Raw genomic sequence first — 72,089 nt, 5'->3', positions numbered from 1 at the left:
CCAATTTTCAACACTAAATTTTACATTAAGGCACAGTTTCAGTTATGATAAACTTCTTTTGTTATCCATTTATTAATTTTAATGTTATGTTTGTAAATAGTGTGTGGTTTTGTACATAATAATGCAGATTTAACACCATGTGTTCTAGAGATAATACAGTTAGACGTTTATCACATTAGTACCATGAAATGAGACGTGAATGATGTACACATCTGACTTCTTTGTATTTTACTTTATATTTTAATGTTGAATTATTTTACACTACACATGACCTGGATCTGGCCGCATTAGGCGGAACACAGATGATCAGCATTAACACTACAGCAGGAGCCCAGACACTGGGCCAGGGATATAATAAGCTGTAACAACGTTGTGATGGCGTTAAAATTTCCTTGAAAGTTCGAATAATAAAATGATGTTGGGTAAACATTGCAAATACAACCTCACAACTGCATAGCTATAACCTTTACTTGAAGTGTTTATGCTGGTTAACATTGATTCCCACAACCTCTGATCACTTCAGTGGTTCCTCTACTGTAGGTTTCTATCAGGGGTCAGATTTAAAATCAGAGATTGGGACGCACACCTGTCTCTTAATGTTGTAATGGTACCTCTGTTTTATTTCTTTTTTAGAAATCTTACTCTAAATCATTCTCTGTAAAATCTGGGAGTTGAGTCACATGTCAACTGGACTTCTTTCTTCTGCCACTATTCATCCAAGTAGCTTCTTTAGTCTGAGGGAAGTTGGAAGGTTCCACATATTTGTATCCTTCAAGGTCAAAGTATCCGCCTCTGTCTGAGAAAGCCGGTTAAAAGACAGAAGTCCAGTTGACATTATACAGCTTGAAGATAACTTCACCTAGAATCCTCAGACTCATCTGTTGTAAAAAAAAAAAAAATTATGTTCTGGTTTTTGAAACGTTCATGTGCTAAACTAAAAGTACGTACTAATAATATTTATGCTAAATTATTAAAAGTCCTGCGACTTTGATAAAATAAGGTGTTAAGAGCCGAAGTTACTCACAGAGTGTGTTACACTTTACGCGTGTATGTGTGTGTTTGTGTGTCCTTTGAAATTTTTAACTGAGATTCTAAAAAAGATATTATAATGAGCTCAAGTCACATGGCCAAAACGTTTGTGAATTTTATGGGTATTGGAAGATTTGTCAAGTTTTGTCCAGAAATGACATTTTATTTGTTTTTACTTGAGTTTCATTCCCACTCCTTCTGCACTTGATCTCCCTCGTCGAGGTCACAGTCTGATACATCACTCGTTCATTTGTTGTTTTTATGTTGTTGTTTTTTTAAAGGACTGTTATATCTAAGTGTGAGTTACATTATACACTTTATCCTTATGGAGTGATGGTCACAGCGTTAAAGTACTACTGTATCTAAGGTATATATACTGTATAAGGCTACGTTCACATGCATAAACAAAAATCACATGACTTTCCCATCCTTCTGCTCTCACTCAAGTCACATGACCGATAATCAGATATGTATCCAATCTATGGCCGAATATGAAAGTAAATAATATCTGATTTTAAAAAAAATCTGTCTCACATTACGAGTAAAAAAAAACAGCTTTGAGTTTCTCCAGGTTGGTGATGTGAGCGTAGCCTGTGTGGTACAATGTGTGTTCACTTCTGATAATCTTTTAGCTTTTATTTTTGCTGCTTTTAATAATGCACTTTTAAAAATAAATATTGCCAAGATACAAAATATATTGACACTAAACGATGCAGAAAAACTAGTCCATGCTTTTATCACCTCTAGGTTGGCCTGTTGTAACGCTGTACTGTCTGGTTTTTCAACTAGGTGCATAAACAAGCTTCAGCAGAGAAGTCCTCACTAGAACCAGGAGATACGAGCACATCTCTCCTATCTTATCTTCACTTCATTGGCTCCTTGTGAAATTTTACATCCATTTTAAAATACTACTACTGAGATATAAAGCATGAAATGGTCACTCCTTCATGTCCTACACATGTCACTCATGATCGCTGCCATTGATTCAGACCCCTCTGCCCTCTGGAGCTGTCCATCTCGTCCTGGTGTCCTGATTCTCATTGGAGACCTCGGGGATGCCCAGTAAGGTATGTCTGGAATGCGTGTGGTGACTGGGGACGGTTCCACTTTACCATGAAGATGGTCGTGTCCTCGGCTGATACAGACAGCTGTTCTCTAAGGACTTGTGACTGCAGTCGCTCGATAGTTCAGGATTGGAGTTTCCTATAGTCTGCCAGAGCCTCCAATAACGAACTGGACTGGACTGGACATATGAACTTAAACACATCTCCTGCTATACAGAACTAAACACACAGTATGACTTCAGATCAATCCCTGCTATTTGTTGTAACCCAGATGAGGATGGGTTCCCTGTTGAGTCTGGTTCCTCTCAAGGTTTCTTCCTATGACCATCTCAGGGAGTTTTTTCTTGCCACTGTCGCCATCGCTGTCGCCCTCGGCTTGTTCATCAGGGACGATCTGATCATTTTAATTCATACACATTCACATTTCATACAAACTTTTGTTTGTGTAAAGCTGCTTTGCGATAATGAAAATTGTTAAAAGTAACAGTACAGGTTTGTTTATTAATAAAAGGTGCCAATACAGCGGTGAAGGAATTTATCAAAAGATGGAAGAAATATAATTTATAGTATTACAAATACATATAATAATTTAATAAATATATTACTTATTGAAAACTATAGAAACACCAGCAAATAAAAAAAATAAGTAAATGCAGGTGTCTCATTAACTTCTAAAGTAACTGCACACACGTAAAAACCCGTGCAGCAGAAATCACGGAGAGAAGTCAGTGCTGGCTGCGACGCAAAGACACCAGAACACCCAGTGCACCACAGCACACCGCTGTTACAATTATTACCACTGTAAAGATTTTCACCTTCCCAAAAATGTAACAAATCCTTGCAAAATACAGTAACATATTAATAATAATAGTAACATAAACTGATATTATGTTTGGGGGGAATTCATTACGTTTGTGTAATTATTGCATGAAAAGCAACAGATTTGTGTTATGTTTGTGGTTGTTGTTAGATTGACAGATGTTGCACACTTTGTACTGCTCAGAACACAAAATGGAAGGAATAAACATAAAATCACACCTTTGAATGTGTGTGAACTGAACTTGTGTGTGAGATAGAATTTATGACGTGTGAACTTATATAACACTGTTGTGTATAGGGACAATATACACACTTAAACTAACATTGCTTTATTTGTTTATTATTTAAATTATTAGTAAATTCAGGTTGGTGAAATATAAAGACATTATATTACAATTGCAATACATTACAAACCCAGATAGCACACTGCTGAAGGGCCAATGCTGGGTCAAAGGCAGTACATATGTTGGGCCACTGTTGGGATCAGTGGTTGGCCCAATGTTATTTTGTCCATTGACCCAACATTGGCTCATTGGTGGGTCCGAAGATAGGTTGGCCCAATGTTTGCTCATGCTGTTCAGTAGATAATGGCAAAGTTGGAATTTTTTTTATTAAATTAAACTCTTTTCATCATCACCAATAATAAGGAAACATTTTTATATCTTCAGAAATTTGATAAAATGATTACAAACTAAAAAAAATATGAAACCATTAGGATGATAAAGTACAAAATAAACACCTAGTACAAACACTGTAGCAAAATGGATGAAAATAAATGTATTTATAATTTGGCTCAGATTGTCTTTAATATCAGGTGGCTCTGCATCTTCAAAACAATATGTACTCTATATTAGCCTTTTAACGTTTCTGGCATAGGGACTAGCAACAATGCCGATTGTAAAGTTTTTCTAAAGTTACGTAGTAGGAGAGGCGAGTTGCTCGGTCTGTCCGCTGTGCTTCGGTAAGCTTCTCTGGCGCCAGGAGAGACTCAGTCAAACACACACACACACGTTGTCTGTCAGAAAGGTCTCTGTTTATTAACAGCAAAAGATGGGGTTTATATATGTTTGACCAAACGCCTGTGCCATACACATATGTTACTACAAAGAACATGAACCATTGTAAATGTCCTGGTAAGATCCTGAAGAATCAAAGGAGAGGAAGATAGAGAGGTGTCTGTCCAGAGACAGATCACAAGATGTTGGCTCGAGTTAGGGGGAGAGGGGGAAGGAGACAGAGGGGGAGAGAGAGAGAGGGGGAGAGAGAGATGAAGAGAGAATGGGAAGGTGAGCGTGGGAGCGTTCACACCTTAAGGAGCAGATGCAAGAGGAGACAGGAAGATAGCAACAGGAAAGATTTAACACGTTAATATCAGATCTATGAGGAAGAGAGCAAGAGAGTAGAAATAACTCCTTTATATATAAAATAATTCTAACAGTTGCCCCCTTAAATTCTAAAAGAATTTGTGAATGTCAATTAGTTAACATAGCAAGAGATATTAACGTGAAGAAGCAGAGATTCATAATTAGTAAAGTCAGCAAAGATGATAAGAAGAATGATAAAGAGAAGAGATAGAAAAGATAGAACAGTTATAGAGAAGATCAGGCAGATTATAGAGAAGATCAGGCAGAAGTGATTAAATCACTTCTAGAATCACAATTAGAAATGAAATTAACAGTACATAGATCATCAGGCGTTGGCACAAAATAAAATAAAATGTGAAAAAAAAGCTAATACAAAGTTGAACCTATATGTGTATGTGAAAAAGGTGAGAAGCGACGAGAGCCACCTTTTGAGGTGTCTTCAGGACGTGTGTCGCTCCACTAGCCCCTCGGTGCGGGCTAGGAGATCTTGTGAAGTAGTGGTCGATTATTTCAAGCAGTCAGAGTCGTCTGCGGTGCCTTCTTCACACGGCTGGCGTGAATCCACTGTGGCTGTGAATCTGTGAGAACAGCTGTGCGAGTCACTGCAATTACAGTTGTAGGTGTACTGTAGGCAGCGTCCCCCACCTTCCTGGGATTCAAACTTTTCACCAGCACTGTATCACCTGGGATGAAAGAATGAGTAGGCTTGTCTGTAGGCAGAGGGAGAGAAGCAGAGACATTACCATGAACACTGTTCAGTTTTTCAATGAGTGCTTGCGTGTAATCGCCGACAATCACGTCCAGATCACCTGTAAGGAAAACACCAGGGTTACCTTTTACCCAGGGGGTGGGGAATGGTCGTCCCATTATAATCTCAAATGGTGAAAGTTTGGTTGTAGAATTGGGTGTCATTCTAATTTCACAAAGCACAGACGGTAACAGGTCAACCCAATTCTTACCTGTATCCATCATGGCTTTGGTCAACCTATCTTTAATTGTTCTGTTCATCCTTTCTACCATACCAGAACTTTGGGGATGGTAGGGGATGTGAAATTTCCAATCAATGCTTAAACATTTACACAATTTTTGTGTCACTTTGGAGACGAAGGGCGTGCCATTATCACTGTCAATAGATGTTGAAATACCATATCTAGGAATGATTTCTTTAGCCAGAATTTTAACTACTATTGTTGCATTTTCTTTTGAGCATGGAAATGCTTCTACCCATTTAGAAAATCTGTCCACAATTACAAGCATGTATTTAAGATTTCTGACAGGTGGCATGTGTGTAAAGTCAATTTGTAAACATTGAAATGGTGCAATAGGCATTGGCAAGGCATCATGTTTAACATGTTGTCCTTGTGTATTTGCGCGAGCACAGATCAAACAGAAATCTAATAGAACAAGTGTAGCCTGTTTGATATTGCGAATGCAGAATCTGTCCTCGATCATACGGATTACCCCCCGTTTTGCGACATGTAAAATACCATGAAAATGTCGCACTAATAACGGGAGGACAAATGCTGGAAGAGCTATACGGCCAGTCTCATCCCGAATTAGCATATCGCTGCCAGGTGAACACTTACGGGAGAACCAAAAATGTAGATCTTCGGGTGATGAATGGGTTTGCAAGAAGGCTATGTCAATGTCAGATGACAAACTTGGGACGGAGACATGGGACGTCAGAGAGAATACTGTATCCCTACAAACCTGTGGGGACAAAGGTGCTTCTTTAGCGGCCCATTTGGCAACTTCATCAGCTAAACAGTTACCCAAAACCTCTTCAGAGTCACCAGATGCATGACCTTTAACCTTCACTATAGCCAATTGTGAGGGAAGCAAACTAGTCTGTAAAAGATCAGTTACAAGAGTAGCATGTGAAATGGGCTTTCCATCGGCTGATTTAAAACCTCGCGAAGCCCAAATCCTTCCGAAATCGTGTGCGACACCATAAGCATAACGCGAATCCGTAAAGATAGTAACAGGTTGATTTTTAAATAGAAGGCATGCACGAGTAAGAGCGGTAAGTTCAGCAGCTTGCGCTGAAAGAAAGAAAGGAAACGAATAAGCTTCTAATACAATATTGGGCAGTTGACAGATAGAATAGCCGCAATATGTCACATTATCATTAGGCCTGAAACAAGAGCCATCAACATAAATATGGGTGCCATGCTCTAAAGGAGTGGTAGATAAATCGGAGCGTACTGCCGAGGTAGTGGTGATATCATGTAAACAGTCATGATCAGCCCAGTCTGGTTGGGTCTGATCGGGGCCACAGAGTGTCATGAGGCGGTGTAAGAGTACAGCCGGAGTGTTGGGTGTTGATATTGGTTTAATAGTTAGATTATGTGTGGCACAAAGAATAGCTTCGTATCCTGAACGACGTTGAGCTGTCATGTGCTGTGTTTGAATATTATTAAGGATCGTTATAACTTGGTGAGAAGAGTGTAATACTAAGGGGTACGAGAGAACAATCTTTTCAGCATCCGTGACAATGAGAGCAGAGGCAGCCACCGCTCGCAGACAAGCAGGAAGTCCTGATGCTACAGGATCTAGGGTTTTAGATAAGTATGCAACTGGCCGATAAGACCCGCCGTGATCTTGGGCCAAGACCCCCGCTGCGACCCCCCCGCCTTCAGAGACATATAGGTGAAATGGCTTGCCATAATCAGGTAGACCCAATGCTGGAGCTGAACTTAGAGATTGCTTGAGGTAACAAAAAGAGTCCTTCATCTCAGATGTCCATGTGATTTTGTCTGGTTGAGTGGAGGAGCATGACTGTCGCAAAATCTTGTCATAGTAGGAACAGTCAGGAAAGAACTGCCTACAATAGTTTATAAGTCCAAGAAAGCTCATCATTGCTTGCTTCGTGGCAGGTGGACGAATCTCGACAACAGATTGAATGCGATCAGCAGATAATGTTCTTTGTCCCTGCGCGATTGTGAATCCCAGATAGAAGACCTGCAGTAAGCAAAATTGAAGCTTAGTGAGTGAAGCCTTGAATCCAACATCAGCCAGATGTGTCAGCATGCGCAGTGAATGTTTGCGACATAAGTCCTCAGTTTCAGCTGAGAGGAGGATCTCGTCCGCGTATAACAGAAGGCGGACGTTCTCAGGCAGGGTCAGGAAAGCCATGGCATCTCTTACAACAGAGGAGAACACAGCTGGAGAGTCTATAACCCTTGAGGAAGACGAGTCCAGGTCAGTTGTTGGTTTTTGAAGGTGAAAGCGAATATAGGCTGCGTCTGCTCACTGACAGGGACACTGAAAAAGGCAGAACACAAATCAACTATTGTAAAATATGAATAATTTGGAGGTATTAACGTCAAGATGGATGGGACGTCTGGAACAATAGGACTGGCAGGAATTACAATATCATTAATTTTGCGCAAATCTTGGGTAAATCTCCATCCTTTTCCACCTGCCTTTTGTATAGGATTAACAGGTGTATTGTATGGAGATTGGGTAGGAACAAGGACACCCTGTTGTATTAATGACAAAATCACTTTCTCAATGCCAGCCTCTTTGTCTGGTGAAAGAGGGCATTGTTTACAATACACAGGTGTCAGTGTTTTAAGTCTTGCTGTGTATGGTGTAGTGCAAACTGTGCCCACTTCATTAGCATGAGTCGACCACAACCTCGGAGGTACAGAAGACAAGTAGGATGGGATGACAATAGATTCACCAGTAGAATCAACCTGTGGGATCACATCAGAGAACATAGTCAGATTATTAGGGGTCTTTAAAACAGTTTTGCCCTCTGCAAAAGATATAGAAGAGCCTAATTTAGACAGTACATCTCGGCCTAGTAAATTGAACGGAGATGAGGGTATCACAACAAATCGATGACGGAAATGCAAATTTGGATCATCTGGGCTAGTTACAGGAAGTTGAAAAGTTTTAGGGCATGAAATTGGGACCCCATCAATCCCTACAGAGCTGATAGTCGATGCTGAAACAGGTCCACGGTACTGAGAACCACTAAAAGAAGAGCATGTAGCTCCAGTATCTACCATAAAAGGATAAGGAGTACCATTAACATTTAACATTAAAATGGGTAGGTTTTGTGGATCCTTATTCAGTACCAAGGTCAACATACTCACTGTGGGGTTTTTGCTCTGTGGGCAGCCCTATGGGCGAAATTCCCATTGTGTTTTAACATGTGTAGGCCTGGTTCGGCTTATAGTATCTGATGGGGTGGTCTGATGCATTTGGTGAGCCTGTGAAGTAGAAGAGACATACCCATTTTCCATATCGTTCTTTTTTTGTCTACAGTCACGTGCCCAATGTCCTTCTGCCTTGCAATAATTGCATATTGTTTGTTTGCATTGCCGTTCCCAGTGCCCTAGTTTATTACAGCGTTTGCATATAATAGTGTGGCATTTAACAGGTTTCTTTGAACCATTAGCACTTATTGTAGGTAACGTGTGATTAGATTTTCCTCTGAGCGAGGCAATAAAATTGCTTCTAACATCCAGATCACATACCATCCTTCCCATGAGTTGTATGGCAGGTTAGTGTCCGGTCCCTGCTAGAAAAATTTTAAGAGATTTAGCAGAATTACGGTCTATATTATTAACAAAGAAAGTCCCTGTGTAAAAACATGCAGTTTACATTTTTTTTTTTTTTTTATATTTTAATTCCTAAAACCTACTCCTGTCGAATAGGTGACACAAAAGGTTGAATAAAATTCCAAATCCTTAATTATACATCCAATCATTAGGAGTAAGAGACTGTTTGGGACGACCATTACCCATTTTGTTAGTAAGTTACAGTTAGTAAACAAACCAAGCTTATCGAAGTTAAGCGGACACTTTAAGCTTTTTTTTTTTTTTTTTTAATTACGGGTGGTGTGACGTTCGAACAGAGTGTATCAGAATCTATTTAAAACTGAAGAATACTGTAATTTATAAGTGTATTATCAAAATGTGCAATATCTCCGCGTTCCTGATAACACTATCAGGAATATGGATTCTATTTCAAATCTCACGTGCCTCTACACCTTTGGAGATTATTCACACATTTATCAAATACCAATATAGTGAATTAATAAGGCATTCGGCCAATCTACCCTGTTTCTGAGAACACTCTCAGAAAAATGAACCTCAGGTGCGCCGGGCTGAGTCCACACGCCTCTACGTCAGGGAGACAATAAAACTCATGCACCTCCCACGTGTATAACTGCAACTGCAGGCCGCTCCCTGTTCCAAAGAACACTCTAAGGAATATGGCGATAACCAATTAATTTATTTATTTTCTAACCACGCGCCTCTATGCCAGGGCCAGCTTATACACAAAGTGCACGCTACAAATGCCTCACTAAATTACTAATATTGTAATGAATAAATTACGTCAACAACAGAAGTTAGTGAACGTAAAACTTTTTAAAACACACCCGAAGTAGCGCGTCTTCTCTAACGGGACGCGGTTTTGGTGACGTAGGTACTCGCGACGACAGCGCTGTGTATGTTTTTAGCTTATTGCTAACAACACCGGTTCAGTTTCAGTTAAACACCTAGTTTTATCTATATCTTTCAATTAACCACAATCGCTACAGCCGCTGTAATTTAAATCAATAAATCAACGCGAGTAATGCCAAAAACAACGCGAGACAAAAACAAATTAACACGCATAAAGTATCTTTTTTTTAAAATATACCCCAAATATACGCCAATTTACTACGTAAAATGAACTATCGGTTCAAAAACTTTTCTGACCAAGGAAGGAAGTACAATAGCAAAAATAATGCTTAACTTACCTTCCTGGAGAGAAAAGGTTAGACGAGCCCCCAGATTGTAAAGTTTTTCTAAAGTTACGTAGTAGGAGAGGCGAGTTGCTCGGTCTGTCCGCTGTGCTTCGGTAAGCTTCTCTGGCGCCAGGAGAGACTCAGTCAAACACACACACACACACGTTGTCTGTCAGAAAGGTCTCTGTTTATTAACAGCAAAAGATGGGGTTTATATATGTTTGACCAAACGCCTGTGCCATACACATATGTTACTACAAAGAACATGAACCATTGTAAATGTCCTGGTAAGATCCTGAAAAATCAAAGGAGAGGAAGATAGAGAGGTGTCCGTCCAGAGACAGATCACAAGATGTTGGCTCGAGTTAGGGGGAGAGGGGGAAGGAGACAGAGGGGCAGAGAGAGAGGGGGAGAGAGAGAGGGGGAGAGAGAGATGAAGAGAGAATGGGAAGGTGAGCGTGGGAGCGTTCACACCTTAAAGAGCAGATGCAAGAGGAGACAGGAAGATAGCCGCAGGAAAGATTTAACACGTTAATATCAGATCTATGAGGAAGAGAGCAAGAGAGTAGAAATAACTCCTTTATATATAAAATAATTCTAACACCTATGGTTCTAACCTCACTATGGCTCCGTATGCTGCTGTATTCACTGGCGACAGGTTGATTAGCCTAGCATAATAGGGCATAGCTAAACATATTTCTCACCACATTACAGCAAAACTACTAACTGCGTGCTTTTCATGTTACCACCACAGATTCTCAACAATCTTATGTCTTACTCAAGGCTATTTACATCTCATTTGGAGGAATATTATTTTTATATTTATTTATTTTTGAGACAGATTAAAATTGTTGGGCATTATTTAAAATACCACTTTATTAGAAAACAATTTACAAAAAAAAATGCGACATGTGACAAGTCTGCGCAGCAACTGACGTTTTTTAAATGTGTGCGGCGGCATTCAGCGGTGTATAATATGGGTCGAAAAAAGCAGGAGAGACGGGAGAGAAAGCAGGCAGCAGCGTCATTATCGCAGAATATTGAACATATGTTGAAAAAGACTGCCAAACAGAGTAAGTCTGTTACTACCTCAAGATCAAATTGCTAACGCTAGTTAAGTGGTAGCTAATCGTCAACCCCACATCACACACAGAAAGCAATTTGACAACATGGAAGTAAATATTTTTGGTGCATCAAAGCATGCACATTATGATACCAGGAGACAAGCTAATCCAGAACATGTCACTAAAATGCAGTATTTAAACCTCAAAATGAAATACAAAATGAGTAAATAATCAAATACAAAATACTGAGAAAAAAGGTCAAGGTTCCACTTGACCATAATGAACCTTTATTTCATAAAGACAACGTTGTACTTATTTAAACAACAAGATATTTTACTGAATATTTTATTTGAAGAAGACGTTCATCTTCTTCTGCTCTGTGACTCTGATGTGCTGAAACGTAAGTTTGCGACGATCAGGGGCGGAGTTGTGAAGTTTGACTGACAGTTTGAGCGGTTGTAAGAGATGCGCTTTTTAATGCCTTTAATTAGTTAAATATTTGTTTAAAAGACAAACAGACGTAAAGGGTTACCAATAGCATTGATTTATTTTAAAAAAAACATAAATTAACAACACAATATGACAGATGTTCAGTACATTTTTAAGTTAACCTAAAACTATCTATTTCTATACACAAAAAGAGACAACAAAGTGCACGTGCAAACAAAGAGCTACAGTACAAGAGTAATGAACACAACAGCGTAACACGTTACAGTACGGGTATGAGTTGAGGTAGTGGGAGGAGAAACAGTAAACCTTAGACATTCCTGATTGTGTGCAAATAGCAAGTTAAATAAAATATTGTGCAAATATTGCAAGGAGCCGTTCAGGAAGGTGGGTATAAACAATTGTGAGATGGTTGTAGATCAGGGTGATTGTGCATGTGTGTGTTAATCAGTTCAGTCCTGATGTTATTTAGTTTGTCTGAGTGATTAGTGTGTGTGTGTGTGTGTGTGTTTATCAGTCCAGTCCCTTTGTGTTGAGACGGATGGCTTGTGGGTAAAAAACTGTTACATAGTCTGGATGTGAGGCCCGAATGCTTTGGTACCTTTTTCCAGATGGCAGGAGTGTGAAGTGTGTGTGAGAGGGGTGTGTGTGAGAGGGGTGTGTCTGATCAGCCACAATGCTGGTGGCTTTGCGGATGCAGCGTGTGGTGTAGATGTCTTCAATAGAGGGGAGAGAGACCCCGATGATCTTCTCCGCTGTGCTCACTATCCACTGTAGGGTTTTGCGGTCCGATATGGCACAATTCCCAAACCAGACAGTGATGCAGCCGCTCAGGATGCTCTCGATAGTTCCTCTATAGAAGGTGGTCAGGATCGGTGGTGGAAGCTGGGCCTTCCTCAGGCTTCTTGGGCTTTCTTCTGCAGGGAGCTGGTGTTGAGGGACCAGCTGAGGTCCTTCTCTAGATGGACACCCAGGAATTTTGTGCTCTTGACGATCTCTACAGAAGAGCCATCGATGTTGAGCGGAGAGTGATCACTCCATGTCCTCCTGAAGTCAACAACCATCTCTTTTGTCTTATCGACGTTCAGAGACAGGTTGTTGTCTGCACTTCCTCTCTGTACGCTAAAGTAACTCGTCGTTCTTGCTGATGAGACCCACCACGGTCGTGTCATCTCATGCAGCTCATCTTGAATGAAGTTTACGGGGTTATTGAGTTGTAAATGTGAGAGACATGTCAAGAAGATAGCATGCTCAAATAAACATGATATACATATGTACATATATGGATGTCTGTTTGATACAGTACAAAAAGAATATATATGAGTGGAATAACAGTAATGCAATGATATTTATAAGTTACTGATTGTATAAAGATTCATAGTGGATGAAGCAGTGTAATACAGACAGACAGTGAGAGTGCAGTGGAGTATAACACCAGATGAGGCCTTCAAGAGATAAATCTGGGTACACACTCAACAACAGCTCTGTTGATGTGAATGTGAGTGTGATTGACAGCTCGTCTAAAATCCACAATGACCTCCTTCATCCTCTTGGTGTTGAGTTCCAGGTTATTGTCCTCACACCATGTTACTAGGTGCTGGATCTTCCTCCCTGTAAGCGTCTCATCGTTACCTCTGATCAGGTCCACCACTGTGGTGTCATCTGTAAACTTGATAATGATGTTTGAGGCAGAGGCAGGTACACAGTCATGAGTGAAAAGGGAGTATAAAAGAGGGGACAACACACACCCCTGAGGAACTCCAGTGCTGAGGGTGAGACTGGAGCAGGTGAGGCTGTTTAATCAAACAGAGTGTGGTCTGCTAATATATTACAGTTTGGTTTAATATTTAATATAATAATATATAACTGTGTAAATGAACATACAGAGCAGGATTATAGATCAGTAGTGAAATATAAAAGTCAGGTTATGAGCACCTGAAGTTCTTTTCTTTCATCTTTAGGCATCACATGGAGTCTGTTACAGTTCAGTGCCCTGCTACAACACATAACATCCACCAGAAGGACTTTATACGATTACACAGTTTATTTACTGTTATAATTCAACTATTTCTTGTTTTCTGCTGAAAGAGTTTTAAACCTCTGCTGCATCACTCTGCATCTCAGAACAGCAGAACAGTAATCTTTTAAATCATAGGTGAGAGATCTTCATCATATATAATCTGTTATGTAGAACACACACTCTCACACACAAAAATGGTCTTGAGGTCCCAGTGAGGGTGTGATAAGTTAACTCGCTTAACTCCAAGTAAAAAGCAGATGTTTGGATTATTTGATACACCACGCTGTGAGAAGAACAAACTGGTTCCTCCAGAACAAAATCCTGTTCAAGTTCAGTTCAGGAAGAAAGTCCAGTCTCACTAATGCTTATATCATACTACACTACAGTTCTTTCAAAATGTCTGTCTCAGTAGCCATTTTAGTTAAAATGACTAAAATTTTTATTGGTCAATTGCTTGGTTTAAAATTAATGCAATAAAAAAATAAAAAAAACAAAACACTGGCAACTTGTTAAGTTAAGCCTTTATTCGTCACACATACATTACTGCACAGTGAAATTCTTTATTCTTCACATATCCCAGCTTCACTTGTTGTGATTTAAGACCAGTAAACCCATTATGGATGTGCTGTATTTAAATAATACATTTCACAGGGCAAGTGTTTCGGAGTGGCAGTTATAGAAACTTACTTACTATAGTTAATTAGACAGTTTTGATTATTATGTGAAATTTCATGTTTTTCTGCATTGTCATAAAATGTGATCTGATCTTCATCTAAGTCAAGATTATGGATAAATATAATGTGCCTAAAATAATAACAAAACAAAATCTGATCTTTCATATCTTTATTGAAAACATTCAACATTAGAAATGGTAGTGGAAAACTTAAATAAACCCTTATTAATAATTAATTAATAATGTTATTACCCTACCCACACCCCTTGGCACTTATAACCTCAACCAGGCACTTCCTGTAGCTGTGGATCAGACCTGCACATCATTCATGAGTAATTGTAGCCTATTCCTCCTCATAGAAATGCTTCAGCTCAGGCATATTCTTTGGGCGTCTCATGTGTATGATTCTCTTCAAGTCATTCCATAGCATATCTATTGGGTTGAAGAATCCTGAAGATCCTGAAGAATTTGGATACGCTTGGATGCACTTGGACACATGTAATGAAGAAGTGCAAAGAAGTGCACTTTATGCATTTTTCTTGCCGCAGTTCCTGTACAACACTCATGTTTTTCTACAGAAGAGCTGGACAAGTAAACATGAGAAAAGGGACAGGACCAGGACCAGAGGGTGAGGACTCTTCATTACTGCATCACCTGCAGAGAGACAGAAATAAATACTCAAAAGATTTTAGTCTAATTGGTTGTTTCCTTCAGATTATTAGAAAGGGGACATGGATTTTAAAAACAAGACACTTTTCTCCTAAGAATGTTGTTTATACCAAAACTAGACGCTTATAACCAGCAGTAAGCAGATAGTAAAAGATTCCCACAAATTCATAAAACAGAGACATGAACAAGATTCCATCTGATCTTTACCATAAACTTTACTTGTGCTCAGTCTGAAGATCAGGTGCTTGTCTACTTATTGTCTAGTGTCTAATTAGTAACCAGTTTTCACATTTTGGATCTTCACTGATATTATATTATAGAATTGACAGAACTCCATGACAACAAGAATCAAACTGATGGAAATCGATCTCAGCAACCGAGAACTTGAATCCCAATAAAGTACTGCTTCAATCCCTTTAGGTGACGAACAGACAAACAAATAGTGTCACTGTCCAGTTACTTATGGACCTGACTCATACCCTCCGACACCAACAGATGGAGGAAACAGATCTGCATCAGAGCAGATAAATACACTGGGGTTTAAGGAGGGGGTGGGACAAACAAACAAACAAACAAACATCACTACTCCCACTCACATTTTTATTGAGAAGAAAAGTGTTTTGCGAGTGACTCCCCTCATGTAGTAGCCTATATTAGCAATAATATAACTCTTATCTTTTAACCAAATTATATATGTAAAAATAATATTTAATTGCCATTAAAATAGTATTTACAACTAAATGAACAATCAACTTTAATAGTGAGTGTGTGTTCTACTCACCATAGACTGAGAGATTAACACTGTTGATCAGGACTGTTCTTCTCCTAACACGGACAGATCTCTTGGTGTGTCTCACTGTCTGGTAGCTGGTGTAGACTCCTGTATCAGTAAATGTCAGATTGTGTAACACCAGTGAACAGTTCCCCTTACGCAGCTCCTCCACAGGAACGTCCACACGACCCTTATATCCCTCACCCTGATCGGAGTCCACACCCTCTCGCTTAAACACAAACTCAGATTCAATGTTCCATATAATATTCGGTCTGTCAGTGTCTACACTCGTCAGTTGACACGGCAGGACAGCTGTAGAACCCACTGGGCCAGATACACTGATCTCAGGTTCTGCAGAGAGGAGGTCTGAGACGGGAAATTATAATATAGATTAATCTGGACAGAGCAGTTATTTTAATATTTCGTTTCATCTGTTTAATAAAAGATAAAAATGTGACTTACACACACAGACGCTGATCCACACGGTGCAGATGTAGGAAAAGTTGGTCATGGTGCGTCAGTGTGTGTAGATTTACTACAACAGAGGCAGGTGTGGAAAAAATAAAGATCTATTAATATATCAACTTATATTAATCAAAGGACTTCTTGATCTAAATTCTTTTATATTTAAGGTTATCTAATTATATAGTATTTTATGTTATTATTAAATTAGATTAATTAACAACCATGCCTAAAAGCAGTATAATATTTAGTCTATATATACACACACACACGTTTTGTTGCTCAGAAATGATGGGTTCAACATCAGAGGAATTTTATAAAGACGTCCTCATGCTCAGACACTAGGCAGGGTACAGCCTTAAGAGGGTACCAGTTCATCGCAGGCCACACACACACACACACACACACATACACTGGGTAATTTGGCAGAATTCCTCTATGTTATGTGGCGAGATCTGATCTTACATGTTTAGGATTTAAGCTTTTACATGGCACATGGAGACCTTGGTCACTGTGTGGCTGTAACAGAGGGTTTACACATTCTCAGTGCTGTTGAGGATCAGACTTGTGATCATGAGGAATGAGACACCAGGTCATTTTTTCATGCACAACATGCTGCACAGGAATACCAAACTGTAGTCATCAAGAGCCCTGATACTGATGTGGCTGTGATTGCATCAAATCTGCAGACAGATTTACCATGTAGACTGGATTTTTTCACTGGGGTTGGCAACAAAACAGGGATCATCGACTTATGTAAGGTGTCATCAGCTCTCGACACCAGTGTATATTCGGCACTCACTGGGATCCATACCTTCTCTGGCTGTGACTCTACAAGTGCCTTCTATGGCAAAGGGAAAAAAAAAAAAAGCCATTTTCTGTTGCTTGTGAGAAAGAGGAATACCTGACTGCATTTAGAAATCTGGGTAGCAGTTTTTACTTGGAGCAGCCTACCTTTATAGTACTTTAATATGTGTGTCACCAACAATATATGGCCAGCCATGTGCCAAAAGTGTGAACGATGCAAGACACAAAGCATTCTGCATGGCATCGTCAGCTTTGCCACAACGATCCATTACTCCTGTACCAACACTGCAAAAGGGCAAACTACCAAGCAGGCATTCACTTAAAGGTATAATGTGTGCCCCTTCAACTGTTAGCAATGGATGGCACATTTATAATTACTCAGAGCCTACAGAAAGTTTTGATGTATAAAACGTTCCTTTTATTAAAATAAATAAATAAATAAATTCTATGCTCAATTTAGTTCAATGTCAATCTGTGAAGTTTAATTCCGTTTTGTATAAATTTTCCCCATTTCATGGTCTTTCTTCACACTTCCATAGACTAATCTACCAATAATTGTCTCAAATCTGTGGGCACATGTAATAATGTGAGTTTGACATATTTTGTGTTGCTGTGATGCATAATAAAGTTACGGGCTAAATTAGCAGCATAAGATTTTCATTTTTTATGAATTCACAATTTTATACATTTGTAACAGAATTATTTTTTAGTTTAAGTTGTTGGTGGGGGTTGTGTTTTATGTCCAGACAGGCCTGGACTGACCATAGGGTATACCAGGCAATGCCCGGTGGGCCGACGCACTTCTTTGGGCCGGGGCTGTCAGTCATAATTGAATATTTTTTAAAAAGTTTATTAGACCAATTTATTTATTACCGCAACAGTAGAGTATCTGAGACACGAATCGCGGCCCATTGGTTGACTGCCCTAAAGGACATTGAGCTAGTCCAGTGAAATCTCAGGCCACGCCCTGCCTCCCTCCTGGCCGCCCTCATCTCCCCTTGACAAAATCTGCTATTTAGAGTTCGACCGGAGTTTGAGATGAGTCCGTCTATAACAATGGATAAACCAGAAAAAGAGTGAAGGGGTGCAGAGAAGCTGCGGGAGAAAAGACGCAAAAGCCTACAAGTGGAAGCAGCAAAATGTGTGAAAAAAAAAAAAAGTTTGCCACCACCACACGTTCAATTGCAGCTGCTGGTGTAGGGCCATCAACATCTAGCAACAGTGCAGAGGCAGTGCAGAGTGCTCAGGCTGCCGGAGCGACACAAGGGAGTGTAGAACAGAGTAACGTCAACGTTAGGTACACAGATGAGGAGGAGTAGCTATTAAAATTGATTCAGAGGAGGAGGAGGTGGTGAGAGGCTTTAGAATAGCTACGAGTCCGGTAAGAAGTAGCCGAAATTTTGGCAGAGTGAAGGGAGGGACATTTATATAGAGAAGACAAAGGGCTTTTTGTGGTCTGTGTGTGTGTGTGTGTGTGTGTGTGTGTCACTTGTACATTTGAGTGTTTGTCGACAACCTGCACCACTAGCCTATCTAGCTACTACTCGCAAATGAACCGTCTGCCAATTAGGAACATTGCCATACACATCAAATTAACGAGTGCTCTCACGTCGGTCACGATTAGAGGTCGACCGATATATCGGTCGGCCGATATATCGCGCCGATATTTGTCATTTTTTAATATATCGGCATCGGCCGATATCCTTGTTTAGTGGCGCCGATTTAAAGTCAGGCACATCTGCGGGCAGTCCCATGTTATTGATGCGGTGGAATGTGCTGCTGCCGCGTGTGAAGGACCCCAAGCCAAAACTTTAATGCACTAGAATGCACTTCAAATGTTCTGTGTCATTTATACCGAACACAAATGTTGCTGGTTGCTAGTAGTGCTGCACGATTAATCATATCGCAATCGCGATGTCAGCCTATGCGATTACATTACAGCAAATGTTGCGATTATATTAAATAAACAAATGCGTTCGCGGACGTAACAAGACATTCATTCTAAGAGCTGTATGGCCATTTCTTATGTCAAAAATAAAAAATAACCAGTCAGTCTTGTGCAGCGCGCATGCTGGTGGTCACGTGTCCGCAGCGCAGTGTGGAGACGGAAGAAAATGGATACAGAAGAGACCGACGCTGAACTTGTGCCCAGAAAAAATGCAAGCTCTGTTATTTGGCGATATTTTGGTTTCAGGATATCGGACACTAAGCAGAAAGAGGTACTGCGCAAAATTGGCAAAACTAAAGTCGCTACATCAGGTGGCAACACGACAAATTTATATCAGCACCTGAAGCAACACAGAAAAGTATGATAAATGCATGGCGGTAAAAGCCAAGAGTAGTAAAAAGACCAAACAAAGCACAACCCAGTGTGAGCAAAACAAAACAACACATTATTACAGATGTGTTTGTAAGTCTCAGTAAGTGACGTAGCGACGTTCAACTTAAAATAACTGCAGTGAAATTCTTTTTAACTCCTACGGACCTTTGGTCAAGCAGGACGACTGAGACATATATTAGCCTAACCGCGCACAATGAGTTTGAACTGAAAAGCCGTTGCCTGCAAACATGGTATTTCCCTGGCGATCACACCGGAGAGAACACACTGTAGCCGCGAGTTTAAGAGAGGCACTGGCTGCATGGGACCTCTGTAAGGATGGTTTGGTCGCGGTCGCAGTCGCAACAGACAACGGCACGAACATCGCCAAAGCGGGGGGGGTTAATCACTGGACTAGGTTCCAGTGCTTCGGGCATAGACTTTATTTGGCCATCGCTAAGTTAAATTAATTTAATCTTTTCATATTTAAAGCTACGTAACTGTACGTTAGAGAGGACAGCTATTAACAGATTTATTTAAGAATAAATGGAAACAGTGTAGAAATCTGTGTCACAAAGAACACTAGAAATGTCTCATTTAAATTATTTTCATAATTATTAGCATGACTCTAAAATTAATATGTTTAAAGGACACTTTTCTTTCCTTTAATCTCTTTTTCATCATTAGATTAAAAATGGTGAGTGATTTGATAAGAATACCAATAAAGTATATGTTACATCCTCCTTAAATGTCCCTGTTTTGGGACAAAATGTAAAAATATTTTTTTTTAAATAGGTATTTGTTTTATTTATCTGTACTTTTGACTTTCTCATTTAAAAGTTAATTTAATGTAATTTAATTCAATAATGTAAAGATGTTACTGTTATTTAAATTTGTACAATTTTGTTTTAATTAGAAAACATTGTTCATTTCTAGTTGCTAGATTGCACTGTACACTATATCTCAGTTGAGAAATTAAAATTTTAGCATTATTAGTAATGTAAGTGCATTTTCCTTGATAACAAGCAAGTTGAGTCATACCACTTGTTTATTGTATCGCAATCGTAAATCGCAATTTTGACCTTAATAATCGCAATGTGACATTTTTCCCAAATCGTGCAGCCCTAGTTGCTAGTGTTTCAGGATGTCATTATAATTTTTTTTATTATGTTTTGTATATATTAGTTTTTATTTTTATATTTTTCAGTTTAATTGATTTTTATTTATTTCATTTGTTGTATTTATTTTATTTAAATGTATATTTAAGTTTATTCATGTTCCAACAAACTTGAAAAATTCTGCTAGATAAATGCTCTAAAACATTTATGTAAATGATTCACAGTTTTTTATATTACCTGTTTTATTTATAAGTCAGTGTTCAGTAAATTATGTTAAGTTTAGAAATGTTGTGCATCCACTCGTTATTAGTGTGACCTTTTAGCATGCAAATGAAAGGGAAAACTTTAAGATATCGGCCCTAAAAATCGGCCAAAAAAATCGGCAGCACATATCGGCCATCGGCTGACCCTGACCTCTAAACATCGGCATCGGTTATAAAAAACCCCATATCGGTCGATCTCTAGTCACGATTGATCGAAATTGTTGTCAATCTTCATGCAGTACAACAAATAAACCCCCCAGAGCTATATAAAGGACGTGGCTGACCATGGGATTTCTAGGTAGACACACGTAGGCCTACACACACGCAGAATGATGATAGCCCATGGAATTAACAATGAAAATGTTAAGTGTAGCCTACATTTTCACTAAATAGTAAACTATCAGAAGGATTTGTAGGCTAACACTGTGCTAATGCTCAAATTATTGCAGTCAGACTTAAAAACAATTAATAGTAGACTATGAGTTTTGTGCAGAACTTCATCCTTGCTAGGTTGGAGGTCACTCACGTGTGTGTGTGAGAGAGAGAGAGAGAGAGAGAGAGAGAGAGACACACAGAGGGAGAGAGAGAGAGAGAGAGAATTGCTAATAAAAGACTGTATAATAACAGTAATAATAATAATAATAATATTTTTTTTTACCAAAGTTATTCTCTTCCATGCAGGTTAGTGTGGTTTAATGTTTGAAACAAAACAGTGAGCGCATTTATCCTTTGATGGGTCATATGCCTCCGCATATTGTTTAAATAATCATGGTGGACCGCTATGGGCAAAAATGCCAGGGCCGTTTTTTAGTCCCAGTCCAGCGCTGTGTCCAGATGTGCTGTACATTTTTGCCCCTTCCCCCAAGCTTGACCATACACTGTCTTAAAGACACAGGACCCCATTATGTAACTCTTGTATGAAGTGTTAGACTCCATTTAAACTCTGCATGAGAGATTTTGGTCCAGTCGGAAAATGAGACATTACATCGAATGGCTTAAAAAACTCATGTTAGAAAAATAATTACGGTGATCAGCAATAAGTCACATCTTTAAACATGTTCCTAGAATCATATATCATAAAAACCACTCCATCGACTATAAAGGGGCTTGTAGATCAAACTCATTCAGAAATAAACTCTCTCTCTCTCAAACTTTACACTCCAAACAAAACCTATAATCAAACCCTGGAGCTGGTTTAAACTTTAGATGGAGGAGATGTGAAACTGTTTCATATTCATTTTGTATTTTGTGGTCAGGTTACCTTCAGCAGGGCGGGAAACCCCACACACTTTTTCTTCCCACTCACCTTCCACTCGAAGTAACTGTTGAACCACAGTGACCACAAGGTTACATAAAAGAATGAATCTTGGAATTTCATGTTTTCATAAAAATGTGATCTGATGATCTAAGTTCAGATTAATTATTATTTTGTCTGTCTAATGTCTGAATATCAGAGTAACTTCACCCCGGTCCATGTCCTCGTCCTCATCAGGACACTAGGACTCAGAGACACGACGAGTTCACCACTAGTGTGTGTGTGTGTGTGATCCTCTGTACCTCGGTCGTGTCCTGAATCAAACCTCCAGCAGACTCTCGGTCCCTCCAACTCGATTTTTTTAGCTCCAAAAGTCTCAAACTAACAGATATTAAATAAAGATCAGTGTCCTGGAGTCCTGGTGTAGTTTTAAATCGGCGTTAAATTGTTAAAACATGTTTTGTTGAACCCATTCGTTCCACCCAAGAAGAGGATCCACGAGCTCTACTGCCTCTCTACGCCTCTCTACCGCGGAGCAGCGTATTTGTATAGTCAGACAGGCCACGCCCACTTCTCTCTCTCTCTGTTTTCTAGTGATGGGTCGTTCATGAACGATTCGTTCTTTTTGAACAAATCTTTAATATGACTCAGATGAACGAGTCGTCTCTGAGAGTGATTCGTTCATTTTCTATTGGGCGCGCATGCGCAAAGCATCGCTAACCTCCGTATGTTATATAGTATAATATAGTATAATATAATATAATATAATATAATATATACAGGAAATAGAATTTAGTAAATACCTTTGAGTCTTTTCGGTCCTGAGTCGTTCGTTCTTTTGTCACGTGACTCCCATAGACTCTATGCAGTGCTTTTTTTTTTTTTTTTTTTTTTTTTATTGAAGTAAACATTACAACCATACATGGCCTGGTACCAAAATGTAAAATTCCTTGATCAGACAGCAGACAAGCATAACATAGAAAAGAATGAAAAAGGAAAAATAAATAAATAAAACAGAATGAATAAATACAAAAAAAAAAAGATAATAATAATAATAATAATAATAATAACTAGGGGTTTTCAGTAAGTTCAAGATGTTCTATTAATTTACAGAGACTTAAGGCATTCTTTTTCTTCATTCGTTTAAGTGAGTGAAAATAAAGACATAGTTCCTTGTGAAATATATAGAAATTTGGAAGCATTTTCAGAAATCTGTTCTTGTGCAAAAAAAACTTCCCAAGAATAATAATTGTGTTAACTGCTAAATCATATGTTTCATCTTGCAAAAATAAGCCAAATAGTATATTTTCCTTTGTTAAAGCATGTAAATCTTCAATTTTAGAAAATAACCAATAGTGCAAATCTTCCCAAAAGGCAGAAGCAAATTTACAATCATAAAAAAGATGCTCTGTAGTTTCAATTTGATCATCACAAAAGGAACAATTGTTAGCATCAAACCCAAAGCGGGATCTTAAAAATTCTCTGGAAGGATACACTCCATTGAGAATTTTAAAATGGACTTCCTTTACTTTTGGTGCCACTGGAAATTTCAAATATTTTGTTCTTAATAATTTAACTTTGTCCTTTGAGAAATATTGAAATATTAAATTTTTATTTGAAACAAAGAGATATAGTTCTTTAACAAAAACATTCCGGATTACAGTATTGGATAAACTTGTACTAGTAATCGAAACTCCATTCACCAAAAGCTGAGGAAGACAAGGTGTAATATTATTTTGTAATAAATTCCAAGACATCTGTAATATAGATTGTGGGATAGCTTTGATGATTTTATCATATTGCTTTCTGTCAAATAAATTAAATTTAGAGCTAAAATTTTCAAAAGACATTATTCCAGTATTATCTATTATTTGCATGACAGACCATATTCCTTTCTCCCACCAGTTTTTATAAAATAAGGATTTGTTCCTAATTACAACATATCTACAGTTCCATAAAGGAACATTATGGGGACTAAAATTATGCTTAAAGATCATTTTCCAATAAAGTAAAACCTGTTGATGAAACACTGATAACTTAACAGGGAGTTTTTTAAGGTCATAATCACACCTAAGGAAAAAATGTATACCTCCTAATTTCATAAATATTTGGGTGGGGATATGAAACCAAAAACTATTTTCATTTTTTATAAAGGATTTAAGCCAATTTATTTTTATTGTACCATTAATGCATTCAATGTCGAGGGCTTTTAGACCTCCTTCTTCATATTCTTTGACCATCGTTCCTTTTCTAATGTAATGCGTTTTTCTTTTCCAAATAAAACTAAAGTTAGCTTGGTTTATAGCTTTTATTGCATTTTTAGGAAGAGAGATTGAGTAGGCTGGGTAAATGAGTCTAGAGATGCATTCCATTTTTGTAAGTAAAATTCTGCCAATAATAGAAATGTCTCTTTGAGACCACAAGTTTAAATATGTCTTACATTTATCTAAGGTATTCCAAATATTGAGATTATTAAGTGAAGTATTATCCTTTGTGATATGTATACCTAGGTATTTAACAGTGTGTTTAACAGGGATATTGTAAACGGTTGATAGGGGAAAATTATGAATCGGTAATAATTCACATTTGGTAAGATTTAACTTTAAACCAGAAGCCCTTGAAAAAAAATCAACGGTTTGGAGAATTTTCGGAACTTGGTCAATATTTTTCATGAATATGGTTGTGTCATCTGCCAACTGGCTGATGACTAACTGTTTTCCAAATACTGTCAGCTTTTCAAACTCAGAATGTTTTATAAGAATGGAAAGCATCTCTGCTGCAACAATAAACAGCAGGGGAGAGATGGGGCAACCCTGTTTGATTCCTTTGTTAATTGAAAATCTTGGAGACATACCATTTGGTAACATAACTGTACTATTTGTGTCTTTATAAATTAATTTAACTAGATTAATAAAATTTTCTCCAAAACCAAATGTTTCTAAAGTGCGAAATATAAATGTGTGTTCAATCATGTCAAAAGCTTTAAAAAAATCTAGAAATAAAATGAAACCATCTTCAACTAAATAATTGTAATCCAGTAAATCAAGCACAAGTCGGATATTATTGTGGATTGAGCGTCCTTTTAAAAAACCTGACTGTGTCTCTGAAATAATCTGTGAAATTCCGGTTTTCAATCTGTTAGCATAAATTTGAGTTAAAATTTTATAATCATTATTAAGCAGGGTTATGGGCCTAAGATTGTCTATTAATTTAGGATTTTTTCCAGATTTAGGGATAAGAGTGATAGTGCCTTGCTTCATAGTAGTTGGAAGAATATTGAATTCTGATATTTCTTTCAACATATTAAAAACTAGGTCTTTAATATACTTCCAGAAATGCTTATAAAAATTACTTGTTAATCCATCTGAGCCAGGCGATTTGTCTAATGATAAACAATTCACTGCTCTTTCCACTTCCTCCATACTAATATCTGCATCACAAGCGTTTCTGAAACTCTCATCTACTGTTGGAATCCAATCCTTAACATGACCAAAGAAAGCATCAGCATCTGTATGTGAATAAAAGGAGGAATATAAATTATTGTAGAAACAATAAATTTCCTTAGCAATTTTTCCAGGATCTGTACATTCTTGATTATTAATCAGTAAAGCTTTAACACTGTTACGTTCTTGTCTCCTTTTTTCCAGTCTACAAAAATATGCTGAACTCCTTTCCCCTTCCTCTATCCACTTTGCTCTCGATCTTATGTATGCACCTTTGGCTTTGTCCACATAAATGTTGTCTAACGAGGATTGGAGGAGAAGTATCTTTTGTTTATCATTTTCACTTAAGAGAGATTTAATACAGATGCTATTTATTTCTTTAATAATTTCTAATTCTTTTTTTTTACTATTCCTGCTTAATAATTTACCATAAAATATGGAGATCTGACGTATTTTATATTTTAAATATTCCCACTTCTCTCTATAAGTTTTAAAATCTGAGTCTCCGTTTATATTATTGATAATAGCTATAATTTCATGACAGAAGGGTTCACTATGCAAAAGGTTTGAATTAAATTTCCAGTAACCTTTTATCCTTTGATGAGCATTTGCAGGTCTAAGAGTAAGCTTAACTATGCAGTGATCAGTTAAGGGTGCAGCAGAAACTATAGAATCTGACTCCATACCAGATCTAAATTCAGAGACTAACCAGAAATCTAATCTGGATTTGACTGAACCATCAGGTTTAAACCATGTGAAAACTTGAATACTTGGATTTTTAGTGCGCCATACATCCATCAAATTAAACACACTACAGAAGTCAAGCAATATGGGATTGTAGTGGTGTCTCAGATATTTTGAAGGAGATCTATCACGCCAATCGTCCATCACCATATTAAAATCCCCCCCAAAAATAAAATCTTCAGTAGGATACCTATGGCATAGATCCTTAACTACTGTTGTAACCTCAGACATTAAAATTTTGTTTTGGTTATGATTATTGTATCCATATATATTTCCCAAAATCAAAACATTTTCATCTATTACAAAAACACAAATTATCCAATGACCACAAGTATCCCTAACAGTGGTTAGAATCTTCCCAGGGAAATTATTTAAAAGTATGGCAACTCCTGCAGACCTATTAGAACCATGAGAAAAAAATATTTTATCTCCCCATTGGTTTGACCAAAATTTCTCGTCTAAGTCAACAGAATGAGTTTCTTGGAAAAGAAAACATTGTGCTTTTTCATTTTTACAAAAAAGAAAAATAGACTTTCTTTTAATAGAATCTCTAAGACCCCTAGTGTTGAGTGAAACATAAGTGAACATCTGGTTGTAAACGAGAGAGAGAAAAGTAAATAAATAAAAAGGATGAACTTAGTTTTTTTTTTTTTTTTTTTTGAGTAAACGCTGCTACAGGCCCCTATCATTCTCTTTTTTTTTTTTTTTTTTTTTTTTATAAACCAACAGATTAACTCTTTTCATTAAATTAAAACCCAAGTGAACACACTCTGGTAACAATATTTCACTATTTCTCCACTCCTTCAAATGTAACAGTTTTCCCAAAAAACATCCGAGCTTTAGAATATTAATTAAATGAGTGAAAGAGAGAGAGAGAAAGACATTCATATCAAGTTTACATACTGACATTCAAAGAAAAAAAATTTTCCCCTCTTTTTTACCAATTGTAATCTAACACCATTGCCTTTTAATCACAAAAGCATAAACAAGTCCAAAGCTTATTACGGTTTGCCGAAAAGTTATTAACATTAAGTCGTCGAGGTGTGCAACTCAACCTGTGCTACAGGAGCAATTACCCGCTTTGGTACAAAAATATTCCCTAATCCATAGTAACCCTGTTACCGTTAATGTAGCCGACATGTCCTCTGTAGTACACGTTCTGTCCTGCCGCCCTAGCTTGCTCCATCTTCGGCCATGCAGCTGCGCGAGCTTCTCTGTCAGCTCTGCAGAAGTCCTGCTTGAAGTGGATCCCCAAGTCTTTGCAGATCTTAGAGTTTTTGGACAGTTTCCAGATGGAGTCCCTGTGGAATCTCATAGTGAACTGGATGATAATCTGGCGGTCTCTCCCCTCTTCTTTCCTTCCAATACGGTGAGCGGAATCCACTACCGACTCCATCGAAGTGCTCCACTGCGGCGCTAATTTGGACAGAATACTCATGACGACATCTCGGGGTTTTTCGTCGACTTTTTCCTTCAAACCATGTATTTTAAGGTTCCAACGTCTCTTGTACCGCTCCAGCTCCGTGACTTTTTCTTTCAACTCAATGTTTTCTTTTACTAAACGGGGCACTTCTTTCTCCATGGCTTGTATCTTGATTTTGCACTCTTTAATCTCCGTGGCATTCAGCTCCACTAGTTTGGCGATGCTAGCCACCATGACTGAGTTTTCTCTCAGTTGGTCACCGAAGCTATCAATTTTAGACGTCAGCTTTTCAATAGCTTCGACAAGAGATGCGTTTAACATTTCTGAAGAATCCTGCATGGATTTAACCTTCGAAGGAGGTGCTGTACTTTTCGTTGGAGTAACAGGGGAATTTTTCCTCTTTGTCCCCCCACTTGTTGTATCCATCAGCGAGTAATCATGATCCCCGATTACTTTGCCAGAGGCAGCGGGTAATCTTTGTTCAATCTTTCCATTCGGCATGTCCGCATTAAACTGTGATTAAACTTTAAAATTCCAACTATAAATCACTTCAATCTCTTCTTAGAGTGTTCACTTTACTGTTGGTAATCTTGATTAATTAGAACATTTAACTTTGAGTAAATTTGGGGCCAAATTACCGAGAGCTCAGAAGACGTTGCTTGCCCGGCCCGCCATCTTCCTGCCGACGACTCTATGCAGTGCAGTACACAGGAAACGCTAGCGTCTATGGGAGTCACGTGACAAAAGAACGAACGGTTCGGGTCGGAATATATGACAGGTGAGCTGCTTATTCTGTTTATCATATGTCTTTAGCTGCATTGTAATATTTTAATTACAGAGACTATAGCCAAATTGTGTGTAAGTAGTCGTGTTCGGGGTCTGTTTATTGAAAATGTAACATTTTATATATTTTTTTTCTGATCAAAAGAACGAAATAAACTAAATGACTCAAAAAAAGATTCGTTCATTTTGATGAACGAGATTCAAAGAACCGAGTCACTAAAATGATTCGAACTTCCCATCACTACTGTTTTCCCTCTCCTACAGTTGGGCCTCCTTTATAAGGTGACGCATAAACAGAACCGGAAGCGCGGTTTTTTTTTTTTTTTTTTTTAAACTTTATTCAACAATTGCACAATTTACAAGAATATTAATCTCCATTATAAAAAATAATAAATTGCACATTTTCCAACATTGCAGATTTTTTAACATAAACAAAACAAACATAAACAAGACTTACATCATCACATTTTGCCAGGGGAAGTACTAGTTTACAAAAAGATATCAAAGTGTTTACAAACATTCACAGTTTTTTTTTTTTTTTTGCCTTTTTATTTAAAAATTTAACAATATGATCATTAGATAAGTAAAATTTATGAATTATTTCAAATGATATTTCTCTAATTTTATTGGTCAGCAGGTATCGGCTGGGTAAGAGCGATAACACGGTTAGTTGTTGTGTGTCCAATCTTGGTTGAGCTCTAAATAACATGCAGACTCCAGAGGAAATTGCTCCAAAGACTTTGGCATAATCTCCAGGAGACACAGGAATTTTGTATTCTTCTAGAAACTCACTATAAGAGTAAAGACAACCAGTCCTGTTAAATAATTGGTCAACAAAAATAATATTATTAAACCAGTCATCAATAAATAAAGATTTGTGTTTAAACAGGATGTCTTTGTTGTTCCATATATAATATTTGTTGGGCGAAAAGTTATGCTTGAAAATAAGAGACCAAGAAAGGAAGGCCTGGCGATGAAAGGATGACATTTTTATCGGGACTTTATCAATATTGTAATTGCATGTTAAGAAAAAGCTCAACCCAGCCAGTTTTGACAGAATATGACAGGGTATGACATTCCAAATAGAGTTAGGGTTTTTAAAGAAATGTTTTAACCAATTTACTTTAAAAGTATTATTAAGAGTACAGAATTCAATAAAGTTTAATCCACCCTTTTCATAGTTATTTGTTAGAACAGATTTCTTCACATGATGAGTTCTATTTCTCCACAAAAAGATAAAGAGTAGCTTGTTAATCTCAGTAATATGTTTTTTGTCCACATATAGAGATATTGCTGGATAAGTTAACCGTGATAAACCTTCTGCCTTAGACAGTAGGAATCTTCCTCTAAGTGAGAGATCCCGTAACAGCCATTGGTGCAGCTTTTTTTTTGTTCTTTGAATAATAGGGTCGAAGTTATATGAAGTCCTTTTTTGTTGGTCCTTGGTAATTGTGATACCTACGTGAACAAGTTCATTTTTAACTGGAATACTACAAATGGACGATATCGTGCAGTCCTTAATGGATATGATTTTACACTTATTGATATTCAGCCTTAAGCCAGAAGCCATGAAAAAAAAATTTCTATAGTATTTATTGCAACAGAGACTTGATTTTCATCTCTAAGAAAGAGAGTGGTATCGTCCGCCAGTTGAGATATAATAAGCTCTTTACCCAATATATTGATGCCGTTTATTTCACTTGATTTAATATGATCAGACAAAAGCTGGGCTACCAGTAGAAAGAGGTAAGGTGAAGCCGGGCAACCTCGTAGGATGCCTCTAGAGACATACCACCTGTTAGTCTAATTGAGCTATTACTATTGTTATATAGACTTTTAATAGCTGAGGGGAAAAAAACACCAAATCCGAATTTTTTAAGAGACTGTCAAATGAATGGATCTTTAACGGTGTCAAATGCTTTGTAGAAATCTACAAACAGCATGAGCCCACCCTCCTCTACCATTTCTGGATAATCTAAAATATCTAAAATGAGCCTAATGTTATTTCCTATATGCCTTTTGTTCATGAAGCCTGATTGTGTTTCATCTATGATGGAGTCCAAAACAGACCGTAATCTTCTGGCCAATATGAGAGCTAAGATTTTATAATCATTGTTAAGTAAGCAAATTGGGCGCCAATTATCTAAAAATAATTTGTCCTTGTTTGGTTTAGGAATTAGGACTGTTATTCCTTGGGTCATAGAAGTGGGGAGGCATTCATTTTTAATGGATTCTATAAAGACTTTTAATAAATAAAAAAAGGGGGAAAGTTCAGCGATAAACAATTTATAAAATTCGCTACTGGGCTATTTATTTAAATTCATTAATATAGACAAACATTGTTTTAATGTAATTAAACAAAGCATCTTTTTAATATATAAATTATATACAATACACTATTTATTACTCTCTATATCACACTGTTGTGCAGTTAAACCGAGCACACTGAATGCGGTCTGTCTGACGAGCCGAAGTCTGTCGCCGCTTTCATATCAACTTTAAAGGGGACGTGGGTGATCAGCGATGTGTGTGACGTTCATGGAGGATTTTTGGAGGGGTTGAGAACTACAGCCTCCTATAAGTGGCCTAGCGACGCTCATGTCCTGCACTTAAATCCATCTAAAACACACTCAGGCTCTGTGTACCAGCTTACATCCCACATTCGCGCTGGGCTGCATTACCCACAATGCACCTTCCGCACTGGACTACACTTCCGTTAACAGCTGTTATAAACCCTCCGCTCCCTCCCGCTTCACGAGGCCGCGACAAGAACAAAGGATCCGACACATTCCTCTGATCTGAACATCAATCACTCCTGGGTGTGACCGCTGATCGGTGGTTACCATGGTAACAGCTGATGAACGTTAAGATGATGATGATGAAGACGGTGTGTGTGGTGTGTGTGTTCCTCACACTCGGGTGTGTCGGACCCGCTTCAGGAGGTGAGTTTATACAAACCGAAATGTAACTTTATAAAGATTTATAACTGAGTACAAAGTTACAGAAACTACAGAACAGCACTCAGTGTGTGTGTGTGTGTGTGTGTGTGTGTGTGTGTGATTATTAATAATAATCACAGCGCCAAGACCCGCGGGAAATCATGACGGACCGGACTCACGGACACACACACACACACACACACACACAGTATACCGGACGACATGTTAATGATTGTAAATGTTGGTATCTGATGCACTGCAGTGTGTTTTTGTACAGTGCACGTGAGCTACTGGTGATTTGTTTGTAGAACCGCGGTCCGTTCGTATCTGCGGAAACTCGTAACTCGAATGTTTGTAAGTCAGGATGACCTGTATTTAAAATAAAGCCTGACTGATAATTCTATCCATCAGGATGTGTTTCCTTGTTTGGGAAAAACGTCAGCAGTAACACTGGCGGAATTTTATCTGATATTTCTTCTCAAACATGTCTTTTCAGCAAATCCATAATGTCAGAATAGAGTCCCGTCAAATACAGTCTCAAGATATTCATCATAATAATAATAATAATAAGCTGATTAGCATTTTATCCGCATGATGTCAATTCACTAGGCTTCACATCTATCTGATTAAACCCAAACTGCTTGTGAAAGGAATCAGCACTGGTAGTGCTCTTTTTTTATTTTTATTAAATATTAAAAATATATATATTCCCTTGATAAAATAGCATAAATAAATCATTGGGTAGTGTAATCTAGTAATTTAAAAAAACAATACATTGCATTTTATGATGAGTTTCGTGTTAAAGGCGCATGAAATTCGCCCTCTTTTCTATTTCAGGGATTAAAAACGCTAACAATGTCACCCCACGGGGGTGAGGCTATAAGAAAACGCATCCCGACTTCCACACAAGACTGCAAGTGCAAGGTCGACGGTTTTTCGTTCCCCTGTGCTCAGTAGGGGCTCACAGGGCCCAGTTTCTCGAAAGCTTCTTATCGCTAAGTAGTTCCTAAGTTGTACCTTAACCTCTCTCTTAACGTTATGGCGCGATTCCCGAAACGCTAAGTATCTCTTAGTTAAGTCACATGTTCTTAACTAACTTTTAGCGTAGTTTCAGCTCAAGATGCTAGTGGCCGCCACTGAGCAGCAGTCTTTATAAATCAGCGATAACGTTATGGCACGTTATCAAAGTCATATTAATAATGGAATTGTTGAGGGTTAAGGGCCTTGCTCAAAGGCCCAACAGTGGCAACTTTGTGGTTGTGGGGTTTGAACGTGGGATCTTCCGAACCGTAGTCCAATGCCTTAACCACTGAACTACCCCTGGCCCCAGTGTTGTTGTGCTAAACTAAAGACGGCGCCGTCCGCGGAGCCGTGTGGTTTATGTACATTTTTCCTTTAGACAAAACTTCAGCCCCTTTCATATTTTCTCTGAGGTCGCTATTAAAAAAAAAAAAAAAAAAAAAAAAAAGGTTTCACCTTCCAAGAAAACAGATTATGGAGCTTCTTGACCTGCTCAGACCAGCACTTGCCAGGCCAACGCGTCATACCTAGGCTCTACGTCCCAAAGTCCAGCTGCTCACTGCTTTTTGTTTGATTTAAATTTGATTTAGTTAAATGAGAAAATAACCTACGGAGTTTCAAACCCCGCATCTGTTCATTTTTCTGAGTGATGTAATGTCCTATCTCCCCTATGCAGTTTGACTCGCGGTGAGATGCGGTATTAGGCACCGTGAGTCGCCGCGATGGCCCGCCGACGTTCCGCTGGTGTTCTACGAAGTTCTGCAAGGTCCGCAATCTTCTGCGAGGACCGCCAAAAAAAGAAATGTTTAATTTTTTTTTATTATTATTATTATTTTTAATTTATTATTTTTTTTAACGTTTAATTTTTCACGCGGAAACCTGGAAATATACTCACGGTGGCAAAAACTCGTGGTGAATCATGATGAACCGTACTTATGTCCACCGCGCGAAACTGCGTAGTTTGACTCGCTGTGATCGCGGAACGTCGGGCAGGCACTCATACGGCTCACGGTGCCTAATACCCCCATGTCACCTCATGACTTACAGTGAGATGCGATGTTAGGCACTGTAAGCTGCCGCGATTACTCGCCGACGTTCCGTGAAGTTCTGCAAGGTCCGGAAGCTTCCGCCCGCAAGGACCGCCAAAAATTAAATGTTTAATTTTTCACGGGGAAAGATGAAAACGTAATCACTGCGCAAAAATTTGGGGTGAATCATGATGAACCCTGCTTACCTCTACTCTGTCATCTCATCGTATTTATTCCATAAGTGCCCAACCACTGATATGCTTCACATTGTTTCTGAAGCTGGTGAAGAGTGTTGTCAGCTATTTGTCAATCAACTATGATTGTATACTCGGTTCGTTTCACCGCCACTACAGGTTACATAAAAATTTTTCGCGACAGTTTGGTGATTTAATTTATATATTTGTCTTTTATTTCATGCTATTGATCAGTTAACCCATGTTGAAAAAAACGCTATTAAAAGAATTTAGTGCAAAGTTTAATTTGCATAGAAAGTGGCATCTTTCTTAACGTTGTCAAGCAAAAGGAGTCAAAAATCGATTCCTGAGCAACCGATGTCGGCTAATTCAAGACCTTCACTGTAGAAAGCGCCTTGTAACGTAGGATGTAAGAGGCAGCGACTTAAGAAGACTCCTAAGGGACAGTTCGAGAAATACACTCAGAAAAGTTATCACTTTACGTAAGACATATCTTAAGAGTGTTCTTAGTGCGCGAAGAGTGTGCGCTATCGAGAAACCGGGCCCAGTTACCTTGCAGCATGTTAGTAATGCATTGAAATTTAAATGCTTGAATTGCATTTTCATTTGAAATATACAACCACAATAAATCAATTTCAAGCATTGTAAATGCTGTAAGGATTTTTTTCCATTCAGATTAAACTGCAATGCAGAAAAATTCTACAATTTTTATTGCAACTATTTTTTTGTTCAGTTCATGTAATTCAACACGTCAGTTCAACAAATTTCATTGTGGTGAATTTTGGCACTAATGTACTTCCATAAAATAGACTTTATTCCAGGACACATAAACCTGCATGATGTTAGAGCTCTTTGTACTGTACAGTGTGAAATATTATACTGACTAATAATGCACTGATTTAGTTTAAAGTAATAATAACCACCTTTTTCATCTCCTCCAGATGTGCACTCTCTGTTTTACACCTACACGGCTCTCTCTAAACCTCTGGATCTTCCTGGAGTCTATGAGTTCACTGCACTGGGAATGCTGGATGACCGAGAACTCGACTACTACAGCAGTGAGACTCAGGTTAAGGTTCCTAAACAGAAATGGATGAAAGAGAAGATGACACAGGACTACTGGGAGAAAGGAACTCAGTCCCGCAAGAGTAAAGAGCAGTGGTTTAAGGTCAACGTGGACATCCTGATTGATCGAATGAGACACAATAAGACTGGTTAGTTCACTCTTTTTGTGATTTATTCCTTAATGGTTCTTTATGATTTTTATCTTTACTGTTCTGTCTCCTTTTCAGATCTTCATGTTCTTCAGTGGAGACACGGCTGTGTGGTTAATGAAGATACAAATGGGAATATTAAATTTCTTAATGGAGTTGATGAGTACAGTTATGACGGCACTGAGTTCCTCTCCTTTGATGATGTAAACTCGAGGTGGATTGCTCCAGTCCCGGCTGCTGAGCCGACCAAAAGGAAATGGGATGAGGTGGCCATCCTTAACCAGTACACCAAGGGCTACCTGGAGAAAGAGTGTGTGGACTGGCTCACCAAGTTCATGGACTATGGAAAGGAAGAGCTGAGAAAACACTGTGAGTAGTGAAGGATGTTACTCAAGTCACTTTGATCAAATTAGAAGCAAAATTAACTTAATTTAAGTATTCTGTTTCAGCTCCCCCAGAGGTGCATCGGTTAATAAAGAAATCAGCAATCGACCGCAGGAAGTTGACCCTGACCTGCCTGGCCACAGGGTTCTACCCTCCAGATGTGCAGCTGCAGGTGAGGAAGCTCCGCACATCCCTACCTGAACATCTGGTAACATCTTCAGGAATCAGACCTAATGGTGACGGTACCTACCAGCTGAGGAAGAGCACGGACATCGAGGAGAACGACAAAAATCTTTACGATTGTTATGTGACCCACAGCACTCTTGAAGAACCTATAATTATAAATGGAGGTACAGTAAGGAGTGTATGACTAATGAGCCTTTTTGTTTTATTTACAATTTGTTACAATATAAAAATAAATTCAACAGCAGTACAAAGTAAAATGTATTTAATAATGTAATAATCAGTTACCATGCTTTTGTTCAGCAGCCCCAGCCTCAAGCGGGATAATATGGGCAGTGATTGCAGTTGGGCTTGTGTTGGTTGTGGTTGCTGTGGTTGCTGTGGTCATAATTATCCTGAAAAGGAAAGGGATTATTGGTGAGTAGACATAAATAATCACACAAGCTTTGTACCTGGTTTTAGCTTCATGGTCTTTACATATACATCTATAACTGATAGACTTTTACATAACACACTGTAACATTTATTGTGTTAGTATGACCTCATACTAATTTTTTTTTTTTCAATTATCCGGGCACTTTTGGTGGTCTTAACATATTCACAAACTCATCAAAATCTGCAGCCATTAGGACGTCAGTGTGGCCCGGCCCTGGGAGTGAAACACAGCGCCCCCTAGAACATCTTGCCTCTAGCTTCTACACACTTGCATGTATACTTATAAAACCCGGTATACATTTACAGTGATGAGAAAAACTACGATTTCTTATTCTTTTGCATGTTTGTCACACTTAAATGTTTCTGCTCATCAAATACATTTAACTATTAGTCAAAGATAACATAATTGAACACAAAATGCAGTTTTTAAATGAAGGTTTACGTTATTAAGGGAGAAAAAAAACTCCAAATCTACATGGCCCTGTGTGAAAAAGTGATTGCCCCCCTTGTTAAAAAATAACTTAACTGTGGTTTATCACACCTGAGTTTAATTTTTGTAGTCACCCCCAGGCCTGATTACTGCCACACCTGTTTCAATCAAGAAATCACTTAAATAGGAGCTATCTGACACAGAGAAGTAGACCAAAAGCACCTCAAAAGCTAGACATCATGCCAAGATCCAAAGAAATTCAGGAACAAATGAGAACAAAAGTAATTGAGATCTATCAGTCTGGTAAAGGTTATAAAGCCATTTCTGGATGAGGGGGCGAGGGGGTGGGCGAGTGGGTGGATTAGTGGGTTGGGTGGGTGAGTGGCAGGAAGTGTTTACTGTTGAAAGCTGTAATATTTTGGGACTCATTTTCAGCTAATTTGATTCAAAATCAGGAAAAATAATAAAGACATGGCTGATGTGAACCTGTAAAGAATCAATCAATAAATTCAATAAATCAATAAATTAATGACATGAGAGAAGAAAATTACTGTTCTTATATCTTAACAGTGGAAAGTCGGAATGTTTCAAAACATTTTACTTCGATAAAACAACTAGTTGTGAGTAAGTTTGCTCATTTTCATACTTTTGTGGAGCTCAAACGGCTCACAGTGAATTGGTAAATGAATCTCCCCATTGCCTAGACCTGGTTTTGGCCTGACTCCTGCAGTACTGAACTATGTCCACTAGGACTCTTTTAATATGGCTTCATGTTTACAATTTAGACATATAGAGAAATAATAAATATAAACACCACACACACAAACACTACACATCCTGCACACACCTTACAAACAGACACACACTACACATCCATCTCACACACACACACACACACACACACACACACACACACTAACCATCGTACACACACCTTGACACATCCTGCAAAAACAATGACTGCCCCAAGCACCTGCACCTTCATCATCTCCACCAAAACCAACCCATATAATCTCAAAACACCGAGGATACAAAACTGCAGTGGTGTTTCTGATATCTCAAGCGGTTTAGCCATGGCGATGACTAATGCTGAAAAGTGGCTAATAACGTCACACACAGTACAGACATGCTGAGTTCAGATGCTGAGTCTCTTTTACCATTAGTGGACATTGTTATAATGTTTCATTAGATCTAAACGGTCTCTTTTATCCTTTAGGCATTCCCCTTTAAGTGCACAGTCACTCTTTACCTTCCGTCTGTCTGATGCGTCCGGGTGGCGCCGGAGCTTGGGCCCGTCATCGTTGCTTGCAACTATGTTTTAGATTGTGTTTAGTGTTTCCCAGAAGTTTTACTCAAGTTTCTAACTATCTATCTATAAATATAAAGTATCTAAAACATATGCCTTAATAATCATTTTATTTCTCCAGCATTTCCAGGTGAAAAACGCGCGTATAAAAATGCCAATGGACACACGAGTGGAGACCTGAATGAAAATGCGAATGGATGCGATAATAAATCCATGAAAAAGACTGCAAATGCAATCAATTCAGGTAACAGTCTCCTATTTTAATGTGTTACTGTTACACTGACTCTCACAGCTGTAGCTGTACATGTGAAGGTCTTCAGAGATGTTTACGCTGTGAGTTATTCGGTCTGGTCTCGTTCTCTCTCTCTCCTTCATTTTTCTTTTCTGATGACAATAAGACGCCTGCAGCCCAACATTTTAACTAGAACCTGCAGAGAAGATCCATACATGTTACATAAGCGTCTCCTTTAATGAAAACTGCAACATATCAGATATTATATACTTTTTAAAGTAATTTTTATTAAAAGCTCTATTCCACAGTAATTAAATGATGTGATTTTATTTGGGTGAGTTTTATCTCTGCTCAGTTCAGTAATGTTTCTCTTGTTCTTTACAGCTGCATGAAGATGAAGATCTCAGACCTGATGAGACGTGTGGTCCTGATTCTACACTTTTCAGGATTCTGTAAATAATGGCCTTAATCATTTCAAGCACCTTAAGCTTTCAGAGTGTTTCCTGTCTCTCGAAGCTGTTAACTCACAGAACATGAAGAACCCTGTGGAGTCACTACACACACCGTCACTGTATAATAAGCTGAAATATCAAATTAATTTTACCAGACGTGAAAGTCTTTACAACATCAGCACTTAGCTTCAGCGCTGCTACTATAACTATCAGTGATTTATATTATATATACAGTGCTGTTATACACAGGTACTGTATTATATTTAGTACACATGGTGTTATATACAGGACTCAATTTGAGGGGGGATGCAGGGGCATGCCCCCCCCCCTTAAAAAAAAAAAGACAAAACCCATCCCCTCTGTAAAACCACGATCCCCATCATCCACTAATAATGCTGTGTATTATGTAATATCTGTCATGAAAATGTAATATCAAAACTCTCTACATTTGATCATCTATCAATAATATATAAATAACAGCGATTAGCCAATCAGAATTCAGTATTTTTCGTGCTGTTAACTCAAATCCTCTCAGCGGAGACGCGATGAAAACAAAGGATTTAGTTAAATAATAAATACTGACAGCTTTAATGATTATAAAAGACGACTTCTTTATACAATTTGTGTTTCGTTCTCAATTTATAGAAGAGGTTTTGATTTTTTTATTAGACTTTGTGGCTTCACCTACATGCTGGAGTGCAAAAGGGCTTTGAGGCTCCAATTTAAATTATTTAAGCTTATATTTTGTTAAAAAAAAAAAAAACTGTTCCTCAACCGTTAGTTGTAAATCGTCAGACCCCTCCTCCCCCCAAAATACTTGACCACACAAGCTGTGGTTGAATTATAAAAAATGTTGTTTATTTACAGAACTATTCATTATTTACAAACATAATTTAAACATTAATAAACAAACAACATTAAATGATGAAAAGAATATTTGTGCCTATAAAAACGACATACAGCGGGACCTCAGTGTTTAATCCATTCCAGAGTTCTTAAGGTGAAATGTTGTATTGTGAAACACATTTACACATAGGAAATAATGTAAATGCAGATAATCCGTTCCAGCCACCAAAAATATTACCAATTTTCAACACTAAATTTTACGTCGACACACAGTTTCAGTCATGATAAACTTCTTTTGTTATTCATTTATTAATTTTAATGTTGTGTTTGTAAATAGTGTGTGGTTTTGTACATAATAATGCAGATGTAACACCATGTGTACTAGAGATAATACAGTAAGACTTTTATCACATTATTACACAAAAGATCCATGAAGTGAGACGTGAATGATGACCACGTCTCAGTTCTTTGTAGTTAAAGTCTTTTACTTTATATTTTAATGTTAAATTATTTTACACTACAGATGACCTGGATCTGACTGTATTAGACTGAACACAGATGATCAGCATTAACACTACAGCAGGAGCCCAGACACTGGGCCAGGGATATAATAAGCTGTAACAATGTTTGATGGCGTTAAAATTTCCTTGAAAGTTCGAATGATAAAATGATGTTGGAAAAACATTGCGAATACAACCTCACAATGCTGATTAACATTCATTCCCACAACCTCTGATCACTTCAGTGGTTCCTCTACTGTAGGTTTCTCTGTAAAATCTGTCTGAGAAAGCCAGGTAGGTGAAGAATGGAGAAGGTGTGAGAAGGATGGAGAGTTGTCTGATCCCTCAGACTGTTATATGGATGAGTAATGAAATGTCTCTACATAAAAAGACAGAAGTCCAGTTGACATGACACAGCTTGAAGATAACTTCACCTATATGACTGAGGATCCTCATAGACTCATCTGTTGTAATGTGGTGTTTGTGACACTTGTTACCTACAGTATGCGCATTTACCCGCTAGTTTTACGTCTACCTGTGATTATCTCTATTCAGAGCTGTTTAATGTAACCTTAACAATGTACTCAGTTTATCTTAAACATTTTTAAATGGATTAAGACGCATTTAACATTTATTTTTCTTAACACAAAAATTTTATGTTCTTTGAACATGCATGTGCTAAAAAAGTATTTAATAATATTATTTTATGCCAATTTATTAAAACTCTATCGTTTAACGTCCATCTTTTAAACTACGACTTTGATAAAAGTGTTGAGAGCCGGTGCTACTGCTAATCGCTACTGAGTCCGTTACACTTTACGCTGAGATTCTAACTCAGATATTATAATGAGCTCGAGTCATGTGACCTAATCATTTGTGAATTTTATGTAATGTATATTGAGAGATTTGTCAAGGTTTAAATGTTAGTAAATAGTTTAATTATTCAATAATCACATTGATCCTGATGGTTCAGCGGTGAGATATAAGCCGAGTAGATGTTTAAAGAGTCAGACCTGCACCGCTCTAGAGCTTTAGGAATCTGTTTTATTTTTTAAAAAATTCTTTGGATTTGGAAACAAACTGTTTTTCCTTTGCCTTGTGATGAAAGCTCATTATTTTATATACTGTATGATCAATTGTCCTACTATGTCCATCCCAGAAATAACTATTTGTGAGCGTAGCCTGTGTGGTACAATGTGTGTTTATTTCTGATAATCTTTTAGTTTTTATTTTTACTGCTTTTAATAATGCACTTTTAATTCTCATTTTGAGTGAAGACTGTCTGACTCAATCATTGTTTTTATTATGTGATTGACTCAGACAGTCACAGTTAAACTACAGGCTTGCGTTATGACTGAAATTAATAGCAATAGCCACACTTATAATTACACTAATACAATATGTACCTGCAGTATCATTTAAATAAAACTTACTTCTTAACCTATCCACAACTTTGTATGTGTCTATTATTCAAAAAAAAATTAAAGTTTTCAGTATCTCTAATGCTACATCAAATGCTAACTGATGCTAAATGTATTTCACCGTCTTGTACCATAACATGTGCACTGACAATAACATTTAATTAAATCCAACATTCATTCAGAGCAGAAATAAAATAAAAAGCATCAGAAACACAGTAACGAAATGTGCACAAACCTGGTGACGTCAAATATCTGTAAAACTCTTAAACTGCAGCAACTTCACAAATCACAGCTAATAGTTATCATGGGATAGAAAACACTATATACTTAATCTTATAGTTATTAATTGCTTTAAATAAATTAAAATGTGTACAAATGGCTTACATTATTGGATGAAAAACTCACTCACTCACCTTCTACACCTGGAGGAAACCCACCCAGCACGGGGAGAACATGCAAACTCCATGCACACAGAGACGGGAATTGAGCCTGGCCAGGAATCGAACCCTGACCCTGGAGGAGCAAGGCGACAGTGCTAACCACTACAGCACAGAGACGGCACTTGTAAAAATAGTAAATGACCTTCCTATTGGTCTCTGATCAGGGTTGCGTCACTATGCTACCTGAACTCATTGCTGCTTTTGACACTACGATCATAGTATTCTCCTTCACAGCTTGGAAAATGTAGTAGGAATTAAGGGAACGGCCCTCTCGTGGTTTAGATCCTATTTGACTGACCGTTATCAGATTGTAGATTTAAATGGTGATTATTCTGCATGTTCTCAAGTGGAGTTTGGAGTGCCACAGGGTTCAGTTTTAGGCCCAATTTTAAGGCTATTTTCTCTTTAAACGCTTCCTGTGGACAATATAATTTGTAAGCATGGTATTAGTTTTCATTGTTATGCTGATGACACAGTTATACTCCTCGCAAAACCAGATGAAAAAAAAACAGCTAACTAATGTTGAGCAATGTGTTCAATAAGAGATTGAATGTTAATTAACTTCCTTCTGCTTAATCCTAATAGGACAGAAGTTCATATGACCACAAGCAGCTAGAATCAAGCTTTTTGATCACACTGTAACTTTAAATGTTCTTTCTGTTGCAAGTGCAATGGTAAAAGACCTTGGTGTTAATTATAGATTCCAGTCCTTCCTTTGAAGCACAAAGGTAATAGAATACTATCCTGGTAATAGATAATATTACCAGGATAGCATTCTTTCACCTAGTTCATGCTTTTATCACCTCTGGGTTGGACTATTGTAATGCCTTACTGTCTGGTTGTTCAATTACGTGCATAAACAAGCTTCAGCTAGTCCAGAATGCAGCAGCGAGAGTCCTCACTAGAACCAGAAGATATTCAATTCAATTAAATTAAATTATATTTATATAGCCCTTTAAACAATGGTCATTGTCTCAAAGCAGCTTCACAAAAATGAAAGAAATATATTTTTTTTCAATTTCAAAAAAATAATAAATAAATAAATTAATAATAATAATAATAATAATAAATTGTGTATGTGTGATAAAAAAATGTGTCTAGATAATAATGAGATGAATGCATGATGAATAAAATGTCTCTGATGAGCAAGCCAAGGGTGACGGCGACAGTGGCAAGGAAAAACTCCCTGAGATGGCAATAGGAAGAAACCTTGAGAGGAACCAGACTCAACAGGGAACCCATCTTCATCTGGGTGATAACAGATAGAGATGATATAACACCATGTGTGTTATGCAGCTGAAAGTACAATATAACAGAAATTCTTTAAATTAACATGAAGTCCAGTTCAGCACAGTGATGAGTCAGAGGGCAGATGGGGGTCTGGATCACTGGGAGCACAGGAGCATGTGTAGTTTCAACCATCAAAAAGCAGAATCCAGCTGGAGCTGGTCCTTCTCTGGATGCCTCAGGATCCTCACAGGGTTGGCCTTTGTCTACTGAAGCTGGTTCAATCTCCAGATGCCTCGGGATGGGTAGAAAAGTACAGAACAGATGGAGAGAATTAGCGTAGTTGCCATTCAGGATAGATGTACTGGAGTATGAGGTGTGTCTGAGCCCCGAACACTGTCTGGAAGGCTATTCCAAAGCTTTAGAGCTAAATATGAAAAAGCCCTACCCCCTTTTGTAGATTTTGAAATTTTGGGAATTACCAGAAGACCAGAGTTATGTTATCTTAAGGAGCGTGGGGACAAATCTTATCATTTTAATTCATACACATTCACATTTCATACAAACTTTTGTTTGTGTAAAGCTGCTTTGTGATAATGAAAATTGTTAAAAGTAACAGTACATGTTTGTTTATTAATAAAAGGTGCCAATACAGCGGTAAAAACATTTATCAAAAGATGGATAAATATAATTTATAGTATTACAAATACATATAATAATTTAATTAATATATTACTTATATACTTCATTAACTTCTAAATACTCCTATATTCCTGTCTCAATGACTACCGTCCCGTTGCACTCACACCCACCATCATGAAGTGCTTCGAGCGGCTCGTCATGAGACACATAAAGACCCTGCTGCCCTCCTCACTGGACCCACTGCAATTTGCGTACCGTCCTAACCGCTCAACGGACGACGCCATCTCCACTACACTCCATCTTGCCCTCACACACCTTGACAAGAAGGACACATATGTTCGAATGCTGTACATAGATTTCAGCTCAGCATTCAACACTATCATCCCCCAACAACTGATTGGGAAGCTGAACCTGTTGGGCCTGAACACCTCCCTCTGCAACTGGATCCTGGACTTTCTGACCGGTAGGCCTCAGTCAGTACGGATCGGGAACTGCACCTCCAGCACCACCACACTGAGCACTGGGGCCCCACAAGGCTGTGTGCTCAGTCCCCTGCTGTTCACACTGTTGACTCACGACTGTGTAGCAACACACAGTTCGAACCACATCATTAAGTTCGCTGATGACACAACCGTGGTGGGTCTCATTAGCAAGAACGACGAGTCAGCGTACAGAGAGGAAGTGCAGAGGCTAACAGACTGGTGTAAAGACAACAACCTGTCTCTAAATGTTGACAAGACAAAGGAGATGGTTGTTGACTTTAGGAGGACACGAGGCGACCATTCTCCGCTGAGCATCAACGGCTCCTCTGTGGGAATCGTCGAAAGCACCAAATTCCTGGGTGTCCACCTAGAGAAGGACCTCAGCTGGTCCCTCAACACCAGCTCCCTACAGAAGAAAGCCCAACAGCGTCTCTTCTTTCTGAGAAGACTGAGGAAGGCCCAGCTTCCACCACCGATCCTGACCACCTTCTATAGAGGAACTATCGAGAGCATCCTGAGCGGCTGCATCACTGTCTGGTTTGGGAATTGTGCCATATCGGATCGCAAAACCCTACAACGGATAGTGAGGACAGCGGAGAAGATCATCGGGGCCTCTCTCCCCTCTATTGAAGACATCTACACCACACGCTGCATCCGCAAAGCCACCAGCATTGTGGCTGATCGGACACACCCCTCTCACATACACTTCACACTCCTGCCATCTGGAAAAAGGTACCGAAGCATTCGGGCCTCACATCCAGACTGTGCAACAGCTTTTTTCCACAAGCCATCCGTCTCCTCAACAAAAAGGGACTGGACTGATAAACACAAACACACTCACACACACACAAACACAAACATTATCACACAGCTTAACTCAACTACCTCAAAATATTGGGACTGGACTGACTAATCAACACAAGTGCAGACACACTGACCTACACCACCAAATTATCGTACACACCAACCTGTAAATGCTTCACTGTTTATCTTTTTGCACAATGATCATTACTGGACTACATTTTTGCACTAATTCCTCAAATCCTGCTGCTGTTTTAAGGAATGTTTATGTTTACCCACTACCTCAACACCATATTCTATGTTCTGTTATGTCGTGGTTGCGCACTGTCACTTTGTTGTTGCTCTTGTTTGCACATTTGCACGTGCACTTTATGTTGTCTATAAAAATGTTACTTAGCTAGTTAGTTATTGTTAATTTATGTTGTAATTTATGTTAGGTCTCTCTGTCCTGTCTCTGCTAGCCAGTTAACTAGGCCTCTTGGCTAGCTAGTTTAGTGTCTCTGTTAATTTATGTTGTAAGTTTATGTTGCATGTAGCACCTTGGTCCTGAAGGAACGTTGTTTCGTTTCACTGTGTACTAACTGTATATGGTTGTAATGACAATAAAGCCTACTTGAACTTGAACTTGAACTTGAACTTAAAGTAACTGCACACACCCGTGAAAAAAAAACCCGTGCAGCAGAAATCACTGAGAGAAGTCAGTGCTGGCTGCGACGGAAAGACACCAGAACACCCAGTGCACCACAGCACACCGCTGTTTATCAATTACTATTAAGTAAAAATTTTCACCTTCCCAAAAATGTAACAAATCCTTGCAAAATACAGTAACATATTAATAATAATAGTAACATAAACTGATATTATGTTTGTGGGGAATTCATTAGGTTTGTGTAATTATTGCATGAAAAGCAACAGATTTGTGTTGGAAGTTGGAAATTTTTTAATTAAATTAAACTCTTTTCATCCCCACCAATAATAAGGAAACATCTTTATATCTTATTTTTTTATTTTGTGATAAAAATGATTACAAACTAAGAAAATATATGTAACCATTATGATGATAAAAGATGAATCAGATGAAGATAAAAAAAAAAAAAACACCCAGAACAAACACTGTTTCTCTCAGCAGGGTGGATAAAAATAAATTCATACAAACAAAGCACCCATTGTCTCAGATTGTCTTTAATATCAGGTGGCTCTGCATCTTCAAAACAATATGTACTCTATATTAGCCTTTTAACGTTTCTGGCATAGGGACTAGCAACAATGCCTATGGTTCTAACCTCACTATGGCTCCGTATGCTGCTGTATTCACTGGCGACAGGTTGATTAGCCTAGCATAATAGGGCATTGCTAAACATATTTCTCACCACATTACAGCAAAACTACTAACTGCATGCTTTTCATGTTACCACCACAGATTCTCAACAATCTTATGTCTTACTCAAGGCTATTTACATCTCATTTGGAGGAATATTAACCCACATGAAGGTAGGAGCAAAGAGGCACAGAACTTTAGCTTGTGTTTAGCTTGGCTTCAGGACTTCTCGGTGATAAACGCCATCTAGTCACCTGTTTGACAGTGTCCACAGTTGAGCACAAAGCACAATGAATTTAAAGTGCCCCAATTATGCCATTTTAAAGGTTGCTAACATTGCTTAATGAGTCTCTTAAAACAGGTTTACATGTATGCAAGGTCAAAAAACACTTTAGTTTTCTCCAAAAATAGATTTAATTTTACCCCATTCCTAAATGATTCGTAAACGACTCGAAGAATCAATAATCACACCGAGGTCTTTTACTGTTGCACTTGATGGAACAGAAAGGCCATCTAAAGTTACAGAGTGATCTAGAATCTTACGTCTAGCTGAATGCGGTCCTATGACTAGAACTTCTGTCTTATCCGGATTAAGCAGAAGGAAATTAATTAACATCCAATTTCTTATGTCCTGCACACATTGCTCAACTTTAGTAAGCTGGTTTTTCTCAGAATCTGAATCAGAAAGAGTTTTATTGCCAAGTACGCTTGCACATACAAGGAATTTGCTTTAGTGACAGAGCTTCCAGAACAGAAAACAAATGACAAGACAAAACAGCACGACACACAAAAAAAAAAGTTTGACATCAAATGGAGTAGGGTGTGAGATTCTTTTAAATAAGTTATATAAATATCTGAATATCTCATCAGGTTTTGCTGAGACATATAACTGTGTGTCGTCAGCATAACAATGGAAACTAATGTTTATGTTCACATACAGCTACATGACACTGCATGAAAGATCAGATTTAAAAAAGCATAATAGGGCCACTTCAACATTCATCACTGGTTCCTTATTAACTTCATCAACTTGATTAGAATAATCAAGCTCACTATGGAGTGTTTTATTGTCTGACATCAAAGGTTAGCTCCTGTACCCTCAACTTTAAACACTGTTGTAGTAAACTATAAAATAAAATCAGAGTTTCACTGTATTTCTGTACAAACTGGCACAAAATTCCAAAGAGAAGTCAACTCATGTACAAGTCATGTCGGCTTTTATTGTCATTTCAATTATATACAGTTCAGTACACAGTGAAACGAAACAACGTTCCTCCCGGACCAAGGTGCTACATACAGTACATACAACAACATAAATTAACAACACACTTTACTGGAACCAGATAGCTAACTAAGAGATGACTGGCTCAGATATGACAGATTTGCCAAGTTAACTACTTCTATACAAAAAAGAGACAACAATAGACAATAGACAACAAAGTGCACGTGCAAATGCACCAACAAAGAGCTACAGAACACGTTACAGTACTTTTTTTAAGTGGTTTTATGAAGTATGAGTTGAGGTAGTGGGAAAAGAAACAGTAAACATTTGACATTTCTGAAGTCGCAGCAATGATTTAAAAAAAATATTGTGTGCAAATAGCAAGTAAAATAAGGTAGGTGGGTATGAACAGTTGTGAGATGGTTGTAGATCTGAGTGTTTGTGCATGTGTGTGTTTATCAGTTCAGTCATAATGTTATTTAGTTCGTCTGAATGATGCGGATGCAGCGAAAGTATGTTTGTAAATATAAATTGTATGAAAGTAAGTACATTTCCATGCAGAATATCTTTATTATGTGATTACAATCTTTATAGTTAAAGCAAATATCCTCAGAACATCACATGATCATTACATTTATACACTAAAAACAGAAACATCTGGGTGTAAACTAACAGTTACCTAACAGCTGTATGAAATCACCCTCTTGTGGCTGATTGTTGTATTTCCTTCCTTTTTATGGTGTATCTGACACCTGGGATCTTATTTAAACACCTCTCCTGATCAGTGTTTGTCCACAGTGAGATCCTGTAAACTCTTCAGTAGAAAAGCGTGATTAGGAACCTCGTACAAAAAAACACTGATTTATTATTTATTTATTTAATAATGATCACTTTACTGGTGAGAGTGTATGAAAATTACTCAAATACAGTATGAGTCCACGACCCATTATAATAAAGGGTGTACATACTTATGCACCCAAGTGAGTTTTTTTTTCCTGATGTGTCTTTACTTATTTTTCACTTGCTCACATTAAAAGTGCAAAAAGGTTTGAGGTGAGTTGTCTTGTTTTTAGTGTTACATTACATAGACACAGGGGTGTGTAAACTTTATATCCAGTCTAACTAAACAGGACAAAATGATCAGCAGGTGCATTTCTTACTTTTTTATTATAATTTAGAGACATGAATGTTTAATTCACAGATTTGGGACGCTTAACTTTTGGTACGTTTAGGAAAAGTCAGGGGGTTGTTTGATTCAGTGTGTGCCAGAAATAAAAATAAATAAAAGGGCCTGTCTGTTCATTTTTATTTTACCCAAGTGTAAGACCTAGTGTTAATTTTGTCAACAAAAATAGAGATAATAAAATATTGGTTGTCAGTGAGTAATATGGTTGATGAAAAAAGACGTGAATAAAATGAGATTTAGAAAAAAAACTAATAAAGCATCAGTTTTTATTTTTCAACATATAATTTGACGAAACTGGTATATACTAATACTTAATTCATTTAAAATGTATACTATAATATTTGTTTATAATATTATAAATAAATAAAACTTTATTTACAGTGCTTCCCTTATATAATTTTCTTTTATTTATATATAATTATCTAGAATAATATAATTTTAATTTCTTGTTTCTTATTTGGTATAATAACATTCATGACACAATAAAATAAATCCACGATTAGATTTCTCAGGTGAAGAACTTATGATTTTCGTTCTTCACCTGAGTGCCTTGGAATTACTTTGTTTGTTTGTTTGTGAAAGTTGAATATAATGCACACCCCCATCAGCGGCTCTTTGCTGCATTTAACTGGTCCAGCAGCAGTGTGACACAAACACACAGAACACACACACACTTCTGTCTGTGAGCTTCTAGTCCTTTTAATATGTGTTATTTGTGAAAATAAAATAGGAAGAGTGTGTATTAGCCGGCTTGTAAACTCTGAACCTCTGTTTATTTCATTTAAGGCCGTCATACATCATTAATGATTTGCAATATAACCAACTTATGGTTCTGTTTATCCCAGGCCAATAAAGGGAGCACTGAGTGACCATCCACCCGACTCGCAGTGTTGATGAATCCCCCATCACCCACACAGTCACATCTGAACACCATGTTCATGTCTCTCCAGCTCCACCTTCAGCTTCAGCCTGTAGTTAAAAACTGGTGACGTGAAAGTGTTTTTTTTTATTTCCTATAGGTGGGGCAGAGGTTCATGTTCACATTTCCGCAAAAACAACAAGAAAAGAAAAGCATATCTTTCTTAATATCTAACATATGAAAAATATCATATCTGTTTAGAAGAATCAGACAAGAATCTCAAAAACCAGTCTGTCTCTCAAAAAAGAGGAACATGTTATCATTTTATGTCTAATATATATTTAAGCAGAAAATAATACAAAATGTTATTTTTTCCTCCGGGTACTACGGTTTCCTCCCACAGTCCGAAGACCTGCAGATTAGGCTAACCCTGCCTTGAAAAGTGCTAAGGTGTACCCTGCCTCGTGCCCTAAGCCTCCTTGGATGGGCTTCAGGTCTCCGCGACCCTGAATACAGGATAAAGTGGTCTAGAAGATGAGGGAGTGAGTGAGTGAGTGATATACATAAACACACACAAACCAGCAAAACAGTAAATGAGCACAAGAAGTGTAAAATGAAAAGTCTTTAAGTTTTCTTATTTTCTTTAAGATTCACAGACATTGTTTTTTTGTTTTTGTTTGTTTGTTTTTTACATCTTTGTAAACAGGATTTGTATTTTTGGACAGTTATATAATACTTTTAGAATATTTTCCAGGGTCATTTTTAAAGACTAAAACACTGTTGTTTACTCTCCCTTTGTTTACATTCAGAAATATAAGATGTAAAGCAATTATATCAAAACTGAAATGTATTATAAATATCATCCTGCTGCTTCATCCAGGGGCGGACTGGCCATCGGGAGCACCGGGACATTTCCCGGTGGCCTGACGGTCGTTCTGGCATGTGATAGACTGGTGTATAACTACGAATTAATTGACGGATCTCTCAATCTACGAATCAGGCAATGGAAAGGGAGGGGAAGATTAGAAGATCAGGAGGGAAAATTACACTCCCACATCACATGACCCAACGTCAGCGACGCACTGCCTAATATCTGGCTATATCCGGAGACAGGGTATATCTGACTAAATCGTTTAAAAAATGGAGCGTAAACGCAAAGGAGGAGCAGAGAGTCAGCGTAAAAAAAAAAGAAAAAAAAAGCCCTGGCCGAAGACGCAGCAAGCTGCTGCAAAATCCCAGCCATGTTCGCCAGTAAGGGAACAGGTCGGTCAAGATTACATCTACATTATATTTATAATAATTTGGCAGACGAACACTTTCATCCAAATCACTTACGTAGATCATCACAATCGATAAAACTAAACCAACAAACGAGCAACAATATGTAAGTGCTGCTGTGCTGTGTCAAGTCTCGTTTCGTCTAAAAAGGTGACAAAGAAAGCAGCAGTAGCACTAGTGCTGTAAATGCTCCTGCTGTTGAGCTAAAGGTGGTGGACAGTTCAGCGTGTGAGTCAGAGCAGGGACCTTCAGGTAAAGTTAAAGATAAGCAAAACTAAACATGCAGGCAGCAGGCTATACTTTTTAAACAACATGTGCTTTTTATGATTTATAAGATCAGTAGTAGGACTGTGATTTTGGGGACATACAACTGATGGCTGCACAATTATAAGTACAGATTATTGAACACGCTTATTTCATATTGCAGAGCAACTACATGTGCAGAGTGAGAGGGAGAAGGATTCAGGGAAAGATTAAGGAGACAGTGAAAGCCTTTATATCTCTTTTGATTATTTTGCCTGTCCACAGTCTAAGGATTTAGATTTTTTTTTAAGTATCACCCAATTCAAACGCCTACTGGTGTACTAGTAGTGCTAATTACTTACTGTTTACTCTTACTGGTCTGTTCCACATAATGCCATAATTGAGTAAACATTGGTATCTGATACTTACGCTGTCATAGGTTTTGTTAAGTTTATTTGTGTTTGTGTTTCTGATGCATTTGATATACTAGAGTTGAGCACTGAAAATACATAAAATGTAAATATTTCAACATGTGAATGTGTCTCTTATTATCTCTTTTAAAAAGCCAATTTTCTATTTGTCATTGGTTTGGTAGTATAAATGGTGTATTCCTAGTGAGTTGTTTAGGGCTATTTTTTTATTCATTTATATTGCATCTGGTAGTCTACCTGTTACAATAATAGGGTTAGCCTACAAGTTTATCAGTCCAGTAGATTACATGAATAGGGTGGTGGTGACTGCAGCAGCAGAGGTGGCCTGGGAGTGGAGTCAAATTCCCGGCCTGAATTATTGTCCCAGTCCGCCACTGGCTTCATCTGATCAGAAAACATAAACAAATAAGATAACGGTTAACTGTTCAGGCTCCTCCTCCCTCTCTGTCCTCACCGCGCTGTAAGAGGAAGTAAAAGTAACGGAGGCCGCGACAAGAACAAAGGATCCGACACATTCCTCTGATCTGGACATCAATCACTCCTGGGTGTCCGCTGTTCGGTGGTTACTATAGTAACAGCTGATGAACGTTAGGATGATGATGAAGGTGATGATGATGATGAAGACGGTGTGTGTGGTGTGTGTGTTCCTCACACTCGGGTGTGTCGGACCCGCTTCAGGAGGTGAGTTTATACAAACCGAAAGTAACTTTATAAAGATTTATAACTGAGTACAAAGTTACAGAAACTACAGAACAGTATTCAGGAGGGAGCTTACAGTGTGTGAGTGTGTGTGTGTGTGTGTGTCCGATTATTAATAATCAGCTCATATTTAATGAAGAAAACTATCATTTCCGGTCTGAAAACAGATGGCGGTTATTTTCCGACGGTTACTTCTCTTTCTATCGCTCTCTCTCACACACGCACACACACACACACGCTCACACAGAGTTTACAATTACAATTACAATTACAATTTACAATTATTATTTATTTATTAGTATTTCTTATTTTGCCTTTGATAAAGGATTTCTCTTCATATATAATTGAATACATGTTTTATGTTTATATATGAATATTTAATTCAATTATACATGAAGAAAAATATACTTTTAGTTGTATATACAAAATAACAAAATTTGTCATATGTGTTTATTTTATAACTTCATTATTAAGTCAGTATAAAAACTGTATAAAACAAACTAACAAATTCTGCTTTCCAAACTTTATTAATCCAGATAAGTAACTAACTAATAAAATAAACAAATACATAAATTATCTGTACATAAAATCTGTAGGCCAGAAAAGAAAACACTTTACAAACAAAAGAGTTCAAATCAAACCAAATCTTCTGCATGAAGTGTGACATGGTTCTGCCACATGTTCAGTAAAAATAAGCAGCTCATTTCCTTATGAAACTGCACACACACTGTTCCAGAGACTGTTGCACTGTTCCAGCAATTATTGATTTATATTGTTTAATTAATCAATGTTAACTGCCTTTTATAGTATTTTTTGAATATAGAAACTTTGTTAAGCAGTTATTTGCACAGTAGTATACTGTACAAAAAAATTATGTTTCAGGTTATCTCTTATGATCCATTGAACAACATGGTACTTTTAAATTTCTCATTTTTTTAAAATACGTTTTATATACCTTGTATGATATAATATATGGACCTACTGATAGACACACAAAAGTTATTAATGTTAAAATATGATATATTTATTATGATATTATAATGATATAAAACACTTCTTCTGTAATCTGAGATCTATACTTTATGAAACTTACACATCCTAAATGTAGTCACTGAAACTGGCACATAAGACATGTTTGACATGAGCGTGTGAACATGTCAGCGTGCCAGTGTGTTCAGGCCTGACATGTGGGTTTTTATTGCACTTGTGTGCATGGTCACATGATATAGGGGAAACCACAATGTGTTTAACATAACAGACTTCTGTTTCTGCAGTGTGTAAGCTTCTGGATGTCGCTGGTTTACTGATACTGATGCAATAAAGACATTTCTAGCTGACGCCGATAGCTGATTATTTATCAGACTAAGATAGAGATTATTTAGGGGATCTCCCTGAAACATTTCTCCAGCAGTGTGTATATTTAACATATTGAACCTTTAATAAAAAAGGTTTCCATTATAGTGTGTATGATCTGCTGGTGTCAGAGAGCTGCTGTTTGTATGCGGGAGCGGTAGAACATCAGAGACATTTTTCTGTCTGCATAGTTTGCCCATATGATGTTTGGCCAGTGGAGGACATGTTCTCATTTATCAGCCCATTTGTGACCATGTCACCATGGAGGACCGATTCTGTATTACTGTAGCTGATGCCAGTAGGTGGTTGATCAAACTGGTGCATCTCTAGTTACTGCTGTAATGTTTGTCCATGGAACCTTGTGTGGTTAGAGATTGTGTTCTGATGTTGGGACTGTTATTAGACATTCATGTTGTTTCATTGTTTTCTGATTCACGGTTTCTGGTTCACATGTTGTCCTTTATGTTTTATTATATTTACCTAATCATTAGTCTCGTCAGTCTAGTAAGACTTTTTAGTTTTGTTTTACATCTGTTTAGTTTACATGTCTGTTTTTGTTCCTGTTTAGCTATTTTGGCTGATGTTGCTCTTTTGTTTATATGGGGGGTTTGTTTGTTTCTTGTTATCTGCACTTATGTTGTGTTTGTAAACTTAATTTTGTGACTACACACTCAAGGCCCAAATAAACAAGAATCTAAACATAGATGTTGTTATTATTTATTTATTTAATATTATTATATTCAGTTATTATTTAATAACACATTGATACACTACACATGAACACCTGTATTAGTGGGAAAATTTAAATGGCAAAATAGCAGATATTTCTGGCTTTAGATTTGATGTCCCTAACATCAACAGTGACCTAAGATTATCATCAGACAAGTTTGTTCTCAAATTGTCCTTCACGTATTTCATTCTGGAAAATGTTTGTTTACACAAGTATGTTGTTCCAATGATTGAAAGGTACCTTGATGCAAAAGTTTTAACATTGGGATAGTCTTCCTTGGGCAAAAGCTGGTAAAACCTCACCAGTCCTTCTTTGAACCTCCAGCTGTAGTTCATCTGCAACTGGCAAACTGTGCCCAAAATAATCAAGCAGCAAACCATTTAAAAAGTCTGCCACTAGATGTCGTTATATCATCTCATTGACTGAGAGAACAGAAGTGGAAAAATTAATCGGCGAATAAGGTTTTGCAATGTAGTGATCGGTTGGAAAACATTGTGCACTTCTGCGCGCCTCTATTTTAATTTGGTAAAAACGTAATGCCACCACGGGGGGTTCTTGTGCCAGTCCCAAGTCTGGATAAATGCAGAGGGTTGTGTCAGGAAGGGCATCTGACGTAAAACACTTGCGAAATCAATGATGTGAATCACGAATATAATTCCCATACCGGATCGGTCGTGGCCCGGGTTAACAACGACCGCCACTGGTGCTGTTGACCTACAGGGTGCTGGTGGAAATTGGGCTACTGTTGGTCAAAGAAGGAGAGGAGGAAGGCGTGTTCGTAAGCAGAGAGAGAAGAGGAAAGGCAAGAGTTTAGGAGTGATAGTAGGGACTTTGAATGTTGGGACCATGACAGGGAAGGGAAGAGAGTTAGTTGATATGATGCAGAGAAGGAAGGTGGATATACTCCACAGACTTCCATGGATATGTTGGGGAAGGAAACAGAGGTGATGATAATGTGATGGCCAGGTTTGGTCTTCAGGACAGGAATGTAGAAGGACAGATGGTGGTGGACTTTGCAAAGAGGATGGAAATGGCAGTAGTAAATACTTTCTTCCAGAAACGGCAGGAACATAGGGTGACATATAAGAGTGGAGGCAGAAGCACTCAGGTCGACTACATCTTGTGTCGACGTTGTAACCTGAAAGAGATCAGTGACTGCAGAGTGTTGGTAGGGGAGAGTGTAGCCAGACAACACAGAACGGTGGTGTGTAAAATAACCCTGGTGGTGAGGAAGGCGAAGAGGACAAAGGCAGAGCGGAGGACAAAGTGGTGGAAGCTGAGAAAGGAAGAATGTTGTGAAGTCTTTAGGGAGGAGTTGAGACAGGCTATGGGATTGTCAGGAGGGGCTTTCAGTTGACTGGACAACTACAGCCAATGAGAAATGGAGGAGAAGTGTATTGGTGCCAATTTTTAAGAACAAGGGAGATGTGCAAAGCTGCATCAAGGATTGGCTCTAAGCCCCTTTTTGTTTGCTCTGGTGATGACAGGATGACAGGATGACAGATGAGGTAAGACAGGAGTCTCCATGGACTATGATGTTTGCAGATGACATTGTGCTTTGTAGCGAGCGCAGGGAACAGGTGGAGGAAAATTTGGAGAGGTGGAGGTATGCTCTGGAAAGCAGAGGAATGAAGGTTAGCCGCAGCAAGACGGAATACATGTGTGTAAATGAGAGGAACCCAAGAGGAACGGTGAGGCTACAGGGAGCAGAGGTAAAGAAGGTGCAGGATTTTAAGATTTCAGGATTTTACTTGGGGTCAACGGTCCAGAGCAACGGAGAGTGTGGAAAGGAGGTGAGGAGGCGGGTACAGGCAGGTTGGAATGGGTGGAGAAAAGTGTCAGGTGTGTTGTGCGATAAAAGAGTATCAGCGAGAATGAAAGGAAAGGCGTACAGGACAGTGGTGAGACCAGCGATGCTCTACGGCTTAGAGACAGTGGCGCTGAAGAAAAGACACGAGGCAGAGTTGGAGGTAGCAGAGCTGAAGATGTTGAGGTTCTCTCTGGGAGTGACAAGGATGATAGGATCAAGAATGAGTTCATCAGAGGGACAACCCATGTTAGATGTTTTGGAGATAAAGTCAGAGAGGCCAGATTGAGGTGGTTTGGACATGTTCAGAGGAGAGATTGTGAATATATCGGTAGAAGGATGCTGAGGTTGGAACTGCCAGGCAGGAGGTCTAGAGGAAGACCAAAGAGGAGATTTATGGATGCAGTGAGAGAGGACATGAAGTTACAGTAGTTAATGTGAGAGAAGAGGATGCAGAGGATAGGGTTAGATGGAGGCAGATGATTTGCTGTGGCGACGTCTGAAAAGAAAACAGCCAAAAGACAAAGAAGAAGCAATGTCTACGTAAGCTGTGCCTGATATTTGCAGGAAACACGTAAATTTCTGTAATTTTTTTTCCATATATAAAAAGATCTCCACGGGCCAGATCAGAGGGCCTTATGGGCTATAGATTGGAGACCCCTGTTCTAAACAATTGAAAGTTAAGGGCCTTGCTAAGTGTCCAACATTGGTGGTTTGGACCGGGGATTTTCAGAGTAGTCCAATGCTTTAACCACTGAGCCATCCCTGACTCCCCTGGCACAGTGTCTGAGATTTGGGATTGTGTTAGCTGTGATTTTAAGATCCTTTCTCAGACATATTGTATAAAAGAAGTCTGTTAAAGCTCAAGTTAGCTACCAATAATGAGTTTATTAGTCCTCATGACTCTCTGTAGGGTTTTGCAGTCATAAAGATTGAGCAGTGGCCACACCAGACAGATTTGCCCCCAGTCAGGATGTTCTTTACAGTGTTAGAAGTTAATCATGTTTTTGTTGAAGACCAAATTTACAGAGCTTCCATAAGAAAAAGAATTGATGATAAACAGATTTCACAGTTGACCAAGTTGGCTGGGGGGACAGTTGTGGTTTTTCACTAAGCTGCTCGAAAGTACTGATGATGGTAAGTGCACACCTGTTCCACTTGGCTGGTAGTTTCCTGCAGAGAAGATGATGTTTGTCTCAATCTTTTAGAGCACAATGTTGTCCAGCATATGGAGATACCTGGTACCACATGTCTGAGAAAAACTAATGGCATGGACTGTACAACATGATGAGGAATGAATGCAGGAATTACAAAAGGACAAATATACCCTCTTGTGGCGCACAAGTTAATACTGTAAATACTGTATGTGAGCTACAGAGAAATATTATGCCAAACAAACATTGTTGGGTTTAACTATTGGTTAATAAAGTCATTTTGTGACATTTAATTGATTACATTTTTACCCAGTTACTGAACAATCACTATTTATACCTGATAATATAATTGCCAGGATATAATGAGACAGTAACATTGTGTAGGGGTGATAAAATTGTTACTTTGTTTAATGAAGACATTTAAAATGTGCAATATGTTAACTACATCGCTACATAAGCTACTTGTGCAGTACAATGTGGAATATTAAACTGACTAATAATGCAATGATTTAGTTTAAAGTAATAATAACCACCTTTTTCATCTCCTCCAGGTGTGCACTCTCTGTTTTACACCTACACGGCTCTCTCTAAACCTCTGGATCTTCCTGGAGTCTATGACTTCACTGCACTGGGAATGCTGGATGACCGAGAACTCGACTACTACAGCAGTGAGACTCAGGTTAAGGTTCCTAAACAGAAATGGATGAAAGAGAAGACGACACAGGACTACTGGGAGAAAGGAACTCAGTCCCGCAAGAGTAAAGAGCAGTGGTTTAAGGTCAACGTGGACATCCTGATAGACCGCATGAGACACAATAAGACTGGTTAGTGAATGCTATTTGTGATTTTTTTATGATTCTTAATGGTACTTTATGATTTTTATCTTAAATGTTCTGTCTCCTGTTCAGATCTTCATGTTCTTCAGTGGAGACATGGCTGTGTGGTTAATAACGATACAAATGGGAAAATTACATTTCTTTATGGAGTTGATGAGTACAGTTATGACGGCACTGAGTTCCTCTCCTTCGATGATAAAAACTCGAGGTGGATTGCTCCAGTCCCGGAGGCTGAGCCGACCAAAAGGAAATGGGATGATGTGGCCATCCTTAACCAGTACACCAAGGGCTACCTGGAGAAAGAGTGTGTGGACTGGATCAAGAAGTTCATGGACTATGGACAAGAAGAGCTGAGAAAATACTGTGAGTAGCTGAAGTATGTTACTAGAGTCACTTTGATCAAATTAGAAGCAAAACTTACTCTGTATCTTGTTTCAGCTCCCCCAGAGGTGCATCGGTTAATAAAGAAATCAAGAATTGACCCCAGCAAGCTGACCCTGACCTGCCTGGCCACAGGGTTCTACCCTCCAGATGTGCAGCTGCAGGTGAGGAAGCTCACGACATCCCTACCCGAACATCTGGTAACATCTTCAGGAATCAGACCTAATGGTGACGGTACCTACCAGCTGAGGAAGAGTACGGACATCGAGGAGAAGGACAAAGATCTTTACAGTTGTTATGTGACCCACAACACTTTTAAAGAACCAATAGGTAAGTGGAGTGTCACTACTGAGCCTTATTGTTCTACTTTAGAAATTGTGTAATGTGTGCAATTAATAAAAGTTTTGTTTATTTATTTTGCAAGACAAAAATGGAAACAATCCCCAAGCCTCGAGCGGAATGATGGGAGTGGTGATTGGGATCATGGTTATACTGGCTGTGGTTGCAGGGGTCCTCTTTATTCTGAAACAGAAAGGGATTATTTGTGGTGAGTAGCAGTATTTTAGCAAGTTGTATTTAGTGTTTTCCAGAATTTTTACACACGTTTTTATCTATCTAAAACACAACATAGGACTCAAGGATTATTTTATTTCTCATGTGTAATCCTATGTTCTAAAGGAGACCCGAACGGACATGCGAACGGACATGCGAACGGACACGCAAACGGACACACAAATGGACACGCAAACGGATACGCGAACGGACACACGAATGTAGACGAGACTGAACCCATGACGGCTGCAAACGGCATCAACGGAGGTAACAGTCCCCTATTTTACTGCGTTAATGTTACACTGAGTGTCACAGCTGTAGCCTCTTCAGAGGTGTTCACGCTGTGATTTATTTGTTTTGGTCTTCATTCTTTCTTTCCTTACTTTTCTGATGACAATAAGACGAGTACAGCTCAATATTTTAACAAGAACCTGTAAAAAAAATCCATACATGTTATATTACAGTAGCATTAGATGTAACATATCAGCAATTTTAAAGTAATTATTATTTTTAATTTGAGTTCTACAGTAATGAAATGATGTGATTTTATTTGAGTGAGTTTTATCTCTGCTCAGTTCAGTAAAGTTTCTTTTGTTCTTTACAGCTGCATGAAGATGAAGATCTCAGACCTGAAGAGTGTGTGTGTGTGTGTGTGTGTGTGTGTGTGTGTGTGTGTGTGTGTGTGTGTGAGGGATTGACAGAACGTACAGCAGCTGTTCCTGATTCTACACTTTTCAGGATTCTGTAAATAACGGCCTTAATCATTTCAAGCACCTTGAGCTTTCAGAATGTTTCCTGTCTCTCGAAGCTGTTAACTCACAGAACATGAAGAACCCTCTGGAGTCCACACACACCGTCACCGTCACTGTATAATGAGCTGCAATATCAAAGTAATTTTACCAGGTGTGAAAATGTGAAAGTCTTTACAACATCAGCACTTAGCTTTAGCGCTGCTACTATAACTATCAGTAATTTATATTCATTACTATGCAAAAGTCTCAGGCACTGTATTATATTTAGTACACGTGGTGTTATATACTGTATGTTTATCACGTCTGCAGGATTATGTACAAAACCATTCACTATTTACAAACATAACTTCAACATTAATAAATAAAAACATTACAAAAGAATATATGTGCCTGTAAAAAAGCAACACACAGCGGTCCCTCGGTATACGAGTTAATCCGTCCCGGAGGCGAGTCCTTAAGGTGAAGTGTTGTATTGTGAAACACATTCTCCCACAGGAAATAATGTAAATACAGATAATCCGTTCCAGTCACCCAAAAATATTACTAATTACCAACATTATAATCCTAATTTCTGCACCTAAAAACAATCAAAACATTTAGTAAAGACTTGTTAATAAAGTAAAATATATGAAATAAATAAACATTAAACCTCACTTAACTTTAATTTATGATTCCTCTCGGCACCGGCGACTTCAAAAACCAAAAAGGGGCGGCTCCCTTTTCTTCTTGATAAGTCCTGGATAACATTAAAGGGACCCCATGGTGGTGCATCTTCACTAAATCTTACACAAAATGCATAAACTCAATTTGCTTGGCGTTACACTGACAAAAACAAGTTTTGAACGGCTCCCTGAAGTACACGCGACTTAGCCTTTCGGTTCGGCTCGGCTCGTTTACGTGTATGTAAACAAAAGTGCTTCGTATAACGAGGCTAAACTTTGGAAAAATTTCAGCTTTTAGGGTGAAACTTCTTAATGCAGGTGTTTGTATGCCGAGGTACCGCTGTACTACATGACAGTAAGAAAATACCTTTTAAAACATTTCCACATAAAAGAAACTCCTATATTAAATCTATATAATAAACTTATCTTATGTTACCCTTTTTTAATGCGTAAGTTCCTTGAAAGTTCGAATGATAAAAAGATGTTGGGAAAAATGTAATGAACGACCCAAACACAACGCCGCATATACAACCTCACAAATGTATAACTGTAAGCTTTATTTAAAGCATTTATGCTGATTAACATCCATTAATCGACGTCGACGTCCCACCACTTCACTTGTTCCTTAAGTTCCTGACATGGTTTAGAATTAAAATCAGAGGTCGGATCATTTATTCAAAATCCTGTGACGTCCGTCTTTTAAACTCTGATAAAATAAAGTGTTGAGAGCCGATGTTACTGCTGATCGTTACTCACAGAGTCTGTTACACTTTACGTGTTTGTGTGTGTGTGTGTGTGGGCTTTGAGTTTGTCTTGTAATTCTTGATAGCTCTGATTTTTAAATACTTATAAATGTAAACCTTTAAACCTTAAAATTTAAATATTAAACTAATTACACATTGATCCTGATGGTTTAGCGGTGAGATATAAGCAGAGTAGATTAGCCGAACCTGCAGAGTAGCAGAGCCGGACCTGCACCGCTGTAGAACCTGTTTTATTACAGTTATTTTCTTTGGATTTGGGAACAAACTGTTTTTCCTTTGCCTTGTGATAAAAGCTCATTATTTTATATACTGTATGATCAATTGTCCTACTATGTCCATCCCAGGAATTATATTTTTATTTGTTTTTACTTGTTTTTCTTCTTGTTATCCAGTGAGTTTCATTCCCGCTCCTTCTGCACTTGATCTCCCTCGTCTTCCTTTCAGTTTAATTCCTCTTTTATTAAATCCTTACTTCCTCGTCCTGTATTTTCTGTACTACTTGTCTCCGTGTTCTCTCCGTCTCCACATTCCCACTGCTCCTTCCTGAAGCTCGGGGTGGAGAGCTCTGTGTTCATTAGACTTCTTAACCAGCACTGGACCTTCAGTCATGATCAGAATGAGGTCACAGTCTGATACGTCACTCAGAAATGTTTGATTTGTTGTTTTTGTGTGTTTTTTTTAATAGTGTTATATCTAAGTGTGAGTTACATTATAGACTTTAACCTTGTGGAGTGATTTCAGGTCACAGTGTTACAGTACATCACTGTATGGAGAAAACTGTTGTTCTAAGTGTTTTTATCTCCGTGTAAGAGTTTTACTGGTTTATAATGATGCTGGTCAAATTATATTATCGTTTCATTATAATAAAAAACTTTTCTAACAGTGTGTGACTGATTGTACTTCATTAGTAACCCAGTATAAGGATCCACTGTATCCCATGAACTTTTTTAAAAAAAAAAAAAAAAAAAAAAACATTTAAGTAAAAAAGTTGATATCAAGTCTGTCACATGCCAAATGTACAGTAAATGTTGATTATAAGTTTGTGGTTTACTGTTAGTAAGTAAAGATTATTTTCTAAGGCTACGTTTACATAAATAAAAAATCACATGACTTTCCCATCTTCCTGCTGTCACTCAAGTCACATGACCATGTATCAGGTATGGATCCAATCTGTGACCGAAAAATAAAAGTGAATAATATCTGATTTGAAAATGAAATCAGTCTCACATTAGGAGTAAAATCAGCTTTGAGTCTCTCCAGGCTGGTGATGTGAGCGTAGCCTGTGTGATATAATGTGTGTTTGTTTATTCCTGATTATCTTGTTTTGTTTTACTGCTTTTCGATTATGCACTTTTAGGCCTGATTTGATTGAAGAATTTAGGAATTTCAATCAACAGTTTCTTTATTATTTTTTTATGATGAAATGCTGTAACACTGAGTCAGTCAGTAAAACCACAGTGTTCTGTGTCGTGTTATAACTAAAATAAATAGCAATAGTCTGTTTCTTTACATTTGTTCTGCTGTATACTGTATGTAACTGGTTTTATATAAATAAAGCATATACTTTTTGGTTTGTCCACAGCTTTGTATGCGTTTATTATTATTATTATTATTATTATTATTATTATTGATAAGTTGTCAGGATCTCTAATGCCACAAAACTTTACTTTTAGCTCCATGACATCTCCAGTCGAAAAATCTAACTAAGTTAAACTAAAACACGAATGCAGTCCATATTGATGTTTTACTTATAATATGCTAATTAATTATCATGGTATACGACACCTCTTGCTGTGACTAATGCACTTCTGATTATAAATGTATTTCGCTGCCGTGTACCATAACGTGTGCAGTGACAATAAAGTTTAATCTAAAATTGTAAAAAAAAAAATTTACATTTCTGTCTAAAATTCCTAATGCTATTTTAATCTTTAAGTGTGGTTAATTTATGGTGATGTTCATGTTAATGTGTGATTATCTGTGAAGGACTCGGACTCCATCCAGGGTGTGAACTGACCTGACTTACACTCTCACATGGTCACATGACCCTGACGCTAACCTTAAATAAACTGTCAAGCTTAATTTAATCTTAACTTAGTAGTTAAAGATAAACACTGAGTTCTATGGAGAGTTACTGTAGTCTGGCTCACTGGGCATTTACTGGCCGATGCACTCTGGAGCTGATATAATGTTTTTTATTTTTTATTCATTTATTTTTGCATGCACCGGGTTATCATGCAAGGGGGAAAAAGACGTGAGGTCTTGAGGTCATTAGGTTCATCCCTGTGTAAGGAGACTTTGGGGATTACCAGTGCTGCATGATACACACAGACGTATCTGGATTTAATAACAGTTAATCTTTAATTAAGTGGGGGAAAGACACTTAATGTTTAGAATGTTAAGTGCCTCTATAAGGCACTTAAATAAGGCACAGGCCAGGGGTAGCTCAGTGGTTAAGGCATTGGACTACGGTTTGGAAGATCCCAGGTTCAAACCCCACAACCACCAAGTTGCCACTGTTGGGCCCTTGAGCCCCTTAACCCTCAACTGCTCAGATGTGTAATGAGATAAAAATGTAAGTCGCTCTGGATAAGAGCGTCTGCCAAATATGTAAATATATATTTTTTATTTTTCTTTTAATAGCTGTCTACAATTTAATAATGAACAAATGTGGCATTTGGTTTTGGAAGACGTTTCATCGTTGTACAGTAAGTCATTATCACACAAAATATCTGTACGGGTGACGTTTGTGTTTTTTTTTTCTTTTGGCTACAATTAGTCTTACACATTCATTAATTGATTTCCCACAGAACAGAAGAGTAAAATATTCCTGTGAAACTGTACGGTACAGTATCAGCCAAAACACAGTAGTGGGGCTGATTTTATTTATTTATTTTTGTTATACATATAATACAAAAAATGTGTTTGTGCCAAAGAAACTCCTTTTAAAGTTTATGTCACGTGGAAGTGACCGATCTCGCTCCCTAACAATTTCAAGTTGCTGACTTCAGCCATTTTGGAAAGATGATTTTGTATGAGCCCCAAAAGCGGCATTTATAGTATTACTGTCACACTTCAAACAATAATCATTTTAATTTCTAAATTATTCATATTTCTTTTTGAGTGTCGATACTAAAATTAGTGTAAGCTTCTAGAAGCATAAGACCTGTAAAATATGTTGCTTTTGAAATTGTTTTTTGATAAACAAAAATCTGTAGTGTCCGTAACCATGTCAAATTCATGTTGCAATATCTTAATAATTTTTCATTTTATAATAATACACTTTTTCAGGCTTACGTCTTTTCATGTAAAATCTAAATTGGCCTAGTTTCATCTGAATGACAGTTAAAATTATTGAAAGATTTGAATAAAAAAAAAAAAAAAATTACAGACACTAAAACATAAAAGTGGATGAAATTGTATTTAGCAAATCTATTTCTTTTTATCTAATATAAATGTATATGCATATTTACAAATAAAAAGAAGCATGGATCAGGATATAAGAAGCGTGTTATGAAGTGTTATGAAAAATAATGTTATATGATCCAATCTGAAAATTATTTTTTTTTTACCTAGTGAGACACTTTTTACACCGTTACCATGTATACTGTAAGTGACTTTACCGATTGCATTGCTGTATAAAGTTAGATGTGTGGTGTTTTTTCCTGCTCGTACTGCTGTGAGTAAGAGAGATTCACGGGCAGTCCCCTGCCTCGCTCACACACTAGAATCAGGGCAATAACAAGGTTAATCACCCCACACGGTGACATGAGGGGGAAATGCGGCTGCAAGTGAGTGAGAGAAAACCATCGAAACAGAAACCAGATAAAATCATGATTCTAACAGCAGCAGACTGCAAGATGTGTGATGTGTGTTAAGACCCTGAAAAATCCGGCCCTAAAAATGCTTTTAAAAATGTTTATTTTGATTGGTATTTTATAATATCTTGTAATGTTGTTTTTCTGAGAACTTTTATTATTATTATTATTATTATTATTATTATTGAATCCCATTTGTTTTGAGTATGTTTATGTTTCTTTAAACAGAAATTAAAGTTGTTTACAGTTTTTTTAGGTGTTGTTGCTAAAAACAGTAACATACAAACCAAACAACCTTAGCCAGAGAAGATAAAAGGAGCAGTAGATAACAAAAAAACAACAGGTTAAAAAACACACACACACACACACACAGAGGATAAACTGTAAAGAAGTACCACAAGAAGGAACTAAAGATTTATCCCATATGACTCAAATAAATGTACAATTCTAATTGCTTTGGAGTTTTGTGAAAACTTTCTTTTTAATATAATTTCATTTTTGAACACAATAAGGAGGAGTGTACTGTTATTAAATTCACATTTATAAATAAAAAAGTTAAAAACTATAAAGAGTAGGTTTATTATAAAACATTTATCCTGTACATTTATTGATATACATATTTACTTTTAACAAAAATCAGAAAACAAACTTTTAATAAAAAAAACTTTCAGTGTAATCACAGGTCCAAACAACAACAACAAGTCCTCCATTTGCTCTGTTTCCGGACCGGAAGCGGAAGTGAGTGGGCCGTCAGGTCAGGTGACGCAGATTCTAAAGCTCGCTCGCGGACGCGCTCGCAGGGAACGTAAACACGCAGAATCATGGAGGCCGCGGATCCCCGGTCCTCGAGTGACGGCGCGCCGGGGAGCAGGGGAGGATTCCCGGGGAAGGAGAGCAGCAGTGACCGGGACGGAGGGCGGGCCGGGGGAAGCAGCGGCGGAGAGGGCGAGCAGCGGGACCGGGCCAGCTTCGAGTGTAATATCTGTCTGGACACCGCCAGGGACGCCGTGATCAGCCTGTGTGGACATCTCTTCTGGTACAAACATAAGATTTATTCATTATTATTATTATTATTATAGTTTAGTTTAGTACAGACAGCTAGCATGGAGCTAATCCTGTCCTGATCAGTGGAGTACAGAACATCATTACTGCACAGAGTTCAACTGATATATATATAAACTAGCTGATGTGTTTTTATATTTAAAAAATCTGATTATTTCATCACTTCACAGTGTACATCTTATAGTACCATATAGTGTGTGTGTGTGTGTGTGTGTATGATGTAATGGCATGTACACTGTATAAAGTCTGATTAACACACAGTCTCTAAATGAGTTTATTGCATTATTTACATTTACTACATTTAGTTATATTACATGGTTATCTGCTTGGGGTTTGAACCTGCAACCTTCCGATCAGTAGTCCAATGCTATAACCCCTACGTTACCCCTAACCTTTTAAATACCAGAGTGTTGTGTTAATATTCTGTTTAACTAAGGTGTATGATTAATGCACACATTAACACGTTGAGTGATCGATTGACGGACAGGTGTGGAGGTGACTTTCACCTCTCTGATATGAAGTGTCCTACTCAAAGCCCCGCCCACCTTCTTAAAATCTCAGATTAGATCATAATTTTTAGAGTGCGAGCGAGTGAGACGTACCGAGTCTACAGTGAGAATGAGTATTCTTTCAGAGCCGTCTTTATTGAGAAATGAGCCCCCTGGTTTAGTCTCTACTCACACCTGTGGTAATGTTTAAAAAGAAAAGTTTAGAAATCGAGTCATTTCTCGTAGATAAACTTTGATAAAATCCTGACATGCATTAATTTAATCTAAAGTACGTCTCCTAGTACAATGTATCTTTCTGATTTTATGATCCTGAGCATCTTCAAGGTAGCACTGTGAAACTTGCTCAGACTTCTTAGGAGATATGGGGGGGGCGGGGGTCATTTAATCATGATTGTTTTTCTGTGATGATTCATGCATCACCGCACTGACTTTAAAATATGACACCGCACTGACTTATATAATGTGTATATATATATTTTTTTTCCCATGTATGACGTATCTGTTTGCGTTTAAGGTGATAAAATGTTGCAGTTCTTCTATAATCCTGCAGGTGGTGCACTCGTAATCATAAATGTCTTGTGTAGTAGGAACAAATTTGTTCGCTAAGTTTGTTTAAAATTATAACCAAATCTTATATTGAATTATTATTTTTATAAAATCATGATTATTAATAGAGTTGCAATACAGATCGAATCGACATCTAGATGCATAATTACCTCAGATACATAATTATCTCAGCACCTGAAGAACTGAAATTTTGTCTCAGCATACAAATCATTTTCGGCTAAGTCACATGTTCAAAACTTGTTTGCGTCAGTGGAAAGGCAAGTGAAGCGAGTTTACATATTTTTTGTAGGTTTATTTAGCATTTTGTGTAAGATTTAGTGAAGACGTAGCACCATGGGTCCCCAGAATGTTATCCAGGACGGTATCAAGAAGAAAACGGAGCCACTTTCAGTTTGATTTTTAAAGCAGCCGGTGCCGAGAGGAATCATAAATTAATGTTAAGTGAGGTTTGATGTCTATTTATTTTATAGTGTACTTCATTTACATGTCTTTTCTAGATGTTTTGATTGTTTATTCAAAACATATGATTATAATGTTGAAAATGGGTAATATTGGTAATATTTTTTGGGTGGAACAGATTATCTGCATTTACATTATTTCCTGTGGGACAAAGTGTTTCACAATATGACATTTTACCTTAAGAACTCGCCTCCAGAACGGATCACATTCGTCTGCTGGTCTACCACTGTATCTTGTTCCTGCTGAGTCCCTAGTGCAAAGGCTGGAAATTTTGAACAATTTGTGAAGTAACTTCCCAGTGAGAACTTTCGCTTGTTTGTTTAGAGTGAGGGGCATCTCTTCTTGTTGGACATACACATCCACCGGGCATTAAAACAAATAAAACAATGTTTAACCTGTAAACATGGCTGATGATGAGCTGAAGGAGGAACCGGGGGAGTCTGAGCCGGGGATGATCCTCCACTTTCGTTCTGCTGACGGTGTATGTGATCAGGATTAGTGTTACTCTGGCTATAAGGGACACAAATTATATCCTCATGTGGTGAGATTTTCACACTTTTGTAAAGAATGATTACAACCAGAAAAGAATAGATGAATCCAAACTATTGTTGTACTGATAGGAATTCCTTGATGTTGAAACTCTGGCCAGACGTTCTTAAGGCAGTGAGAGAACGTCCTACTTGTATCTGACTCCTCCGACATTGAACTAAAACCCTGATGTGTAAATATTGACCCTCACACCTAAAGCTGTTCCTCAGTTTACTAAACACTTCACTCCAGAGTCCAGCGGCGCGTCACACTTTCCGCCCTGTAAACCACCTCGAGCGCTCATTCGTTTTCCTTTCGCATTCCCTGTCGGTGGTTGCCATGGCAATTTACCAAGAAGGTCAATCTAGACCTTTTAATTCCTGGCCCAAGAGTTCCAGGAATCCCCAGGTTTAAGGGATGAACTCTCCATAGGGTTCAGTGTCTGGCTCTTAGGAACGTGCCTGTTACCAGTGGGGGTTTTCTTGTAAGGAGCCAGAATCAGTTTAATTGGAAGACAAGGTGGCTGTGGACTCCAAAACTCAAGATGTTGACCCCAACATGGACAGAAAGTCCAACAACTCTGCTGAGGAACCTTGTTCCGTCTCCTTTATGTCCAACCTTATTCTTCCCCCGAAGATCTTGTCGTGTCCTACTAAAAGGATTTGAACTGGGGTGAAGCTTAAAGCTACCAGTAGGGCTTTCATTGGTCAACAGATCCAAGGGCAGAGATCAGACCAAAAGTATGTGGTCTCCACCCAGATTAGGGTTTAATACCCCACCAGGACTAGTGGTGACCCAGGTACCGCTCAGTCTTAAATAGGTGACATGGAGTCATCTTATAGCTTCACCACCTGCAAGAAGGGGTTACATGATGGGTAGACTTGAGACGTGTCCTTCATGAAGGACTGGTGGGAACACCTATGTAGTAAAGACACCTCCATGTCCAGACAGGGTTAGCACACGTTCCAGCTGATTTGCCTGAATGTAAATGAGATGTTGTGTGTGTGTGAGGTCATTAAACTGATGTTCCCTTGTGCTTGTGTCTCTACAGCTGGCCGTGTCTCCATCAGGTAAGCTACCTGCTTCTTTCATTAGTTTTAGAGGAAAGGTGTGGCCTAAATAATAGCAACGCCTGGGAAGTGTTTCAGGATCGATTAGCGAGTAGCATTAGCGTTTATCTCTGTCCAGATAGTTGAACTAATTAACTAGCAAGGCATACCAATCACAAGTCTGTAGTTTTATGTCTCACACCCTTTGCGTTCCCTCTCCGTCAGTGGTTGGAGACGAGGCCGAGCAGACAGCAGTGTCCCGTGTGCAAAGCAGGAATCAGCCGAGACAAAGTCATCCCCCTGTACGGGCGCGGCAGCACCAGCCAGGAGGACCCCAGGTATCGCTACTTCCCCCATGAGCAGATTTACTATCCAGCTCACATTCAGGCCATGACTTTATCTAGTGTGTGTGTTACAGATTAAAAACTCCTCCTCGACCTCAAGGACAGAGAACAGAGCCCGAGAGCAGAGGCGGGGTGAGTCTTACTCTCTACACACTGAGGAGGCGGGGCTAATGTACATTAAGTCTACACTGACATCACCGTGTGTGTGTGTGTGTGTGTGTGTGTGTGTGTTTAGTTCCAGGGTTTTGGCGACACCGGCTTCCACATGTCGTTCGGTATCGGCGCGTTTCCTTTCGGCTTCTTCACCACCATATTCAACACCAACAACCCGTTCCACAGACCAGGTGACACGCCGCGCCCGTGCGCTCTCGCTCTCCACACGTCATGAGGTCAGTCCCTCCGCCATCTCGCCTTTTTCCTCTCACGTCTCACGTACGCGCCTCTGTCTGTCTTTCAGAGCCTCACTTCGCCGCGGATCACCAGGGCAACGGAAACGGCAACAACGGCAACAACTGGCAGGACTCGCTCTTCCTCTTCCTCGCCATCTTCTTCTTCTTCTGGATGCTCAGTGTGTGAAAGTGTGTGTGTGTGTGAGAGAGAGGAAGAAAGAAAGAAAAAAAGAAAGAAGGAGAAGAAGAGATGTCCCCCCACACACACACACACATTATATAAGAACAGTATTAAAACACTGTAATAAAGGTTCATACAACATAATTAAGAAAGTGTTGAGGGGGGGAAATAACACACACACACACACACACACACAGTGTTTCACGACTTCTGCTTCATACCAAAGAAAACTTCTTGTTTCTCTCTTTTTCACACACACACACACACACACACACACACACACACACACTTCCTTCAGCACATTGTTGGTGTATTTAATAAGTATTATTCACCCCCCCCCCCTTTGGTTCTCGAGTGTCTTAATCCAGAACCGTTCTAGACGTTTATCGGTACAGTGCATTATGGGTATTTTGTACAGTCTAGGTGAGTGAATTAACCTTTCGGGTAAGCTGAATTTTTCCACTGCCTTGTTTCCAGTGTGTTCAGTTGCAGAAAAGCGAACTAACGCCTCGGATTAGCATCAACTTTTCTCTCTTACACACACACACACACACACACACACACACACACACAGTTGAGGCAGAATAATATCCAGCTAGCACTTTCCAAGACTGCCGCGCCAAGTTTCTGGCGTTTCTGATAGTGACGGTTGTCGTGGTAATGCAGAAAGCACCATGCTAGTACAATTAGCGCTGGAAAGATGTAGCTAGCTACAAATGTATTCCATAAATTTAACTCTGGACGGTGTGGCACGTGTTTTCAGAGTAGATTAAACTTTATAAGCACTTTGATACGTAACGAGTCGTACCGCTGTAACGTCCACCACGTAGTCGTTCACGTGAGGATAAACCTGTTCTTCTAGCGATCGCGCCACTTCCTGATGCTAACGTGAAAATCAGCTCAGATTTCTTGGTCGATGAGGTACAAGAAAGTGTTAAATCAGCTGCCAATCATTCTGTTAGTGTTGGTGTTAAAGATTGTCGTATGGGATGAAGCACCTGTCTGCCCCCTTGTGGCGTGTTAGTGAACTGTAACAGCCCTGATCGTTATTAGATCGATAAGCGGTTAACGTATAGGATACATTACGTATAAGCTAAATGAGGATGCACAGGTGGGGGCGGAGCCTCGGTGTGGCCAGCAGTAGGCACAGTAACAGAATGTGGGCGGAGCCTAAATCCATGTTTAGTTATGTTAATTAAACGCACTGCTAGGCGCTTAAACAGTATAAGAGTTTAACACCGGGGCGTGTCTTTTCCCAGTTGTTCACATCTTGTGCACGTGTGTGTTACGTGCTGATATTGACAGATTGTTTCTGTTCTCTCTTCCATAAGATTGTAGACGTGATCCGGCGATGGTGAGCCATGCAGAAAGCGTTCGTAATCAGATACGAACGCGAGGTTTTTTTGTCCACGTGACAGTGGAACGTCAGGACGCTGAGAATTCTAAGCCAGAGCCTAAGACGCTCCTCACCGCTGGCTAGCTCAGTACGTTAGCTGTTTGGTGTTAGCCTGCTAGCCTTGATTTGATTAACGGTCTGATGAGGTTAGGGATAACAAGTGATAATAATAATAATGATCGTGAAAGATAACGCACTTATAACTAACCAAGCAGACTCGCTCAAGGGGACGCGGACAAAATGTGTGTGGAACTGGGACGTATGCGGCTAATTGTGTGTGCGCGCGCGTACTTTATCTTCCTGTTGTATTGCTCGTCTTTTTGACCTAAATAAAAAATCAAATAAAATAGAAAAATTAGAGTTATATTTGTGTTTGGGTTTTGTGGGTGGAGCTTTTGGACAGATTGAAATGGGGGCGGGACTCTTTAATAAAAGTGAATAAATGTTTCCTACTGAATATAAACACACACACTGCGCCCTGTTTTTTCTGTTGTGGTGATTTTCTAGATTTTGGATTTGTTCTGTTCGAGTCGGATTAAAAGTTCTGGTTCTGTTGGAAAAAGTCAAATCTGTACTTTATATTTTAACCTTTACACACTTTGTGTTTTGTTGCAGCCTCTAAGCTGTGTTGATCAGTAGGTTCAGGTGCGTTATCTGTATTTTGTTCTGTCGTGTCCTGTTGTGTCTTTTTGTAATTATTAAATTTAAACAGTGAACCTCTCCAGTGCTCTACAGTCATTACATGTAAAGTCAAATATTTCAAGACTTTTTTTTTTTTTTTTTTTTGGTTTTAATTCCAATGATTGAGCTCACAGCTGAAATGAGAATAAAAATAATTCTGAGGAATACTGGACGTGCTCTCTCTCTCTCTTTCTTCATGTGTGTGTAAACCTACATCTGTAAAAAAGTATTTTTATATTGATGTATGGATATACAGTGTACAGTGGTGCCCAAAAATATTGGAACAAATTCACAATGTTTTATTAGTGCCAGTCAGTGAGATAAGACTACTCTCTTATTGTATGCAGTGACATTACTCTAAAAGCAATCAGTATCAGAGACAAAGTGGTTTATTATTCTTTAGAGCCGAGTCAGAACACGA

General features: G+C 38.3%; 3 protein-coding genes across 5 annotated transcripts; all 3 read left to right on the top strand.

Annotated features, from left to right (window-relative positions):
- Nucleotides 1-30,983: 30,983 nt before the first annotated feature.
- Nucleotides 30,984-40,890, top strand: LOC128507366 (major histocompatibility complex class I-related gene protein-like). Of its 3 annotated transcripts, none has more exons than XM_053478200.1 (7): nt 30,984-31,224; nt 34,405-34,677; nt 34,756-35,046; nt 35,127-35,411; nt 35,551-35,661; nt 37,537-37,659; nt 38,042-40,890. In XM_053478200.1, exons 1-7 carry the CDS (start codon nt 31,140-31,142, stop codon nt 38,101-38,103), a joined length of 1,230 nt encoding a protein of 409 aa, XP_053334175.1. In that variant the 5' UTR covers nt 30,984-31,139; the 3' UTR covers nt 38,104-40,890. The 3 variants fall into 3 exon arrangements, with proteins under 3 accessions (XP_053334175.1, XP_053334165.1, XP_053334183.1); XM_053478190.1 differs by having other exon boundaries at nt 35,548-35,661; XM_053478208.1 differs by having other exon boundaries at nt 35,548-35,661; nt 38,032-40,890.
- Nucleotides 40,891-51,448: 10,558 nt separating this feature from the next.
- On the top strand, nt 51,449-61,567 carry LOC128508852 (major histocompatibility complex class I-related gene protein-like). The gene is made up of 7 exons (XM_053480342.1): nt 51,449-51,676; nt 57,290-57,562; nt 57,647-57,937; nt 58,013-58,285; nt 58,380-58,502; nt 58,634-58,774; nt 59,112-61,567. The coding sequence occupies exons 1-7, from the start codon at nt 51,577-51,579 to the stop codon at nt 59,117-59,119; spliced, it is 1,209 nt and encodes a 402-aa protein (XP_053336317.1). The 5' UTR covers nt 51,449-51,576; the 3' UTR covers nt 59,120-61,567.
- A 3,677-nt stretch (nt 61,568-65,244) lies between these two features.
- On the top strand, nt 65,245-71,707 carry rnf5 (ring finger protein 5). Its single transcript, XM_053491141.1, has 6 exons — nt 65,245-65,539; nt 68,680-68,698; nt 68,903-69,015; nt 69,096-69,153; nt 69,257-69,365; nt 69,479-71,707. Exons 1-6 carry the CDS (start codon nt 65,325-65,327, stop codon nt 69,595-69,597), a joined length of 633 nt encoding a protein of 210 aa, XP_053347116.1. The 5' UTR covers nt 65,245-65,324; the 3' UTR covers nt 69,598-71,707.
- The last annotated feature ends 382 nt before the right edge of the window (nt 71,708-72,089 follow it).

This window comes from Clarias gariepinus, chromosome 2 (assembly GCF_024256425.1).
Source record: "Clarias gariepinus isolate MV-2021 ecotype Netherlands chromosome 2, CGAR_prim_01v2, whole genome shotgun sequence".
Taxonomy (NCBI): domain Eukaryota; kingdom Metazoa; phylum Chordata; class Actinopteri; order Siluriformes; family Clariidae; genus Clarias; species Clarias gariepinus.
Note: the sequence above shows the minus strand (reverse complement) of the source record. Positions and strands in the feature narration are given on the sequence as shown.

Excerpts from the sequence above, each read along its gene's own strand:
- LOC128507366 (XM_053478190.1), top strand. The coding sequence starts at position 31,140 with ATGAACGTTAAGATGATGATGATGAAGACGGTGTGTGTGGTGTGTGTG. Across the intron at positions 31,225-34,404 it reads TGTCGGACCCGCTTCAGGAG|ATGTGCACTCTCTGTTTTAC; the intron begins GTGAGTTTATAC and ends CATCTCCTCCAG. Across the intron at positions 37,660-38,041 it reads TGCAAATGCAATCAATTCAG|ATGAAGATCTCAGACCTGAT; the intron begins GTAACAGTCTCC and ends AGCTGCATGAAG.
- LOC128508852 (XM_053480342.1), top strand. The coding sequence starts at position 51,577 with ATGAACGTTAGGATGATGATGAAGGTGATGATGATGATGAAGACGGTG. Across the intron at positions 51,677-57,289 it reads TGTCGGACCCGCTTCAGGAG|GTGTGCACTCTCTGTTTTAC; the intron begins GTGAGTTTATAC and ends CATCTCCTCCAG. Across the intron at positions 58,503-58,633 it reads ACAGAAAGGGATTATTTGTG|GAGACCCGAACGGACATGCG; the intron begins GTGAGTAGCAGT and ends TATGTTCTAAAG.
- rnf5 (XM_053491141.1), top strand. The coding sequence starts at position 65,325 with ATGGAGGCCGCGGATCCCCGGTCCTCGAGTGACGGCGCGCCGGGGAGC. Across the intron at positions 69,154-69,256 it reads AGCCCGAGAGCAGAGGCGGG|TTCCAGGGTTTTGGCGACAC; the intron begins GTGAGTCTTACT and ends GTGTGTGTTTAG. Across the intron at positions 69,366-69,478 it reads CAACCCGTTCCACAGACCAG|AGCCTCACTTCGCCGCGGAT; the intron begins GTGACACGCCGC and ends TCTGTCTTTCAG.